This window comes from Heterocephalus glaber, unplaced genomic scaffold (assembly GCF_053883595.1).
Source record: "Heterocephalus glaber isolate CG9 unplaced genomic scaffold, H.glaber_assembly_v1.0 deba00001537, whole genome shotgun sequence".
In the NCBI taxonomy this organism is placed as follows: domain Eukaryota; kingdom Metazoa; phylum Chordata; class Mammalia; order Rodentia; family Bathyergidae; genus Heterocephalus; species Heterocephalus glaber.
This window is the reverse complement of record NW_028258332.1, coordinates 2,517,619-2,589,381: the sequence shown is the minus strand read 5'-3', so window position 1 is coordinate 2,589,381 and position 71,763 is coordinate 2,517,619. Positions and strand designations below refer to the sequence as shown.

Here is a 71,763-nt window from a genome sequence, read left to right as displayed (position 1 = left end):
ACCATGAGGACTTGACCCAAATTGACTTCTCGGCCTCAGACCCCACCAGGCACAGAGGGATAATTCTCTCCACCTGACTTCGTTTATTTTTCCTATTATGTCCACCCTTCATAATCCTAAAATGTTCAGTACCCAGACAGTGAACTACCACCTCTTTTCCCTCCATCCCTTCAGAAAAATTTAGCGATCAAAAATCTCCAGCACAATGCTTGGCATAGACTAGGATTTCCAGGCATGGCAGTTAAAAAGTCCACCAAATCCTGCCAAGATCATGCTGGTTCGGTTAAAAAAAAAAATCAAAATAATGTCTTGACTGACTCAAAAGATAATCAGTCTGAAGGAGCTTGTTACACACAATTTAAATATGAAGTGTCTATTAGCATTCACTAGGAGAGTTCCAGAATGTGCTAACTTTGAATTAATAAGGGCTGTGATGACGTAGACAAAAGTGGATAAATTTGGTTTGGGGGGGGGCTTGTGCAGAGATGAGCCCCCAAGGTGAACTCCCTTGGCCCTGGTGAAGCTCGTGCCCTCATGCCTTTGCTACAGTGCAGGTGAGGCTGTGTCCACTGGAGTGGTGCTGAGATCCTCAGTGGACTCTCAGCTGGGCGGTCTTCAGAGGTCTGTCATTAGTAAAGAAAACCCTTCAATTCCAGAGGAGCCCAGGGTGGAAGGGAGAATATTGGTGCTAGGCATTGTCTACTAGGTAGACAAACTGTCTTCAGCATGGTTGTGGCATGCACATCTTTTGCTAAGCATAGACTGGGGATCTTGTCATCCAGAGGGCAAAATAGTTCAACTGAGTGATTTATTGCTCCATAACTCAACAGCTCTGCACAGCACCATAAGGCTAACACACTGGGTGGTGTGGGCTCTGTGGATGTGGAGATGAATGAAGTGGGTCACACTTCTCTTCAGGGAACTGAAAACTTGAGTGGGAGAAAGATAATAAACACAAAGCAAAGAAATAGCTCACACAAGGGGGTCATTGTTGAGCAGGTACAGGGCTGTTGCTTTCTTTGGTCAACAGCATTTCGGCTGGTCTTTGTTTCTAGGAATCTTGTGATGCAACCCTTGGTTAACTCAGTATCAGAGTGACAAAAGCCTGTGTGAGTTTCCTTTCCCTTCCTGTCTCCAACGCAGCCTCATGTGTGCATTGAACGCTCAGCTCTGACCTCAGGCATTCAGCACCTCTGCAGACCAAGTTGCCCGCCCTGCTGGCTGTGATGGCCACAGAGGGGATGGCTGGCCAGTGTTTCAGAGACTGCTGGGCTTCAGTTCCTCACACATCACAGAGCAAACTTATACCCTTCCCCACAGTGTCGAGACAGGAGTATTTATGTTTGCAGGGAATTTGGTGTGGAATTCCATCAAACACCCCTCACTACTTGGGATGGGTCCAGTGCCATGTGGCTCTCTCCTAAGTTTGGGCCCTGAAAGAAGGCTCACATTCTCCATCTTCGGGTCTCAGAAGGGTCCTCTCAGGGCCTTCTAATGAAGTCCCCTGATGTCCTTGTCTCCTGTGGAGTGAAAACAGCAGGGACAGCAGTGGTCCTGGCTGGAGTCCTGCCCTACCCTATGGGGTGCTGGGCTCCTCCCAGTGCATGCTGCACCCCAGACTGGATCCACACACCAGTCGTCAGCACAACCTCGTAGACACACCCAGTTCAGGATTTCTAAACTGAATGTGATGAGCTCTATAAGCCCCTTGGCCAGCTCCCCTCCCTCCATGCAGTCATTCTTCTCATTTCTACTCACACTGATCACATGTCTTTGGCACAATGAAACATTTGGGTCTGGCTTTTTTCCCTTGGAATGTAAGATTCATCTCATGTGATCTCACCTAGCAGATGACGTTTTTGGTTTTGTATAGTATTCCACAGATGAAAATACATCTACGTGCTCTGCTGTGGATGGACACTTGAGCGGCTTCTCGTTTCCAGCTGTCATGAATGCCATTGCTACAGTGAATTTTTGACTCTTCTCTTGGATGGCCACATACACATAAGTACTGGTTTCTGTGAGCTGTACACTTATGAATCGCCCACTCCTTTGGGACCAGGCGAAGGGATGGGTGGGTCATATATACACACACCGGGCGTCAGCAGACACATCACATTATCTTTCCAAGTGCCTAGGCCAATTTTTTACTCCCACTAGCAGTTAATAAATAAAACTGCAGCCACTGGGCATGTTCACAAACACTTGTTCCTTGAATTTCAGTTCGCTTTCTGTGATGATCGCTAAGGCTCTGTCCTTCACGCATTGATATCTTTGGAAGGAGTCCTGTGAGCCGTGGTGACTGGAGCTTCATGTCCACCTCCAGGTCGGTTTTCTGACTTTTTACTGAACCTTGGTGTGTGTGCAAGGCATTCGTCCGTGCAGTGGTGTTTCCAACACTGCCTCTCTCTGGTTGCCCCTCATCTCTCTGTGATGGTCCACGGGCCGGTGTCTCCCTTCTGCTTCGGTGTCTTAGCCATCCAATGAAGAGATCAATAAGATTTTCTGCCTTTTAACTCTCCCAATACAAGGGCTATTAGTCTTATAAATGATATTAAGCACTCTGAGATACCTTTAAGAAAATCTGAAAATTAAGCAAAGATTCCTACCCTTCCTCAGATGCCCGCTTCTCCTTCTCAGTGTTTGAAAAAGGATAGCTGGGGGCAAGGAGGCGGTGGGGGTGCTCTTGCCCCCTAAATAGAGCCGAGCCTTTTCAACATGTAGAGCCCGGCACAGTCGCTCCCTCGCGGGCTCCCAGGTCAGCGTTCTTCCTGGCTCCTTCCCATACATCTTGCGCTTTGTATTTTAAGTTATTTATTTACTGACATAAATCACAGCACGGCCATTATTTGTCTCTTGAGTGAGTTTCATCATAAACTCTTAAAAATGGCTGCATGGCAAGGGCCATTTAATGTTTGTTTGGATTTTTGCAGACTCTCAGCAGGTTCAAGAATCTGGAGGGATTTTTTTAGAACTTCTCTGAGGTTAAAAAATAAAGCAACTTTTATAGCTCTGCAAAATAGGATTCCCTGCCTACTGAGAAACAGGCTTAACCCCCCTGCAGCAGCCATAAAACACTTGATTTAGCTGCTCTTTGCATTTTGAATACCTTGACTCTTTAGGGGCATCATTTGTGTGTGGAAAATGTATTTTTGCTTTGTATTGTGTTTTGTACATTGTGTTTTATACCATTTTATGAGGTGTTCTTGTTTAGACCCTTAATTTTGTGTATTCTAATACAAATTAGTCAGTACTTCTGTATGTACATTTTTTCATGATTAAAAAAACTTGTGAAGAAAAATCAAACTTTGGGGCTGGGGATTTAGCTCAGTGGTTTTGCCGCCTGTTGCACAAGCACAAGGACCCGAGTTTGATCCCCGGTACAAAAAAAAAACCAAAGCAAGAAAAATCAAACTTTGGGTGAAGGAGTTTTGTGTAATCGAGTACAATATGGATGGCAGATACTGTTCCTGTTTCCTAGTCATAGATCTAAAAAATAGACTGATGACGATGGTATGTCAAAAACATTCAAATGCATTCCTGCTCACTCCTTGAGGCCTCTGTAGCTTGAAAGGTGCCTCTGCCTTTGTCACTAATGGAAAGTCCTAAGCTGAGTCTTGCTGGGTCCAGAAGCTTCAGGAAGCCACCGGAAGTGTCACCGGAAGTGACTTTCAAGCCATTGGAGCAAACCACTGCATTTACTGCTGGTTTTCTCTCCAAATCAGAATCAGGAGGGCCGAATGACAACCTCCATCTTCTGCTTCATATAATTTCCTAGATGTTTTTCCTATAGCAAATCTACCTACTTTTATTGGAAAAATGAAGAGTAATCAACTGGGGTTATGTATGATAATCTTGCTCTTGTATTTGGGTGTACAGGCAGTAAGTGCTCAGCACACCCCGGATTCCCCGGGCCTGCTGGCGACCACCGTGAACTGCATATTTAAAGCGCAGTCAGAACATCGTCCTGCTCAGCAGACCCCATGAACAGCCCTGCTGCTGCCGGGGACTGCCCAGAGTGGCTCAGGGACACTCAGAGGCAGGCGAGGTGACACAGGTTCCCTGAGCAGAGAGCTCGCCCAGAAGTGAGGGACCGCCGCTTGAGGAGGAATTTTCGTCTTTCCAGTTGCAAGCTCAAGTCCCGCTGTCTTTACTGCCTGACGCTGTCGCACTGGAAGGAACAGAAACCATTTCAGCCCCAGGCCTTGCCGGCCAGGCGTGGGAGGAGCACGGGGGAGGGCTGGCGGGTCCCCGGCGTCCCTGTCCTGGGAGGCTGCAGACCCAGCCCGGGGTCGCCGCGGGTCCCCGCTCAGAGTGGACGGAGCGGGTGACCCACCCACGCGGCAGCGCAGGCCTGGAAGCCGGGTCCCTGTGAAGCCCCTGTGAGTCCCACACCCCCGTCATGGTGCGGGTCCTGCTCCGGGGCCTGAGGACAGAGCCCGACTTGCGCAGCGCCCACTGCCTGGGGCAGAGCCGGGGAGCGGGACAGGCGCTCACACTGGCGGTGTGCGCGCGTGACCGTGTGTGCCCAATCGTGTGCACGCCTCACGCGCCCTTCCGTGCCACAGCAGTGGAAGGGACCCAGGCTGAGCCCAGCCCGGCCTGCAGCGCCGAGGAGGCCACAGACTGGCCAGGACGGTGCCCGGCCCGGCGGGCGGGTCCCGCGCTCCCTGCAGCCCCGCGCTGCCCGGGTGCGGCCCAGGCGGAACCGGCTCCCAGGGAGGCCCGGACGCAGGTGCAGCGGCGCGGCGAGGCCTGCAGGGGGCGCGCGAGGTCCACTCCTCCCACCTCGCGCACGCGGCCTGGGGGGAACCCACGCGCGGATCCAGCTCTGCGAGCAAGAGGGGCCGGGTAGCCTGCGTGTACAGAGTACACGCTGCGAGAGGAAACAGAGCTCTGAGCGGGGCGCGGACGGGAGCTGCCTGAGGTCACCCTAGGGACTGCCGCCGGAATTCGGGTCCAGGATGAGGACCGCACCGGGCTCCTCTGCAAAGGGGACACGGAGGATCAGGCCAGGCCGCCCTGGGGCCCTGGGCACGGCGAGGACGCTGGGTCCTCGGCGCCCACCAAGCCCAGGGCTGTGTAAGGATGGCGCCAGGTCCCCCGGAGCATCGACCTTGTGAAGGCAGGCCCCTCCCTGCAGGCCGGGAATCTGGGGACCCCTGAGGCCCTGTCCCTGGTCTGGGCCCGATTACACCAGGACTTGACAGGCCTGGTGACTGGGTGTCAGCTGCAGCAGCTCCGGCCTCTCCCCACCGCACGCAGCACCCCAAGAGCCCCGCCGGGATAAGTGACTAAGTCCCGGCACTTAGGAAACCACAAAAGCCTTTATCCCTCTCCAGTCTGCAATAACCAGGCCCCAGGGATTACCGTCAAGCAGGCCTGAATGGAAAAGGGGAATTTGTTCCTGGTGACAGAAGCGGGAACTTCATCAAAGACCCTTAACATACGCCTCTATTAGCCTCTCAAATAACTGCAGTGCTAAGAAAAACTAACCACTTCAGAAGTGTCTCTCCAGTGGAATAGGGGGTGCCAGCGGCCGAGAATGCGGGTGTACCATGCTGTCCTCATGCTCAAGGCTGTGGGAGGGAACAGGGACACTCCTGAGCCTGCTTAGGGGCTGGGACTGTGCTGGGGGAATTGTATAAAGAACCGGGGATTTTTATTCCCACAGGTTTCTCCAGATATTATTCATGTAAAGACCCACACAGTATACAATTGCACCGCAAACTGGTTCATAAGTAGGTAAGGACATCTTTTTATTTCTTTTTTCTTTTTTTGGTACCGGGGATCGAACTCGGGTCCTTGCTTGCACACCAGGCAGCAAAACCACTGAGCTAAATCCCCAGCCCAAAAACATCTTTATCTTCTTCCTTCCAGGTCATTCTCATTGGTTTTTGAGCATATACTGAAACAAAGACAAAGAAGAATGGAAAATGTCATTTCTAACATATCGGATTAGTTTTCCTCCAGTTTACTGTAACAGTGTGAGTACGTTCTCAACCCAGACAGCCGGGGGCTGGGGGGGGGGTGAAATGAGGGAGACAACCACCCATGTGCCCTGTGTCTTAGTCTCTTTCCCATTGCTGAGATCAAATGTGACACTGGCAACTTTAATGGGGAGAAAGTTCTTTGGGTCATGGTTTCAGAGAGTTCAGTCCATGGTAGGCTGACTCCAAGGTGAGAGAGAGAGAGAGAGGGAGAGAAATAGAGGGGGGGAGAAGAGCCTAGGATGAGAAAACACCCTTCTGGGTCATGCCCCAAATAATCCATGTCCTGTAGGCAGGCCCTACCTTCTAACAGCACATTCACTATGAACTCATTGATGGATAGATGGATGGACGGATGGATGAGTCCACAGATGAGTGTGGTGCCCCCATGGTCCAATCACCTGCCTCTGAACACATGAGAATTGGGGACCCTTTAAATCTAAACCTTAACGCCCTGCATAAGACTTCATGGGCACACACCACTATTCAGAGTTCACAGCTACAGGTTTCATGGGCTCTGATAAGCAGAAATGGGATTCTCTGCCTAGTGGTCTAGCTCCATCCCAGAAAAATGGCCCTGAAACTGTACAATAACAGTGAAACCTCTGCACTGGGGAGTTGCCTGATCCTTTTCATAATCTGCATTATCTGACATTTGCTTCTCTCCCTGATCTCAATTTTTAAACAGTTTAAACATGAACAAATTTTTCCACTCATTTTCATTCCTATAAAATGTTTTGTATGTCTTGAAGATCTAAATACTCCATTGATATTTCAGAATGGGATGTGTGAATCCTGTAAAGTGATATAATTGAGCTTTTGGTTTTCCAAATTATCTTTCAGATGAGTCATTATTTTAAATCTCTGTTCAATATTTTAACAAGTCTATAAAGAAGAATTTTAATTAAGTCAACTAAAGAAAGTATTTGAGTAAAGCATTAATAGAAACAATTTCTACTAACTTTAATACTACTAACTTTAAAGTACTACTTTAATAATTTTTAATTTTAGAGGGAGTTCACATGCCAGCAGACACCATGACACTAACCCTAAGACATTACACACTTACAGTATGGGACCAATCATAGAACACACTAGACTAGTGATGGCGAACCTTTTAGAGAAGAATCCCCAAACTTGAACCCCAAACCCACCTATTTATCTCAAAGTGCCAACACTGCAGTTAAACCCGAGTACTGAGGTTTTAGTTTAGAAAAGACAGCTGTAATCTAATCCTCGGCAGCCGGGGCCACTTGGCTCCTGCCAACAGAGAGGGCTCTGGGTGCCTGCTGCTGTGGCACGGGTGCCATAGGTTCGCCACCCCACACTGGGCTTATGATTTGAGAACTCTGAATTCTTACATGGATTCTTTCAGTGCCGGTATTACAATATTCCTTCAGGAATATGTGATGTTCCTTGAAGAACATTGATAAGAAATTCACGAATATTTGGCAGGTAGTTTGCAAAAGTTGTTTACAAAAACTCTGGGCCAGGAAGAAGGAGCAGGAGGAGACAGGCAGAGCCGAAGTGTCAGGCGGGAGCAGTGACAGAGCTGGGCCATGAGAAGGAGAAGCCAAGGAGCGTGGAGTGCTGGGGGCACAGACAGCGCCCCGGCCGCACCTCCTGTGTCCTCTCAGCCCGGTGCACCAGGAGTCAGAGGATGCTGACAGACTGCCGCTGCTAATGAGGAAATAGGTAGGTGGATCATCACTGCGAGGGAAGCAGGTGAGAGCACCCAGAACCCACTGGTGGGCGGGAGTTCTTGGTGGCCAGGAGCAGAAGTGCGTCATTGTGCACAGGGGGGCGGCTGGCCCTCAGCAGGAGGTAGCGCAGTGCCTGGAAGTGTGTGCCCTGCCCCGGTGGCGGGGGGAGGGGCCCGGGTGGAGGGCAGCGCTGCGCAGGAGGCCCCCCCTGGCTTGAGTGAGCCCCGCATGCCCTTGCGAAGGCCCGGTTATGTGTAGTCCTCCGCATCTGCTTCTTGCGCTGGCGCCTGGCCTATGGTGCTGTGTCCTCTGTGAGCAGCCCGGGACGCACCCCCAGCCGCAGGCGGCCTTGCCAAGTCCTGCATCCCAGGAGCTCCCAAGGGACAAGTTTGTGCTCTTGCTGCTGTGGAGGCCACTGTCAGGCGGGGCGGGCCCTGGACCTCTGCACAATCTACAGGACCAGCTCCAGTGACTGCTGGTGCGTCCTGAGGCCGCAGCAACCCTCCATGTCCTTGAATTCAGACCTGGCCTCACGCAGCTGTGTGCTGTGTCTCGTCTGCTTCCTCCTCTCCGGAGGACATCCATTGTCGTGCCGTGTCCACCCTGATGGCCGCATCTCCACCTGATTCTATCTTCAGAGACCCACTTCCCAGTGAGGTCCCAGGCACAGGCGTCTGGGACTGGGGAGCCACCTCAGTGGGAGGACATGGCTCAAACCACGCACCTCCTGGCTCTGGAACTGAGCACAGCAGCTGCGCTGTACCCACTCATAAGCTGGGGCATGGAGTAGAGCATCCTTGGAGTCAGCGTCCTCCCGTCCCCACCTGTCCACTCGCGTGGCCCACGCGGTGCAGGGACTCAGTCCCAGCGGTGCCCCAGGTCAGGCAAAGCTCTAAACAGAAGAGGGGACAGAGGTGTGCTTCTGAGTGTGTAGACTCCAACATGGCTTTTGTGACTTACTGCAACTTCCAGTACAAAGAAAAATCAACTCATTGTAAGACATTTACAGTTTATGTTCTTCATTAAACTCTTCTTTCTTAATATGGCACAGTATTAATCTGATAAGGGAAAATCGTGTCTACCAAAATGAAGGAAAGAAAAGACCATTGTGATATTTAGTATCAGCTCCTAAGAGATGTGAACTTCTAGAAATGTATGCTGATAAAATAACTGGAGATAAAAACATGTGTGCATTTGCAAAGATAATCAGAGTATCATCACTTAGGATAGAACATTTTAATCCACATCCAGAGCCAATATTAGAGGGTTGGTTAAATAGCCTCAATACATCTTTTGAGGAGTTTCTATTCATCAGCTAAATTATACTCTCAGTGTGGTTTTGTGTAGGGGAAAGCTTTACAGTGTAATGGCAGGAAGAGTCAGAGTAAAACTTGTTTAAACATATTTTTAAAATATATGTCTGGAAATTAGCTATGCCTCCAAAAATAACCATCAATATATTTCTAGATATGTAATTACAGTTGACTTTTCTTCTCTTTTGCAGTACTGCAGGGTCTTCAAACTGACCAACATCCACCGCCTCTTTTTTATTTTTTTGTTTTGAGACATCTTGCTAAGTCACTAAGTTGCCTAAGCTGGGCTGCACACTGAAATCCTGCATCAGCTCCCCCAGTGCAGGGGCTGAAGGTGTGTGCCACCAGGCCTGGCTTGATTTTCTCACGTACACTCTTTGGTATTCTCATGGTACTGTGGGGAGAATACAGAAAGCATTATTTTGAGAACAGAATTAGTGAGCTGACACCTAGGGGAGAACCTGGCCAGGGTGCAGCTGTGGTGAGAAGGAGGAATGTGGTGGTGAATCTTGCCTAACTGATCAGTTGGAAAACACCTAGGAAGTTAGAACAGCACACTTCCTGTGTGAGGGTGCTCCCCGAAAGGATTGCATCACCAGGGTCTGCCTCACCAGTGGATGAATCCAGTGAAAAAATCATAATGAAGGCATTATTGGGAAGTGACAGACGCTGGATGGAGGAGGAGGAGGATCATCTGGCTGGAGGGACTGGATCATCTGGGCATGCCCTTGGGGACTGCACCTGGTCTTGGCCCCTTCCTCTGGCAAGGGAAGTCCTCTTGCTCTTTCTGCTTCCCAACTTCCAGGGGTTGAGCTGCTCTCCTCCCACCCCTTTCTGCCATGCTGCTGCTGCCTCACACCAGGCCTGAAATCAGGGGATCCCACTGACCATGGACTGAGCCTCTGAAACCCTGAGCCAAAATAGACCCCTCCTCCTTTATGTTGTTCATGTCAGGAATCTCACAGCAGTGAACAGGTGACCAAGGCAAAGAACACTGTTGAGGCCTTTAGATTGCAGGCAGGAGAGAGTGGCAGAGGTGCCGTTTCTGAAGCAGAAGCCAGGCCCTAAATGTTTAAAGAGCAATCTAGATGATTTTCCTACTGGAACATTTGAAAGGCAAACTTTGGCAAGGCAGAAATAAATGCTTGAACCATAACATTGAATTACTGAGAAGACTAAAGCACAAAGAAAATCTTTAGTGTCGTGACTGCAATAAAAAAGAATAATTAACAATCAGAGAGGCTTCCATCTTAGTCTCTGATGATGCAAAAAGGAGCTGCAAGAATTGCTTACCCAACTGTTAAATCAACCCAAATTGTTTTTAATTATAGAACTCATCTTACGACAACTTCCTAACTTTTTATTTCCAGTGTGCCATAAGGAGGAGATGAAGATGCTTTCTTTCCATCTGTTTCATGCTATCAAACAATACACCGAGTGGAAATTGCCTTAAAGGTTCCACTGGAATATTCTTCATTTTGAGCTGCAGTTTGAAATCATCTGTTAATTTCAAGGAACACTTGAGATAAAATTGATGCAGAATGGAATAGCCCGTGCAGGGGGTTGGGGAGGGAAATGATACAGAAGGTGTTTGTGGGAATAATCTCAGGGCTGCCTCTTAAGGGAACGGGTACATACAGCAGCCATTCTGTGAGGAGGAGACAGGGCATGGAGAGGGCTCTGAGCCTCTCATTTCCACACTCACTTGCTGAGCCTTGTGCCAGGGGCTGCCCTCTGCCCTGCTTGCTGAAAGTCCACATGGGCAGGCAGAGATCCTGCCAATTCAGAGGACATGGAGGTCACTGATTAATCCAGAAGAGGTGATTGTTAACACCTGTCATTGGTATTATGTTTAAAAATGCCTGAGCTATAGTAAGAAGAAGGCTTTTGTTTTCAGTCTTAAGAGAAGCATAAGATTTGAGTAGATACCAAGGGTAGGCAGTGGAGTGAAATGGCAGGATTTCCGGTTCTGAGGGACAGAGGAAAATCAGCAGCCGTACTGTGCCGCCCTGCCCACACCCACTCTCCACCCTGCTGCTGCCCTGCACTCAAATGCATGCTCCTGGACAGTAGTGACCTGGGCTGTCCCAACGAGCAGAGCAGACGGAGAGACTGAGGGTCCACAGGTGGGTCACACAGCGCACACCCGCTGGACCTGCACAGGAAGCAGGGGTGACACAGACGCAGTGACCCCAAGCCCCGCTCCTGCTGCTCTCTCATCTCCTCCTTGCCACCCACGGATTCTCCTCACCAGCCCATTACAAAGGGAGTCAGCAGTCGGTGTTAACGACTCATCTGCAGAAGGAAGACTCAACTCCCCCCAGATGTGTTCCTAGAAGTGCCCTTTTCATTTCTTCCTTAGATTATTTCAAATATGCCCTGAGCAGTCTCCCGAACTCAAGCCCAGTGTCATTCCCAACCCATTCGTAATTACACATATTTCTGTACTTTTAAATCGACTCTACATCTCTTTGAGTATGATCCAAATGCTTTAGTGTTCCAGGTGAGCTTTTATGACTGGTTCTGGGTTGCAACTGTGTCTTCATTTTCCCTCTGGCCTTTGTGTCCATCTGAACTGTGTGCCAGTTTCTGGAAGAACCACCCTTCCTTTCCTGTGAGCGTGGCATCCTCGGCCTACAATAATCCCTGTCTCAGATGGCTGCCCTGTGTTCATAGCATCAGATGGGAGATTTCAGGCCCAGCAGCATAGCTGTACTTGTGTGGAGACCTTCCTACTGTGAACACTTGGATGATGGGACGATGTAGGCTCTTCCTTTGTCAACACATAGGCAACCTGCAAGGTGGAAAGGGGCATGTCTTAGAACCAAAGAAGGAACTTTAAGGGCACCCATGTGAGCAGCATCCCTGCAGCTTGGAGAGAGGTCGGTGGGATGCATGGTGGATGGCACCCCGAGGAGCCAAGTGCCCAGATCTCAGTGCCCTGTAGGCCAAGAGGGAGCCAAGATTGGGGCCTGCACAAGATAAAGTCCTTGCCACCTCAGACTCAGGTTCAGCAGACCAAAAACCAGGTAATTAACCAAGTATCTGCCCTTGCTGAAATAGCTGTTGAGGATGAAAAGCAAGAAGAATTAAGTTGAATTCAGAAGAATGGACAGAGTTGGGGAACACACCAATGGTGAGCAAAACTTCATGTGAATGTTAGAGAAAACTGAATTAAGAACCTTCCCACGATCATGGCTACATGGATTGGATCAAAGAGAAGTTTGAGTAAAGTGAGTGAGAGCATATAGAGAAAATATGTTACAGAATGATGTCCCATCCAGTGGCCAGTGAAGGACCATCCTGAAGGGCAGGACGTCCCATTTGGGGTGCTCCAGGCTTGGGGTGGCCACAGAGGATTTTCTGGAAACCCCTCAGTGAGAAGAGCCGCACATATCTCTAGAGCCCGAGATAGCCCGAAAGGCTAACCAAGCTTCACCTTGAGGTAGGCAAGGAGCTGCTAAACCCTTGGGAGAGGAGCAGAAAGCAGCTTTAAACGCATGCAGCATCTGCTGTTGTAGCCGGTCAGGAGAGCACACAGAGCAACCCATCTCCTGGCGAGTTGTGTTACTAACACAGTTACTGCAATGATTTATAAAATGTCACTTATGTTTGCTTAAGGTGAAAGAAAGTAATAATGACATTCACAACAGGAGCTGATTTTGGAGGAATTTAATCCATCCTAGTGGATCCTCAGCCTATCTTGAAGGAGAGCAGAAATAATTACTTAAAGTAAGTAACAAAAATCATTTGAATGTTTCAAAGTACACGTAGCAGTTAGGTGGTGCTGGGGGATGGATTGGTACAATGAAAGCTGGTTAGCTTTCAGATACAGGTATTTGTGGTTAAAGCTGAAGTACTGGGTTAGAGCAAGGCACACATAACTCTCACCCAGGTCATCTCCCAAGGGGAGGAGGTAGATTGGACTGAAAAGTAAAGCAAACAAATACAACCTAGTCAACGATATTGGGTTGCACTTTAGTACTTTAGTTTTTAAAACAATCTGAAGAAAATTAGCTAAAGCATCGGCACTTGACTCCCATGCTTTGCTCTGCTGTCTGCTCTTTGCGGATGGAGCACGTTGTCTGGCATGGTATCGTGAGGCACCTGGGTGCTGGCTCAGCCCGGCTCCACCCCCTGCGGGCCACTTCCCCGTGCTCCCCCCTGAGATCCGTCTTCACACCACCCCGGCCAACTGTGGGATGCCCCCGGGTCTCACGGGCATTGGGTGACATGGTTGGGACTCACGCCCGGTAGTGCTGCTGTCTGAACCTGCGCTCTTCCCTGTCTGAGGAATCCTGGACCTCAGTGTCATTGCCATTGCCTCTCTGGCGTGCTTTGTCACGGGGAGCGTTGCTGGGCTCGGGCGCTACCCAGATGCCAGTAGCATGGCCCTGCCCCATACAAGACAAGAAAACCTGTGTACAGATGCTGTGTCCCGGGTGGGCAGAGTCGCTCTTCACTGCGAGCACTGCACTGCACAGTGTCACTCCAACACGCACTAGTCTAGACTCTCCAGGAGTGTCCTTACAGGGGACGATCAAACATATGGTGCATGCTGCTTCTGAGGGGGTACAGTCCTAACAGTGCGTCCTCATCCACCTCATTCACCAGATCCGGCACCATGCAGATTCCGGCTCCTCCCCAAAGTAGAAATGACTACAAAGGTAAACATTTTGAGTCCATTCAGGACATTGAGGCAGCTGTGACAGGGCTGCTGGAGACCCTCAGAAAGAGGCCTCCAGAGCTGCTGCAGAAAGTGGCGAGAACTAGGGGATGCGTGTGTTCAGAGAAGGGCATACTGTGAGGAAGATTAGTGGCCATGTGCCTTTTCCTGTAATACATTTTTATGTAACATCTACTACATTTTTCTCTCTCACTCAAAATAACATATAGTCTCATAAACTAGCAATAAGCACTTTTATTAGTTTGATATATTTTCTTCCAGTTGTTTTTCTGTGTATATATTTCCACCAATACAGTAAGTACATAAATAATTATATTTTCACTTGGTGTAAAACAAATAATTTTCATACTATTAAAATACTTTTCGGATCCTAAAATTTTAGCAATTCTTTCACATCCCACTTGTGACTATCAATTTATTGAAAAATTCTATCATCACTGAAATTTAGACTGTCTCCAATCTTTCATTATCATACATTACATTGATATAGTGATATATTTATTCTTATGTATCTTTCATTATTTTCTTAGGGAAAAAATAGCTTTGAAAAATTATTTCTGGGTTAATATATAATCCCATTCTTACAATTTCATCACATGTTTTCACAAATGGTATCCCTGCAATGTTGTTCCACATTAAAATCCCACTGGCAATGAATCAAGTACCAATTTTACTGAACCTATGACAATATACCCTCGATCTCGGTCTACATTTAAAGTAGTACATAATAGAGGAAATCCAGTTTAGGTCTTAATTGCAGTCCCTTAGTCATTTCAGACCTCACTGGCCCATAGTAAGAAATATTAGAGGCTACTACCATTCCTGTTTCTTCTACCAGGAAGTGTTCATAGCAAGGAATAAGCCCAGCATTTGATGGAAGGAAAGGAAAAGAGAAATTTTACAATGGTAAAGGACAATAAGTGTAGGTGGACAGGGAAATTCAATAACATATGCAAAATTTAAGGCAAACAAATGTGTCTGTGGAATTTAGTAATTGAAAATACTAACAATGGAAGGTAATGAGCTTAGTACAGTGAGGACCCACTGTACAGATGTGCGCAGCCTGAAGCCGTTTATCCTGGCAATTTGCATCATTTATTGATCTGTTTAGTTAATTACACTGTGTGTGCATATATGTGGAGGTCATAGGGTTTGTAGGGCTTGTGGAATTAAATCTTAACTTTAAAAAAAGAGCCACAGGAAGGCATCTTGGAGAAGATCTATCTTTGCTCTCCAGGAAGCTTCCTGAAAATGTAGCATAAATGTCCACTCACTGCCCCCATGAGTTTGACCCATCTCCCTCTCCCAGAGCCTCTGGAAATAGAAATGTCACAGCTGGAAGGCAGGCACGTGGCACGTGGCACATGGCCTCAGGGTTTTCAGGGCAAGGGATGGAGACATCCTGAGCCTTCCTGGGTGAGAATGTGCAGGAGGAAATGACCAAGCGTGCCTTGGTTCTGCACAGCAAGAGGAAAGACCAGAGAGAGACTCCCACAGGAGAAGGGGAGTGTGCGGGCGACCCACACGTGCAGTCGGCTGACCCTGTGACGTGGACAGGTCTGTGGCTGAGGCTGGAGTATCCTCTGAACCTGATCACCTCGACAAGGTAGTCGTGTCTTGGGACATCAGTGCCATGCAGCTCTCCTGAGTCTGGACCTTGCAAGTCCACAGGGACCAGGGCAGGTGACTGAGCCAATGAACAAATCAACCCCAGGATGGGCAAAGACCTAATGGGCCAGCAATCAAGGCAAATCCGTAAGCTCTCCTGCCAGTGGTCAGCAGCCCCATCCATCTCTGCCTTGTCCTTAACACAGAAGTGATGGACCTGAAAGCAGCGTTTTGCGAAGAGTCCAGGGGATGGGGTCTCAGTAAGGAGCCCCTGAATCGCTTAGTCATTTTGCCAATGGGATTTTAAAGACCCTTAGACTTAAATGAAGAATTTTATAGCTATTACCAAGAAAGATGCTTTCTTCGTGCACGCGCGCTCACATGTGTGTGTTGTGTGGTGTGTGTATTTGGGTGCATACATGTAAGAGAATCTCATTTAAGTAAACTGTTGCCATACAGTAAAGAAACAAGGAGAAAGGAAAATCAGACGGTGCAAACTAACTCCTTACTCTGAATCCGTGTGTGGCTGAGGTTATCTGCAGAGAAAACACCATGGCATTACTCCTGAGCTCCTGAAGGGCAGAGAGTTATAGACTTATTACACTGCTAAGTCTCTGTTTGATTAAGTGCCTGGGCACAGGGTTTATTTTCTGCTTCTCTGCATTCACAGTCCATCAACCATGATGGCGGAGCACTGGAACGCATTTTGTGGTTAGCTGGGCCACAGTGATCTATGGAGCCCTTTGCCCGGAAGTGGCTCCTAAGCTAGAGAAATCCTGAGGTGGAGATGAAAGGGTCCATTCCCCAGTCCCAGCTCTGCTCACCTTTGGGCCCAGGGCCTGTTCTCCACTAGGCAGCCCTCCAGACACTCGCCCAGCCTGGTGGGTCCTCCTCTCTTATAACTGGTGTGCTGTGGTGCATGTTCCACAGATGAGATGCTCAGTGCATTCACTTGGATGACATCATCCACTGAGAAGGACTAGGGTAGAGACCAAGCAATGCATGTTGCCATGTGTCTGGTCTTTATGCATTAATGTCTCCCACATACACTGCCAGAACCTTGTCCTTGGAAGTCCAAGCTTACCTCACTGACACAGCCACTCAATCAGAGCTTCCGGGTGACCTCAGAGTTATGAATTTCTGCTACGACCTCCAGGTCCTAAGTGAGTGTGGCTTTTCCTCCCACGAGGCAGACCACAGGGTCCCTTATTTCTGGTCTCATTTCTCTGAATTATCTTCCAGTTTTCCTTTCCAAAACTCCACTGTTGCAAGTGATGATGAGTGCCTGTCCTGAAAGGGGACAGAGGAGCTCTTAGGGTTTACAGCTAGGAAGTCCCCGGAAGTCCCATGTGCTCACATGTGGGGCTTCCGGGTGATCAGATCTTGGCTTCATCCATGAGTGAATCCACAGCTGGACATGGCACTGGGAGGAGGGCCGGTGGGAGGAGGTGGTCACTGGGCGTGAGCCTTGCCTTTCTGCTCTTGGCCCTTGCTGTCTCCTGGCGATCGTGGGCTGAGCAGCTTTCCTCTCCAGGGCCCTCTGACATTTCTGCCATGGCGCCCGCTGACGGTGGCATGGCCCTGCTGAAGCCCTGGGCCAACCACTGTAAACCTCTCCTTCTCAGACTGCAGGGGCAGGGATGTTGTCCTGGCGATGGCACAGAGCTGACTGACACAGGCGCTCTCTCCTGGCCCCTTTGGGTGACTCCAGCGTGGCAGAAAGCCCACCATGGTGGCCCATGGCCATGCTGACACTGCTGTCTCCTGGCAACTGGCGCTTCATCTGTGGTGTGGAGTTCAAGTCAGGCAACCCTGTGGCTGGCCCTCACCCCCATCTAAAGCTCTCCCTGCCTTTCTGGAATCGAGTGTTACATTTGTGGTTTGGGCCTTGCTTTGTTCTAAATGTGCAAGGCTGGTATTAGAGACTCGCACATCCATGTAGCTCCATCGACACAACTGGAAACGCATTCGAGGATGCCACATGCTGGAAGCATTGTTCATACACAGCACAGCTCAGGGTGTAACTTCGGCTTTCAAGCTTTCCAGGACCTCTGCGTTTCTCTAACGTGCATCATTTTATATTTTCTTTGGATTTTGTAGCCCATGTTTTGTAGGAAAAAAGAATTTAGCCTGGATGACTTTCCATCCCAAGCAGAGTGTGTGAAGGCAAGGACACATGCACCATGCGTCACTGAACACGAGGGCCAACAAATATTCCCTGTTAAACACACATCCTAGTGCTGGAAGGGAAGAGGAAGAAATAGTGATGAAATCATTGGTTTACTGGCATTTCCTCTAATATGTGAATCTACTATGAAATGTTTTATCCAGAATAATTTTTACTGAAGGATCCTTTAAATAAAAAATAAAACAGGGCCGGGGATTTAGCTCAGCAGTTTCGCTGCCTGCTGCGCAAGTGCAAGGATCCGAGTTCGATCCCTGGTACCAAAAAATAAAAAATAAATAAATAAAAATAAAACAAGGGGCTGGGGATTTAGCTCAGTGATTTCGCCTCCTGCTGCACAAGTGCAAAGACCTGAGTTTGATCCCTAGTACCAACAAAAAATAAATAAATAAAAATAAAACAAGCTGACTCAACAGGAGGAGATAGGAGTTTTTCTTACTTAAATCCTGTCTAAATCTCCCCCCCGCCCCGTATAAAATATGGGCTAAAAAATCCAAAGGAAATGTAAAATGATCCACTTTAGAGAAACTCAGAGGTACTAGAAAGCCTGAAAATCAAAGTTACACCATCAGCTGTGTTGTTTGTGAACATAGTATCCTAGGATGCGAACATTAATTTTTGCAACCAGTATAACATCCACAGTGAGGAAAAGATAAATGAGAAGCTTTTTGGAGACTTGGCTTTTATGGTAAAGGAGAAATGTTTTGAATGCATAACGCATCATTCAGCCCTCCTGAGAGAAGGCAGCAGACAAGTTTACGTGAACACCTAAATCTCGAGTCTCGTTCTCCTGGACTTCAGCTGCTCATGATGCACTCAGTGATGGAGCCTGAGCCTCGTGGATCTGTAGGCACCGGGAATGAGGAGCATAGACAAGAGAGATGGCAACAGGGAAAGAGAGAGGAGGAGGACAGGCGGGAGGACAGAGAGCGAAGGGAAGAAGGAAAGAGAATTTGGAACAAAATCAAGAGCTTATGCTAAAACACCACCTCCCCACCACTGTGGCATTTATGCCACGGAGGCAGCATTGGCTATTGGGGGCATAGGTGAGAATGGCACCTCTGCAGGAGCTGTCAGTGAAGCAAACCAACAGGGAAAAGCCTCACATCCAGAGCAGTGCCCAAATGTTTATTGAGCTCCTACTGGGTGCAGGCCCCATGCTAGGAGCGTCACAGGACAGGCAGGTGACTTCAGACGCTGCCCTTTCCTTGAAGAGACTTGGAACCTAGCAGAGAGGCTCAGCCTTTAACGCAGTGAGGTTGCCTCAATGACTGTGAGTCACAGTTTCACCTCTGAGACCCCAGAATGAAAAGGAATTTCACTATTTATTTCAAAATATCGATGATTTATTTTCTAGAAACAGTGCCATCTTTTACTTAGGAAAATAGAACATATTTTAGCTCCAGTGACAACATCAGCTTCAAGCCGATGTTGAAGTTGAAAATGCACAACATGGATAGAAGTTTCTGAAATTGAAAATGCACGACATGTGTTCTGGTTTGTGCCTAGATGTCCCCTCAAAGCCTCATGCGATCATAGGGCTTTTTCAGAGGTGGCTGAATCCACAGCATGTGATACTGGGATTAAGGGTTGGTGATTGCAAAACCAGCACACTGATTGGTTGGCACCGCCCTAATCCCAGTAGCCTAGATAGAGTATAAAAGGAGCAGAAAGAAGCTGCTAAGGTCTCTCGCTTGCTCTGCTACCTTCTTCCTGGTGCAAAACAGGTGCACCTGGTGCTGTACGTGCATCAGCCCATGACGGACCAAGCATGAGTCCAGGTCATGATTTTTGGATCCTAGAGAGAGTACTATATTTCACATGAGGTCCCCAAATATTTGTACAAACTAATTCTCAAAAAGTCCCCTCTGTTTTGCTTATGAGCTGTCCTTTCTCTGTTACATAATACCCATTAAAGCCTGGGTAGCTGGACCCTCAAGAAAGGCCCTGAGAATTTTATCATTTAGGGAATATTTAAACAAAGAACCAGTCCCAGAGTTAATGCAACAATCTTGCTTAGAGCTCTAATTAAAATAAACCAAGGGTGGGCGACTGGATCTGCTGAGTTCCACATGGAGGGACAGGGTGGAGCAGAGCCTTAACCTGGGAAAGGTTAATACAATAAAGGACAACGTCCTCCTGAGGTGTTAGGTGGACTTTTAATTTCTTTGTAACATATATTCTTTAAAATATTTTAAACCAAGTAAAATAGTAAAAATAAAAGTATTTGGAGTAAAGATAAGATGTGCAGAATCTGTTATATGAATGACTTCATCTACTAGTCGTGGAAGGGTCAGGTAACTAATTCAGCAGAAGGTAGCATACGTCTCAGGATGGCAGGATCGCAGTGGAAATTCAGACTGAACATAAATAATGATACTCGTTCCCAATATTTTGATGAATACTCTTCTTTAAATAACTTCTCCATTCAAATGAGCTTCTCTGCAGCCATCCCAGAGCCCAAGTAGCGAACTCAGTGCACGTGTCAGAAACGGCGTTTGGGGCCACTGGTGAGACACAGGACTCCAGGCCAGGCCGAGGGTCGAGGTTTCAGGTATCCGGGACAATGACATTTCTATGCACACAGCCTCGCCCTTTGGGAAAGAGAGAAGAAAGCTGAAGACAGCCTGTTGCGTTGCTGAAAATAACAGGCCAAGGAGAAGACCTGCTGGCTTGGACCGGAGGCCCTTCCAAGCCTGCAAGTTGTTGGAGAAGCCCGAGCTGCAGGTACGCAGCCCAGCCCCTTTCAATACCCACGGTGATGTTCAGACCAAAGAATACTCGGCAGAGCTGGGGATCTAGAGTGCGTGCAGCTCCGGCTCTCCAGGGAAGACAGTGACCTCGGGAACAGGGCTGAGAATGCGGGGGAATGGGTCAGTGAGAGGGCAGCAGGGCTGAGGCCGGAGCCCTGCACTGCACCATCCCGCTCTGCGCCATTAGGACTGGATGTACCGCAGGAGGTGAACGGCGCGGGGCAGGGAAGGAAGCTTCGCCAGCCTTCGGTCTTCGCCCAGTCACTCCCACTGCCGCCTGAGCTCTGCCTCCTCTCAGCTCAATTTGACGGGGACTCTCACAGGCCCGGAACCCTGCTGTAGACTGCATGCCAGGCATCCTGGTCGCACATTATATATGGCAAAGCCATAATAATAGAAATAAAGTGTACAGTAAGTGTAATGTGCTCGAATCCTCCTGACATCTTTCCCTCCCGTCTGTGGAAAAATTGTGTTGCAGGAAAATGGTCTGTGCTGCCCAAAAGGGCTGGGGACCCCTGCTGTTGGGGGCCTTTGCACACTCAGGGTGAGCGCCCAGTGTTTTGCACAAGCCCCAGTGTGTTCACATGAGCTACGCCTGGACTCCCTGCCCAGGTCACCAGGGCGTCACACGCTCAGGGCTGTGGGGTCGCAGGAGAGGGCGGAAGGAGAACTCCTGCCCCGCTCTGCCCATGGTTCTGTCAGCAGCAGGTGCGCTTTGTGTCTTTACCACAAGCTCCATGGCCAACGTGTCCCGTCTGGTCAAATGATGAGAGATGAGTCAGGAAGAACGCATTTGTGTTCCGGGGCTAGTGGGTCCCCGGCTACACTTGCTTTTCCTATGTTTTTCCCTCTCTGGGTTATTTGAGCTTTGGTGAGGTCCTGGGCCCTCGGGTGCTCGGTGGCCCTGGGATTAGAGGTGCACACTGCACACAGTGGAGGACCAAGCTCAAGGTGCAGGAGGGAGGCTGTCAGCAGTGCCCTGTGATCCCGATGTGAACCCGAGCCCCGTGAGGAACGACCGAGTGCTTATCCTTGGTTTCTTCTAATTCACCCAATGTGATTTCCCAGGAAGATAAAGGAAAGTCCACTTCTCATGACAACCATCTGCACATTTGTACTCTCTGTGGGATGCACAGGAGAGAAAATACCAGTGGCGAGATGCCTCCCACATGCACGCCTTCTCTATGTGCTGGACAGAGGTTCAGTGGGAGATGAACCACGCCACCTCCATGCTGGACCTAACTACAAACACACCACAGTCACATGTTTCTTCTACAGCCAAGCTGTCTGATGAATAGGAGGCATCAGATAATGATTTCAAATAAAAGGCTTCACTGTGGTGTTTTCCCAGAGGAGTAAACTTTAAATGCACCAAGCTCTGAACACGGACCACTAAACAAGCGCTCCTCAGGCTGCTTCGGGCTTCATCGCACAAGTTCACAACACGCAGAGAGAGCGAGGCTCCTTTGCCACTCTATAAATGTCAGGAGCACAGAAACCATGAGCGGGATCCCCTCTTCCTCTGCTCAGGCTGCCAGATCACAATGCTACCCAGTGGCTAGCTTTCCTGGTGAGCATTTATGTCCCTAGATCTGGGAGCTGGAGGTTCAAGGTCTGGGAGCCACCATGCCCCAGTTCTGGGGAAGTTCCTTTATTTACTTTTGCAGTGCTGGGAATGGAACCCAGGGTCCCATGCATGCTGAGCCAGTGCTCCACCAGTGACTATACCTGGCCATACAGCCTGGTAGAGAATAACCTGCCTGACTGTGGGGCAAGAGCCTGGATTTAAGTGGATGGCACTTAAGCACTACACGCACACAATGTCTAATCCGTCCTCAAGCCTGTGTCTGTACTTAGCGTCTCCCATGCATGGGTCACCACCTTCCTGCCAGCACATTCATTAGTGCCTCAGCAGGTAGAGCCAAGGTTCTGCCTATACTTGTGCTCCTTTTGACTGGGGAAAAGAGGCATTTTGTTACCTGTAAACTATTGTTTGCCTAGTCAACATCTGAGATTTATAGGGAAAGGAAAAGAAAAAATGTTATGGACCCATATCATGGACCAATCTATTCTAATTCTTCCAAAACACTGAAAAGTTTAATGTAAAGAAAAATTAAATACCATAAATTCTGGTTTAAGTGACTTTTGGGGCTCTAGTCAGTGCATGATCACAGTGACAGATGTCCTGATCTCCTGACACAGGAGATGTGTGGCTCATAGCACTGATTTGCCTTTACCTTCGATGAGGGTGTGGTGGCTCAGCTCAGTCCTGTCTACTTAACTGCTGGGAGCTGCCAAGGAGGTTCACAAAGCACACCTCTGTGTGTCTGGTTGGTCAGGGAGTCATGGCCTTGGGGTCGCTATTTGGCCCCTCACCCCTTCCTGTCTGGCACTGTTCCTATGGCTGCTTCTTGGTCACCATGAGGTAAGCAGCCTTCCTCTGCCATGCCCCTGTGCCATGATGTCCCTGCCTTGGAGTCAGCCAACCATAGACTGAACCTTCTGAAACTGTGAGCCAAATGAACCATTTATCTCTGAGATGTGGGTGTTGGAATTGGGTCTTAGCAACACATAAGCTGACTCTCACAGAAGGCATTCTCCACACTGGTCAGGGGTGATCACACTGTGGGGGTCCACAGCCCCTACCCAGCTCCACTCCTGCCCACAGGGAAGAGACCCAGGAGTCACCAACACAAGCTGCTCCCTGCGTGACTTTCTCAGCCACCCTGGGAGTGGAGTCTTCTCGTAGGATATCCACACAGGGATCCATGGGAGAGCACAGCCTCCTCCCACGGGCTGCTCGGAGGTGTGAGCACTGTGTCTCCACATATGGAGGAAGCAAGAGTTTCCTTCTCTTACACTCTGGGAGCATCCACTAGCGTTTCCGAGTATTTCTAATTTCCTCAGCCTTATTTACACTGTCCTTATATCCACAGCTATATTCAATTGCAAATGCAGACAGGCAAACTTCTGCAAGAAATTTCCCTCCCACAGCTCTCCGTAGACCACCAACTCTCAGAACATGAGCTATGTCCAGAGACAGAGGCAGGGAAGGCTGGCCATGTTCTGTTCCCACTGGGCAGGTGTGAGCCCCCTGGTGACCAGGCCTGTGCTTGTTCAGCAACTGACACGTAAGGGGATCAATCGCCCTCGTGCCTTTGGAAGAGGTGGAGGAAGCCCTTTCCAAATAGGATTTGCACTGATCTGAAAGAGGAAGTTTGCAAGGTATAATATGTGAGTGGCAGTCATAGGATTACGGGCAGCCTTGGAGGACTGAGAGTAACTTTTCCCAACCATTGGAAGGATACGGCTACTTCTGATTTTACAATTCCTTCCTGTTCTTCACTAGATATGTGATGATAAAAAAATCTTCATATAAAACGAGAGAAAGATGATGACAGATTTCTGCTGAGATTGTGGAAATACCAAAGCACCTACTGGGCACCCTCTGGCGGGGGATATTCACAGTAGGAATGGTCCAGGGAGCAGCTCCTGGCAGCAGGTGGACTCAGCTGTGTGAGTCCAACATCAGAGAGACGGCTGCACAGAGCCAGAGGGCGAAACCCACCTGAGGGGGTGGCCTGAGTGGGGGACCACAGCAAAGGCCCAGACCTTGGCCTGAGGCCAGAGCTTGAGGTCAGCAAGCATCCAGGGTCCTCAGGACTCCCCGGGAGGTCACACTGAGGGCGCGTGAGTGGGTGTGGGCCCGGAGCACAGGGACTCGACACACAGGAGCCCCAGATGCCTCCAGCGCCCCTTGAACAAGGAACCCTTCCTGTTGCTTATTCTATTTGCAGGCAATGTGTGTGGCTCTCAAACCTGGATGCGGTTTGACCTCAACCTGCTCTGGGGACAGGAGCCTCCTGAGAATGTCGGGACTGTCACTGAGTTAGTTCCATAGCACCTCAAGCTTCACAGCCACTTTCCCAACCTGGGACAAACACTGTTGTCCTTCTGTGGGGAGGCCCGACTGTGCCTGAGCCAGGAGGCCACACCTCCACCTACTGCCCCAGGCACCTTCCAATCCCCAGTGCCGATATTACCAAACACTACGGTGAACAGGGATCATATAGGAAAGCTCATCCAGAACAGGGAAGCCCTTAGCCGGTCAAGGCAGTGCATACCTGCAATCCAAGCCCTCAAAGGCTGAGGCAGGAGGCTTGCAAGTTTGAGCCCAGCCTGGACAATTCAGCATCTCAGCAGGATCCTGTCTCAAAATAAAAACTGGGATGGAAACGTCGCTTAGTTCAAAGGCTCAGAGTTCCTCTCCTGTACCACACACACAGGCACACCCACAGACACGCGCACACACACGAACACCCAACCTGTCTTCCCCAGTAAGGGGAGAACTCCGTGAGGCAGAGTGGGACCACACAGCTCCTGTCCACCTCTCCTCCCCAGGCCATGAGACGCCAGCTGCTTGGGCGACAAAAACACCCCTAAGATCCTGGGAGCCGAGGCCACCCCAGCTTCCGTGTGGCCTGCAGGGCTAAGCAGCATTTGCAGCCTGATTCTAACCTTCACTTATTTAGGGCCATTTCCAAACACCACTGTTTTGCCTTAGTGATCGCTGTATTAATTTTATAGAAAAACTTCAAAAAAGTTTATTACAACAATAAAGCACACTCGTCCATTTAACCATCACCCACACATCAATACTTACGCCTCAGATGAATTTCCAAGCCCTTTGGAGAAGTCAGTAAATCTGCCCTGCTCTGTGGAGTGGTCTGCCTATTTCCTAGGACTGACGATAAGCCCCGTCCCTGCAAAGCATCCCAAATTCTCAGGAAGGGGAGGAAGAGGCTCTGGGGCTGGAAAGAGCTCCAGCTCCGTCAGGATTGGTGGGGAAGAAAGTCAGGCTAAGAGTGCTGCCTGAACTCCACCACATCTGCGCCTCCATGCAGGCATCCAGGCCTGATCCCTGAGCCCATCCTCAGGGCCGGGAGGCCAGGAGCAGGGATGTGGGAAGGTGGCACTGTGCGTGGTCCTGGGTCTGCTCTCCCTGGCCCGACCCCACCTGCCCACTGGAGGAAAGCCTGTCTGCAGTTTCAGCTGGATGCTGTGTCTGCTCCGGCTTGGCCAGCCTCCATGGATCCCTGGGTCACCTCAGCCCGCCTCGCTACCTCCCATCTGCTGTCACCCACAATCTCCAGTGTCCTGGCCTCTGACCTTTGTCACAGCACCAAGTCCAGATCCACAGGAGCATCTGAAGCCCAAGCTCAAGAGCCTGCCTCCATCCTCCAGTCTCCTCTGGTTTTATCCTCATTTCTCTCCCAGTGGTTCCGCCTCCTCTCCAGACAGCCAGGCACTTCCGGCTGACTTTCTCCCTCCTCCCGATTGGCCTGGATTGTGGCTGCAATCTTGTTGAAATGCCTGTTCTTCCACAGTAGCTCCCTGTGGTTGCAAAAGAGCATACACACGCACACAGGTGCACACACACACACACACACACACACACACACACACACACACACGCATGCATCCTGACATGGGCCTGTTGGGTCCTTTAGCGGCTCCTTTATGCTACAGGGTGATGGAGCCGCTCGGACTGGAAGGAGCTCTACAACTTCCCCTTCCTGGTTTTCTCACCCCCAGCACCCCCCACCCCCGAATTGCTTCCCAGTGGCTGCTGAGACCTTACACAAAGGGGATTCAGGTGATGGGCAAGTGGGGAGAGGAGCAGCCTGGGGTTTTGGGTTTGGAACTGCTTTTGAGCCGAACTCCATCCTCAAAGACCGGCTGCCTCCAGGCCACCTAGGCAGGCAGGAGTCCTTTCCCTGCAATCTTGGTGACTGAGCTGCACAGAGCCTCCAGGCAAGGACCAGAAGGACAAGGACTGAGACAGGAAGCCAAGGTCTTCAGAGAGAAGTCCTCCTACTGAGTCTCCCCTGAGGAAGTTCAGGGCACCTTGGGAGGAAGCTGGAGCCTCTCCACCCTCCCTGAGGTGCAGAGTAGCAAAGCCATCACACATGTCCCAGCCACCGGGGCTCAGCCCTCAACGCAGCACCATGCTGTGTCCACAGGGCGAGGCACAAATGTAGGGGTGCATCGATAGGAGTTAGGAAGTGGAGATAGCGATCCTTTGAGTTTAAAAGCCTATAAATGACAGCAGACTGAAAGTTGATCAAAACTACCAAGCTCATTTTGCCAAAGGAGCGCTCTGAAATCTAAAGGCCTTGTCAATTACAGACAATTTCAATAAATAGACAGACAGATACAAAGGGTGCCATTTTGCAGCTTAATTGCACTACCTTGAAAGGTGAAGGCAAAGTTCCTTGTGCAGAGGGCCCTCATTTTCCACTGGTCTCTGGGGAAGCATGTTCTTTGCACTGCTTCAGACCTGGCCTGCCCAGGGTGTGGGAAGGAAGCTGCAAGCAGCACCACCTGCCTCCCTGTCTTCAGGTCTCCTGCAGCACAGTGGACAGGCCCACAGTCTGACTCTACCCATGTGACTCCCACTCCCCAAAGTTGTAAGTGGGCAGAGCAGGCCTCTAGGCTGTTCCCTCTTGGAAATATCAAAACCGTAACTGGCCCCTTGAAAGGCAAAAGTCCATTTTGATCTGGAAAGGGGATAATGAAGCAGGATGAGGAGGCCAGAGGCCTGGAATAAGAAGCTGGAAGTAAATGGACCAGTCACTCTCCCAGGTGCTGGGACAAAACACCCAACACTCACAGCTTAAAGGAGGAGACAGTTATTTTGGTTCAGTCCAGGTTAGGCTGGATCCAAGGAGGAAGCAGCACAGTGGAAGGGTATGGAGGAGAAAGCTGCTCATCCTGTGGCAGCCAGGAAGCAGGGAGAAGCGTGGAGCTGGGGCAGGAGCCCACCCTTCAGGGTCACCCCAGTGAGTGACCTCTGACCAGGCCGTGTCCCCCTGTAGCACCATCAGCCAGCATCCACCGGTGGGTCCACTGGTGAGCACAGCGGAAAGTCACCCCACAGCCAGTCGCCTTCTGCACGCTGCTGATGTTTGGGGACACCTTAGGCTTACTCGGGAAAAGCCGGGGACAGCAGCAGAGGTTATGCCTACATTCCCTGCACCGGTGTCAGCTTTGTCAGGGAGTAGACTTGTGCATCCTCTTTGCTGGTCTGTTTTCTATCTCCCTGGAAAGTCCTTCAGCAACTGGGCTGAGCCTGGCCACACCACTGGAGCACTCAGACAATAAACAGGGAGGTCATTGTGAAATGCTCTTCCTACCCACTGCTTCTTCACTTGCAACCTGCTTCACTGTGAACCAAGTGAACAGCCATGATGGTGTAAGAACCCAGCTTCTCAGGACCTTTCTCCATTTCTCTTCAAAATGGTTTTGCCACCGACTGTTCAATGCAGTTGGGTGGGTTAAATACCTGACTGTGAGCTGAGGCAAACCAAACAGCACAGTGCACTGCACTGCTCAGTAACACTCAAAATACTTAGCTTCCTGGGTGTCTGTGTAGGGAGTGTCCGTCCCTCAGGGGCCCGAGTCTCTGAAACTGATAGACTGTGAAGTTCAGCAGCGACCCTCTCTGGAGACAGCCGAGTCCCGCTTGAGTCCAAACACCCTGGGCTCCTCACTGGCGCCATTTACCTGGGTGTGGACATAGCTGTCTCTTCGCCTGGATCTCCTCATTGGGAGGAAATTGTTCCTTCGTGGATACAAAGCTATGAGCTTTAAAGAGGTCACTTGACTGGCACATTTAAGCAGTGCCTGGCATAGTGACTTCCCCTTCTCAGGCACCACTGTTAATTTTTAGTATTATTGTCATATCTGCCAGTTATTTTCTAGCTCAGCCCTTGTTGTCCTCAGGGGACATGGACATTGCTGCCTTCATTTAATTCACACTGTTCTGGAAGCACTTCTTTCCTCTCAAGGATAGAGAGATGATAAGACACAGCCCTGCCTGGCACATTCTCAGAAATACAATGTGGAATCGAGATCCACGCTGCTCCTGCCTAGGACAGGGCTGCAAGGAATCCGAGGTGAGGAGGAGCTCTGCATCTGTAATCGGGGGACAGGGAGAAGGGGTGTGTGCTCGGCCTTTGCAGAATGTGGTGACCAAGGCAGGACAAAGCCCATTCTGTTGATGGCTCTGCACCTGGACTGGCTGCTGGGGCTGTAGGTGTGTGGAACCTCGATGTGAGCATGCCCAGTCCCCCAGAAACCAAGTCATTTAGTTCAAATCAGCTCAACAGACTAGTGCATTACTTCCCGGGGGTTGCAAAAGCCAGAAGAGCCCCAGCTAGGGGGGAGTTGCCATGACGATGGCAGCACAGCCCGCAGGGCAGGAGGCAGAGCTGAGTCCAGGATCAAGGGGGCGCATCGGGTGCAGCAGTCACCACGGCAGGAAGAGGACAGCACCTCCAAGGACGAACGTGCAGGCCCAGAGCAGGAGTCACCCTGTGCTCCCTGGGTAGAGGGTGAGAAGGAGCAGTCGTGGAAAGGGGAGGCAGCAAGGAGGGGACCCTGATGACAGCTGCACATTGTGTTCCTCTGCTGAGTCCTGCGGGCCAAGATTAGAACAGGCAGGCGGACAAAGTGTCAGCAAGCCTGTGTCGCAGGGGTGCCTTCCCCTGGAGACCAGGTGCTGTGCTTTGCCCGGAGATGTGCTCGGGGCTGGGCCCACCGTCTCCTCCTTTTTCCACTCCCAAAGTCCTCTAGATTGCCCTGTGTTCCACTTGATTGCAAAGCGGCTTCAGCTTCGCCAGGCCTGTGCTCCATGAAGGGGTGGAGGGAGACAGGTCACCTCTACGGTGCAGCAAGGCAGGCAGCCAGTGCAGCCACATGGGGGACCCTTCTTCAGGATGAACTTTGATATTGCTGGTTATTCCTATTTTTTGTTAAAAATCAAAAAGACAGTTGAGAAGACCGAGAACTAGAATGCGTATAAAGGTATACATTTATGCATTTATATGTGTTTAATGAGTCATATTCTTGGTGAAGTGGATTGCTGAGAGATCACTCAGTTCACACACACACAACAGTAGCAGCCCCCTCTGACTCCACCCGTGTCAGCTCATGGCTGCTATGAGCCCTTCTGCATGGGCTAGGCAGCCCCTCCGCACTCCCCATCTCTCTGTCCCCTGCGCCTGGGACCTTGGATCTCAGCCATCCAGTCTCATTTACTCTGCACTTGGCGCCACGTCCCGTGGAAGCCCAGAAGTCTCCGCAGCTTCAGCTGTTACTCACAGACGAGAGATTCTCCAGCCCACTCTGAGTAGTGACCGAGAGGTCATGTTGGTAGCTCATCCAGGAAAAATGGCAGCTGGATGTGGCTGCCAATCATCACTTCAGCTTGAACGCCCTCTTCAGAAATTCTTTTTTTCTTGTTTTCTTTTACGAGATCTCTTCCTTCTCTCAATTTTCCAGTTTAGACATCTCCATTTCCCCATTTCTGGGATTTAAATATAGCAGATGCGTATTGCTTTTTATCTTCAAGTCCTCACTTTCAATTCAATTTCTGTTTCTGTTTCCCTTAGGATGCATGTCATTTCTGTTCTTACTGTGATGACTCTGGCTTAGCGCTCTGGTCACTGCTGTCCTGATACAAAGCCACCAGCACACTGTGTGACAAGGTCTCCCCTCCCAGTGCCACTGTCCCATTCCAGCTTTGCCTGATTAGCTTCTCTTGGAGGCTGTCTTCCTCCTTTCTTCTCCCAGTGCAATCTGTCTGGCTTTTGTATTATTCCCCTTCTTCCCACCTGGCCTGTAGGATGGAGGTAGCTCATGCTCCTGATAACAGCGTTTACCTCCTCAGTGGAGACCCACAGAGCCCGTTCATCTTAACTGTCAACTGGACTTGGTTACCAGGCTCCTGTGGAGATACTGGACTGCAAGGATACAACCTCATCACTGGCTTAACCCATTGATTAGTTCGTAGTGCAAAGGACTATTAGGAGGTAGGACCTAGCTAGAAGAAGTAGTCCCAGGGGCATGAACTTGGGGAGTGGATCTGGTCACCAGGCTGTTCTTCTTGACTCTGTTTCTGCTCTCTTTTCTGGATGTCATAAGTTGGGCAGCTTTTCTCCACTGTGATCTTCTACCGTGATGTTTTTGCCTTTAAGCAAATTTACCATGGACAGAACTCTCTGAAATCATGAGCTAAAAATAAATTTCTCCTCCTTTAAGTTTGGGACATCAGGTATTTTGTCCCAGTGTCAGGAAAACTGACTAATCTATCTACTTTCCATGGAAATCTGTATGTGTGTGCTGAATACATGAACATGGTGCACATGTGTCAACCTAATGTAAACATGAAATGGTGCATCCCTTATTCTCAGCTCTCCACACTCCAAGGCTCAACTCATTCTCCCAGCTACACCACCTGTGAGGTACCTGTGCACCCTGGACTGCCCAGAGAATCTGCTCCGATGTTCTCCACTCCAATCTGGAGTGCCTTTGTTAGTCACGGCTGACAAGCCTCATCATATTCATCGGGCATGGTCTACTCTAAAAAGCGTCCTGTCTGCGAAGCTTTCTTCCCCTTGTGGTTCACAGTTTGATCTTGGCTCTGACCTAAGCCAGTGTGCCCTGCTAAGTCCTAGATTCTCTTGTAGATCCCTCCAAAGACTGACAGTCGCGAGGGTTAGCTGCTCCCACACACCTCACTATCGGCTTACAAGAAAAGCGAGCCCAAAGTGGTTAGCACGGTTCCTTCCATGAGTTTGATGAAGCTCTGGCTCCTTACTTTTTGAATTCTCTGACTAGGTTTTGCATGAAAGGATAACTTGTACCAGACGGAAGTAATTCCCATCATCTTTTAGAATTGGCAGCAGGTAATGAAAAGTTCTTTGCCCTTAAAGTTGAACATAAATCTCTATATGGATCAAGCTTCAGGCACCCTGTTTTAAGGTACAAACAATAGGATTCTTACAGCCTGTTCATGCAATGTTGGAACGTGTCTCCAAAATGTTTTCAGTTCTCCCCTCTTAAATACAATTCATTTTGTTGTTATATACAGATGACATGTACATGGCAGTGGAGCCCCACAAAGAGTTCTGAGCTTTGACCTGGCAACGACACTAAATGGATGGACAGAGAGGAAAGAGAAGATGCCCCAAGAACAGGGGAACATGCTACAGAGCGAAAGCCATGTAGTTGCCATGGTTGACAACCTTCTGAGAAGGCTCCACAGGAGGAGCTGGAGGGGAAGAGGAGTTTCGGTGATGGTAGGAGTAAGTAACATAGAGAGTGGCAATTTTTCAAGAGAAGCATCTCTAATGAGAGACCACTATCAATGCTAATTTTTCTAATTAATGGAACCCCAACATGACACATATGCACACACACACACTTCTGACATTTAGCACTTAAAGTATCAAACTTATGATGCTGAGGGAAATGAACAGCATCTTCTTTGGCAGAAGCCACCAGTGGAGTTTGCTCATCCTGAGTATACGGCTGTGGTGGAAGCCGCTGCTGGGTATAGACTTAAGACAACAGAAGTAGCCTTCTCTAGCATAAAGCTCAGAGCAGCTGACACACACTCTCCCCACCCAGGTACTGTGGAGCCGTGGCTAAGATGCTAAGTGGGCTCTTCCGCGCATGTGAGCATTAATTGAAGCATTAATTAAAACCCTGCATTGAGCTGCTGCCGAATGCAAACTTGAAGCATGATGCTGACTTATTTGCTGCCTTTCTCTGTGTGTAGCTGTTACAGGAAAGTTGAAACATACCCAGCAGCACTGTTGGCAGGCTGCCGAGATTCCAGTCTTGACTGACTCCCGAGAGCTTTGAACTGGATGGGCGGCTAATATTACTTGTTTATGTGACCTCCAAAGAAATGTCATAGCAAAGATGATGACGACAGATTACTACTTACTGTGCACTCAAAAAATCTCTGGTTAAAATCTGTCGGCTTTATGTTTATTTTCATTTTTCTCTGCATTTGTTTTTCAAACTGGAGGTTCTGTTCACATTAATGCAATAAATTATTCCAGTCTTGAATATATATTTACCAGGAGATCAAATCAAAGTATGCAGTACTTAAGGAGCACCCATAGGTGCAGGGCAGCATGGTCCAGTGATGCATGAAGTCGCAGAATGGGCCCCAGTCCCAAGACTCAGTCTTTCGGGTACCCAGAGAAATGGCTCAAATAATATTTTCACCTATCGATCTGCCTAACACCATCCTTTCCTTGACTAGACAGTAGAATCAACCACCTTAAGTAAGAACTTATTCTGAATTGGCCAGGTAAAATGTTTACCAGACATGTGTGTTTGAGAGCTATTCCCGGGCATTTCTTGGTGGTCTCCGGAAACAGCTATCTTTTCATAGACTACCAAGGAGCCAGAACCTGGTTTGGAAAGAGGACTGGCAAAAAATGACCATGTGCATAGCACTTCACAAAACAAAATCAAGGAGCAAAACAAGAGACACGGGACCCCACTGATGCAGAGTGGCCGTAGGTCCGTGGCCTCAACTCCCCACAGCTGGCGGGCCCAGCTTCCTCCAAGAGTGCACGCTGGTATTTCCACCGAAACCACCAACCATGGCCCGTCCAGCTCAGGAAGCTGCCACGGTCCCCTTAGGGGACAGGCAGGAGCCTGCCCACGGGGCCTTGCTGAGATGCCTCCCAGCTGAAGAGCGCGGCCAGCCTGAAACTTGAGGATGGCACATTGGAAATCACAGTGACGGAAAGTCTCCTAAGTCACCCTGGTCCCTTGGGCTGACGGTGCAAGTCAGGCTGAGATTGCTGGAGAGACACAGGCAGGCATTCTCATGTACACTTAAATACTTAAATCCATGTTCAAAGAATGGAAAATCTATGTTTTCGAAGTAAACACAGGCACCAAACAAAACTTCACTTGTGCTTGAACATGGCAGCTATATATCAACCTGCTGAATTTATTTTTATTCTAAGATTTTGAATCCTGTGCAGTCTATGAAGAAAATCCATCCCTTTCTCATTCAGAAATAGAGAAGATCACTTTCCATTGTATTCTTGATGTTCCTCACAGCGGGTGTCTGTTTGGCACAAGGAAGCCAGACAGATCTTGAAGGAAGTGTTATTTTGCCCCAGGGTAGTTTGCCTCAGTTTCAGGCCTCCGTCCTCTTCCAGTTTTCTAAAACACCTTCCAGCTGCCCTGGTCTGCGATCCTGGCTTCACAGAGTCTGTCTCCTCTGGTCCGCACCTCACTTCTGCACATTCGTCTGCCACATTCCTGTTCTGGGGGGCCAGGACCCCTGGAAGAGCAGTGTGTCTTACCTCCTTCCTTTGGCCCTAACCTAAGTGCGTTTGTGTCTGTGTAGCAGAGGCACTTGGGTGTGATCGGCCTCTGGTACACAAGTGTCTGCAGACCAGAGGTTTGATCCGAGTTATGGGATTGTAAAAGAAGAGTTACCGGATTCAGGTACAGGAACCTCCTTATTACATGGAAAGGAACCCGCCTAAAGCCTTTGCAATAATGGGTTCAACTCAAGCCTAGAACGCCTGACGTTTTTAGGCTTCTTTTTTTCTTTTTCACTTTAAAAAAATTGGCTATTCAGGTTAGTGGGTTTCATTTGGCTGATTCATATGCACATGTAACTGAGACATCTTCACCCGGCTGTCACTGTCTTTGGCCTGTCTCCCACCAGGGTCACATTTTGGGGTGTTGCAATGTCTATAAGACATTTTGTTCATATCTATCCCCAGCACCTGCCCTTGCCCCTCCTTCCCCCTCCCTGGACCCCACCTTGAACTCAGTCCCACCTCCAGTCCTGGCCTGGTCCCCTGATGCACTCAGCTACCAAGGATCAATGCGGGACCAAGCTCTGGGGTGCACAACTGGACGGCACAGCAGCAGAGTCCCACTCGACCCGAGACACGGAGTTTTCACCAACCTGTCAAGGTTTCTCCATAAAACAAAATTTTCTAGTCATCAGGATGCATAGGAAAACAGAATTAAGAACAACGTGAAGAACTGAAATGAATAAAAATAATAATGAGCACCTCCACCTTTTCCTGCTTCTCTACGGAAGAGAAGTTAACTCTGTCTTCACAGTCGATTTTGCCAAGTGGTTTCATAAAAGCAGGACCTCAGCTCTGTGAACACATGAAGAAACCACCTGTCTTGCTCCCTGTACTGAGTAATTCTCCTCCTCTGACATGTGAGGGGCCCCGCCCCGGCTAGGTTCAAAGTTACGTTTCTACCAAGAAGAAATATTTTCTTAATGAGCCGTAAGTGTAAGAGAGGAAATATTTACAGAACACACTCAGGTCTGTCTCCCCTCAGACACACAAAGGCCACTCTCTGTTACTGTTTTCCGGTAGAAGGGTGTTAAGCAGACTAACGTAGATGAGATGATCACAAGATGCAAGAAGAGAGAAGCAGAATGTTTTTACTGAGCAAAGACCATTTTTAGTGAGTTAAAGTTTTCTAAAACAGAAGCAAGTCTGTATTTAGCTATTACAATTGCTACTTCTCACTCATTTTCATACTTTGTAAAAGGAGCCCTTTTTATGATTCCGATGCCAACACCATTGCTCTTTGGGGCCGGAAGAGCCCTATAGAGGGCAGGGTAGGGCACTTGGCAGAGCCGTCTTCCATCTGTCTTGGCTGGTACCCCCTCCCTTGTGACAACCAAAACTGACTTCAGGGCTGCCTCTGGGGATAGCATCACCCCTGTCTGCCAGGGAATTCACTGGATTACACTACTAAGCATTCAGCACAGGCCAGGCACTGTTCTGACCACTGTCAATCACCAAACAACCTATAGGAGAGGCATTATCAGCTGCTATGGTCCAGGAGCTTCCCCACCCCAAAGCTTCTGCTGAAATGTAAAGCCCAGAGTCTCACACTGGTGATATCCTGGCTCCTGGAGGCAGGGCCCTGGGGAGGATTAGGTGCAGGCATAAGAGGCCCCGTGGTTGCCTGTGAATCTAGAAGAAGAGGAAACATGGTCTGGGGAGACGGGCTTCCTGTGTGGCCACATGACAGGGGACTGAAGTCTCCCTGAGGAAGAAAGAGCTCACAGACACTACCCCTGGGCTCTGAGGTCCCCGGCCTCCAGAGCTGCACGAAATACACTCACTTCCTTTGGAAGTCATCCAGTCTGCGACAGTGATGCTCTGCTAAGGCAACAGGGATAGGAGTCAGGCCTGGCTGTCTTCACTTTGAAGAGAAGGAAACCAGGGCAGAGAGGCTGGAAGAGGACTGACAGTGCCCCCCATACAGGTCCTCACTCCTGATCCATGTCTGACTTTTCCACACTGATGTTTAAAATCAGAAAACTCAGAATACAAGCAAAAACTCTGTGCAGTAAATACACTACTGACTTTGGTGCCAAATAGGGAAATGCAGCACACAGGAAGATTTTCCTAAATAAGTGTTGCAATGGGGAGCCAGGAGCTGGTAGAATTTATATTCTCTGGTGCAGGGGGACTGGTTCTAGGAGATCAGTACAAGGTGTCATCAAAACTACAGTGAACGCATTCAATTTAAAATGCTTGTTAGAGTAAAAGACACATTGCCATTAATTCCCCTTGCTTCAAACACACACATTCCATTGTTGCCACTCTCCAAAGCAGCTCGAGTCCTCCTTCGGAGCGTTCATTGAGGTTGCCTCCATGCCCTGCGTGCATCCCAAATGCTGACCTTTCCTGATCGCTTTGGCTTTGGGCAAGAGCAGATCCCGTGAAGGAAAGTGGACGGACACATGCATGTTCTCATCTGGCCGAAATTGCCATCAGTGGCTGGCTGATGGGGGATGGCCAAAAGGACAGTAAATGCTTAGTTAAAAAAAAAAAGATTACTACAGCAAAAGACACATTGCCATTAATTCCCCTCAAAATATTGAAAATACACCTTCTCGCTTCAAACCCACCATGCTGTCTTTCCTGGTGATGTGTCCCTTACTGCAGTAAGTCCTTTTTTAACCCAAACATGCATCTGATTTTTGGATTACCTCCTGCATGCTCCTGGGCTTCCTCTGATAATGTTTCCTCACACAGCTCATTATTCAAGTCATGAGAGTGTAGACATTCAGCAAACTAAAGCAAAAAGAGGAAAATAAAATGCTTAGATTTGAAAAAGACTGGAACACATAACCTCAGTGATGCATCACTCAGAGAAAAGCAGAGCCCCAAACATGCTGCAGCTGCCACCCTCGCTCCCAAGAGGGACACAGTGGGCAGTGGGCAGGGAAAAGAGTCTCAACCTCACTCCTTAGTTTTATTGAGCATATTAACAACGGTACATGATTTTAATTATCTCATACATCTTATATCAAACAAAAATATAGTAATACTAGAAACCACGACTTTAAGGTGAAGGAGATACAAATATACAATCAAAAGTATTAATAAAAATATATTCAATTTAAAACAATTTAAAATGTTAACATACATTCATACATTTTGGAATATTTTTATCACTTCTGTACACTAAAAATCTGGGAGCTAATAGACCGAGAAGCAGTAAACATCCTTCTTACCAGTATGTTAATTTCTAACTGTTTCTTCTACTAAGTGGAGGCAGATCTCCCTGCAGAAAGTGATGATGCCAAGTTAGGACCGTGTACAAAATAACCCTGGGCATCTTCTTAAGAAAGACTAATGCCAGGGTATCAGAAGGACACTGAGAGGGAACGGAATTTGGAAATGGAGGGAGAGGAGAAGAATGGGAGGGAAGAGAGGATACACAAGAATGAAGATGCATGATGTCCATGTACCAATGCCTCTCAAGGAATGCGGTCATCATGTACGACAAATACATGTCTAATAACAAAATAGACTGATGGGGGCACTTCCATCCTTGGCATCCAAATATACTGTCAAAAGGCAAATTATTATTTAAAGATGTCTTTGAGGTCATAGCATAGCAGGAAGGGGAAGACAGGAAGGGAGAGGGAGAAACTCACTAGTTCCTGTTGGAGTTTCCTGGTGCACTAGAAAACCTATGAAAATTGATAATTACAGCAAAGCACTGGGCAAACATCATGCCATGTTTATTGTTTCTTTCTTCTAAGGGGGAGAACAGTTTGTGCTTGGTTGATGAAGGAAAATTTTCCACTGATGAATTCTGGGTAATGAGAAGAAATGATAGCAGCAGAAAATCACCATTCTGAAACCCCTCAAAAGCAACTGATGTAGGGGAGCCCCTGAAAGGTATCTGAGCTAAGCAGGGTGGATTTCTGATGGGGAATGTCCACTTGCAAAGGGAGGGCAATTTGAGGCTGGTGTCCCTCAAACTGTCTGGCAGTAAGATCCCTAAAGGGGGACAAGAGTTACACTATGACACAGGCAGCTGGAATCTATCTATCTACCTATCTATCTATCTACAAGCAAGGTATGAAGCCCAGGCTGACCTCAAACTTGAGATCCTCCTGCTTCAGCCTCCTGAGTGCTATGATTACAGGGATATGCCAATCGTGGGGCTTGAAAATATTCTGGACAACAATATCTGATCAGAAGCTAATGGTGCCTCAGCCATGGTCTCCAGCTTACATGCAGAACCCAGGGGACACAGGAACAAGTGAAATGACACAATGTGGAAACGAAGAAGACAGGAGACAGCACGGATGTTCCACAGCTGCTCTGTGATTCTAGAAAACCAGGGTCACGAGAGGGCAAAAGACCACTATCTTGCACCAAACAGACAGTGGCACGGGACAGTAAACAGTGATGATCCATTTGCTCCAGTGCTGTGCTCTAAGCTGGGGTCACAAATGCAGGAAGCATTAGTGAGATGTGCTATAATTAGAGCCAAGATAACATTCACTCAGGTGGTACAGTGCACAGCAGGTGTCAGAGTAATTGGCTACGGATTCTGTATCACTCTGCACATTGGAGTACTTAAAGAAAGCCTATGATGTTATCTATTTAGCCTATTCGCTGTTTGTGGAGGAGCGAAGAGTCTGATTCCCAGGTTCTATAAGTAATTGGCCAGTCTCCTCCTTCTCATGCATCAAGGAAGTTTCCCCTGTTCCTCAACAGAGGTGTCCACCAGGGGTGCTCTGCACTCTCCAGCTGCAGACCCTCCAGGGGCCCAGCTCCTGAGACTCTCAAGCTGGTTCCCATTCCCAGCTTCACTTTCCATTTTTTGGCTCAGAGTTCAGATTGGTGGATGCTATAGGGATCTGACATGTGAAGGATGAAGAATCATGGGAAGAAACACAGGGCAAGTGACTGAATCCTGCAAGGAGGAAAAGTCACCAGAGTGGAGCCAAGGCCGCTACTCCAGAGCCCAGAGAGGGGTGTGTGTCCCTCAAGTCACCAGCGATTCCTAATCCCTCATCCAGAGAGTAGATGAATGAAAAGAAGCAACTCTGAGTCAGGGCAGAGAGTCAGGGCAGCCCTGAGTGTCTGCCACCATGGTGGTCTTGTTGCGTGGCTGAGGGAGAGGCTCAGCCTCACCCAGGTTTCCATCTGGCAGCCAGAGTGGGGCCTGGTGAGGGGACCCCTTCCTTCCTGAGGGTGAGGAGTTGGTCCACAGCAACTGCAGCTGGGACAGAAGAGTAGGGGCAGAGACAGGAGGGTGGTCTCTGTCCTGGGATCCCACGGCCAAGCTCACCCAGCCATCCAGGTGCACGAGGGGTTTGTCACAGTGGAGGAGGAGGGAGGAAAGGGGGGAAGGAGGAAAGAATGAGAAAGGAGGGAGGAAGAAGAGAGAGAGGGAGAGAGGGGAGAGAGAGGGAGAAAGGGAGAGGGAGAAAGGGAGAGGGAGAGAGGGAGGTTGAGAGAGAGGGAGGGAGAGAGAGAGAGGGAGGGGGAGAGAGGGAGGGAGGGAGAGAAAGAGAGAGAGAGAAGGGGAAGGAAATAAACCCCTGTGCCCCTCACAGCATAAACAGCTTTTTATATGCTTCATTCTCTAATTCAACACTTGCCATGTGGGAAAAAAGAAAAATTATTTTTAAAAAATTAGGTCACACTCTAATAAACCACTATCATGGCTCATAAAATGTTGTTTTTTAGGTAAAAAGGATATTAGGGATAAAAACTCACTGTCTCCCCAACTATAATGAATATATAACTTTTATTTAAAACATGTACATATTAAATTTTCCTTTCAACATTAGAAATGACCATAAAATAAAATATTTCGAAAGGTCTCTGCTTACTCTATAGAAAGAAACTAACAGTTTAAACAAATTAATCATTAAAGAATTCTGGCATACAGTGTAAAGAATCAGTGAATCTCAGAATCGGTTCTTCGAAACAATAAACAAAATAGACAAACCCTTCACCCATCTTACCAAAAGAAAGGAAAGACTCAAATCCATGCAATTAGAAATGAAAAGGTGAAATTACAACAAACAACACTGAAATCAACAAGATTTTTATTAACAATAATGAAAAACTACACTCCCATAAATTGGAGAATTCAGAAGAAATGAATAGTTTCCTAGATACATATGAATTATCAAAATTAAATCAAGAAGGTATAAAAACCATGAATAACCCAAAAATAGGCATTGAAATTGAAGGCGTAGTAATAAAGCTACCATCTAAGAAAAGCCCAGAACCCAGTGGATCCACTGCTGAATTCTATAAGAAAATAGGAAAGATCTAATTCTAATACTTCTACAACTCATTAATGAAGTTGAAAGGGAAGAAGTACTCTCGACATCATTCCTGGAAGCTAGCCATACCCTGATTCCCAAACCTCACTAGGGTCAAACCAGAAAAGAGAACTGAAGGGCAATCCCTTCAAAGAACATAGACACAAAAGTCTTCAACAAAGTACTGGCAAAAAGAATGCAACAAATCATCAAAAATCATACACCATGACCAAGTAGGCTTCATCGCAGAGATGCAAGGATGGTTCAACACATGCAAGTCAATAGCTGTAATATCACAAAAACAGAAGCAAGGACAAAATCACATGGTCATCTTGATAGATGCAGAGAAAGCCTTTGACAAAATCTGACATCCATTCATAATTTTTAAAAACAGGAGTATAGAAAAAAGGTATGTATACCTTTCTTTCTATGTATGTCTTTCTACACATATCTTTCTATGTATAGAAGGTATGTATACCTAGGTATGTATATCTTTCTATGTATAGAAAGACCTTTCCTCAATCTGATAAGAGCCATTTATGACAAATCTACTTCCAACATCATATTAAATGGAAAAAAATGAAAAGCCTTCTCTCTGAAATCAGGAACAGTACAAGGATGTCCTATATCACCACTCCTGCTCAATATAGTCCTCAAAACATTAGCCAGAGTAATAAGCCAAGAGAAAGAAACACAGGGGATATGCAGAGGAAAGAAAGAAGACAAATTATATTTATTTGCTGATGCCATGATCCTCTAAATGAAAGACTCAAAAATCCATCAAAAGACTTCTAGAATTAATAACCAGATTTAGTGGGTAGCACAGTACAAAATGAACATCCAAAAATCAATAGCATTCTTGTACACCAATAATGAATTCAATGAGAAAGAAATTAGGAGAAAATGCCATTCACAATAGCATCAGGAAGAATTAAGTACTTAGGAATTAACATCACCAATGAAGTGAATGACATCTATAACAAAAACTACAGTGCTCTGCAAAAGGAGGCTGAAGGGGACATCAGAAAATGGAAAGACCTCCTGTTCCAGAATGAAGCCAATATGGTCAAGATGCCATACTTCCAACCTGAGACACAGACTTAATCCAACCCCAATCAGACCCTCACATACTTAGAGAAACAAATGCTAAAACTCACACGGAACCAAAAGAAATACATAATAGCCAAGCAAGAGCCATTACAATCCCAGACTGCAGGATATATTACCAAGCTTCAGTGATAGAAACGTCTGAACAGAACCTTTGTTGCGTAGGAAATAGTGCCAATAATCAACAATTGGGATCTTATCAAATTTAAAAGCTTCTGCACAGCAAAAAATAAATAAATAAACAAACAAACAAACAAACAAACAATAGAGTGAAAAGATGACCTGTAGAATGGGAAAACATTTTTGCTAGCTATTCCATTTGAAAATGACTAATACCTAGAATATATAAAACTAAAAAAAAGCTCTTCCAAAACAAAAGACCCAATCAAAACTGGAAAACTCAAATGAATAGACACTTCTCAGAAGAAGTATAGATGGCCAGTAAATACATGAAAAAGTGTTCAGCACTGCTGGCGGTTAAAGAAGTGCAAATTAAAACAACACTGAGACTTCATCTTGCTCCAGAAAGAATGGCTACCCTCAAGAAATCAAATAATATCAACTGCTGGAGGGGCTGTGGGGAAAACAAGCCCTTCTCCACTGTTGGTGGGAGTCTAAACTAGTGCAACCACTAAGGAGATCAGTACATAGAATCCTCAAAAACTAAAGCCAGAAATTCCATTCTATCCAGCGACTCCCCTTCTAGGGACCTTCCCGAATCATTTCATGCATCATATTACAGTGATCCACCTATACTCATCTTCATAGCAGCACAATTCCTGATACCTAAATCATGGAAGTGGCCTGTATGCCCATCAAAAGATGAAAAGATAAAGAATATATGGTATTTACGCACAATGAAGTACTGCTGCACTATAAAGAGTGATAAACTTGAGTCATTTGTAGGAAAATGGATGCTCCTCGAGACCATAATATTAAGTGAACTAAAACAGACACAAACTTAAATATCATGTAGTTTTTCTCATATGAGAAACCCAAAATATAGATAAAGAATAAGATAAAAGATAACAGAAAGTTGGGAGATTGATTTTTTGCAAAAGGAAAGGGAGCCAAGAGATGAAGAGAAGGCAGAGGAAGGAGAAGGAAAGAGATGAATTAAAGAATTAAGCTGTGTTGTGCATGTACCAGCTCCCTCAAGAAACATAATTATTACATACTGCAAATGCATACTAACAAAAATTAAATTTTAAGCCACCCAAAATTTAACTCAACTATTTATACTGCTAAAAATTAGTTTCCTCTATGAAAATGAAGAACCATATCATTTCATGTCAGACTGGATTTTCTTGCTTGTCTTAATCAGTCTCTGTCACATATTAGGGGAGTCTAGAGGAACAGAGTCACTACATCTAGTCACGCAGGAGACTTACTAGCTGGCTCCCAGGACCAGAGGCGGAGAGTCCACGAGGGCCACCTGCAGTGCAGAGTCCAGGGTCCCAGAGCTGCCCAGTCCAAGAGGATGGAAGTCATAGATCAAGAGGGATCAGAGAAGCAGCCCCAGTCCAAGATGGAAAGCCCGGACGCCTCCTGGAAGACAGAGCATGCATCCACATTGGAGGCTGAAGAAGCTGGAGACCTGCAACTGATGTCCAAACACAGCGGCAGCAAAAGATACACCTTCTCCAGGAGACGGAAGCTGTTCAAGGCTGTGCACGTTCTTCTTTCCCTTTACTCTACCCTGTCTATGAGCCTGTAGGTTGGTGCCACCTACACCAGGGTGGGCTTCCTCCTTCTCCTCATGGTCTGCACATCAATCCACAGACACACCAAGAACCATGCTTTACTAATCTGCGAGGAGTTCTTAGTCCACACAAGCTGACACATGAGGAATAACAATCACGTTGACAGTTTCCACTTATTTGGAGGGGCGATGAGACACGTTCTTGCTGTGTGGCCCAATCTCACATTGAACCATCATGTAGCCCAGACTGACACTGAACTTGCAATCCTGCTGCCCCAGCCTCCCAAGTGCTGGGATTGCAGGCTTGCATCACGCCCACCAGTTCTCCCTTGAACCTGTACAATGTGCGGAGGAAACTCTGACGTGAACTGACTCTGAAGGGAAATCTTCCACACTGTTGGTCGGAAAGTAAACTAGTACAGCCACTGTGGAAATCAGTGGGGACATTCCTCATAAAACTACAGGCAGAAATCCCATTTGACCCAGCTGCTCCTCTTCTAGGTACCTTTCCAAAAGAGTTAAAGATGTCATATTATAGTGACACCTCATACCCATGTTTATAGAAGCACAATTGATAACAGCTAGATCCTGAAAACAGTGTACATGTTCATCACCAGATGAATGGATAAAGAAAAGGTGGCATTTATACACAATGGAGTACTGCTCTGCCATACAGAAAGATAAACTTGAGGTATTTGTAGGGAAATAGATGCACCTTGAGGATGTAATTTTAAGTGAAATAAATCAGGCATTCCAGACTAAATATCTCATGGTTTCTCTTATTTGAGAAGCTCAAAATATTAATATACAAATGAAGAGTAAATGAGAAGATAGATAAATAGGAAGTAGGGAGAAATTCAAATAACTCCCCAAATTATCTATTGTGTTGTTTCAAAAATATTATATTTATGCTAATTTGTTTCATTTATGCTACTAGTTTTGAAAACAAAGTGTTTGCTAGTATGTTTGTTTCTTTTTTTCATTAAGTTTATTGGTACATTTTAGGCATACAATACAGTTACTTTCATTGTTGGGAACTTGTACCTTTAAAGGATACATCTTGGTTCTTATTTTTTCCCCTTCCCCTGCCCTCCCTTCACCCCCTCCCCCCTTCCCTGTTTACAGAGACTTTGTTTCCATTTTTTCCTTTTCTCATATTTTTTCCCTTCTTTCCTTTCCCTTACCCCTCCCACTTCCCCTGCTCCTTTAGACCTTTTTTTTCCCCTATTTCACATTATCATTGTTTCTTCTTTTAAGAGAGAATCCTTTTTGTCCATGTCTTGTACTCTGAGTAACTACTTTGAAGATAATAATAGACGGTGTATTAACTATTATCATACTCATTATTTTGTTGTGAAATTGTTTTATTTTTTCATGAAATAAAAAGTAAGAAATTCTCCAACCTCATTATGTTGCCTGTATGAAAATTTGGGGGCCAATTTGTAAAACCTGCTTTGAGTGTTTAGGGCGGCACTCCAAATACCTGGCTTATAAAAATAGAGTCCGAGCTGCAGCCACCAGCAAGGAGTGGCCGGGACCTCTCGAGTACCCACATTTCCACCACTGTGCGTGGCAGAACTTGGATCCACCATGGATGATCTCACAGGAAGACATTCAGCTGACGGTTAACCAGCTCACTGAGGAATCTCTGGAGAGTGCAAGGAAATCCTGGGCTCAGCCACTGAGTCTCAGGATGCAGGAATCCAGACCATCATCATGCCAGACGAACAAGGGGACAACTAAACCGCATAGACGAAGGCGTGGACCGGATAAACGAAGACATGAGAGAGTCAGGGAGACTTGAACAGCACTCACCAAGTGCTGCGGGTTTGAGTCTGTCCACGTAACGGGACAAAGAACTCTGAGTCTGGCAAGGCCTACAAGGCAAGGTGGGGACATGGCGGAGGCAGCTCACCTGGCAGTGTGGTGTCAAAGCCAGCCTGAGTCGCAGACGGCCAGCCTCAGCAGTCAGCGGTGTGGCCAGCGGCTGACACATCAAGCGTGTAACTAGAGACGCCAGAGAAGATGAGATGGAAGAGAACCTGACTCAGGCAGGCAACATCCTGGGAAACCTGAAGAACAAGGCCTTGGACACGGGCAGTGAAACTGAAGCTCAAAATCAACAAACAAACCAGATCATGGAAAAGGTTGACAGCAGCAAAGGTCATGTTGGCATTGCCAGCTCCCGAGCAAAGAAACACATTGACAGCTACAGCTACTGTTGTGCTGCGTCACCGCTTCGTCACTTCTCTAGCTGCTCCTCCGCCATTGCCTTTTCGGAGTTGGAAATTTTGATCTCACACTGCTAATCGGGAGATAAGGTAGAAGAGGGGCCAGTGGAGTAACAGCCTTCCTACTTTATTTTCTATTTCTCTTGGTGGTAGATACCGCTTGGTCTTCGCTATTCTCTTTTGCTATTCATGCTCTTAGATTGATTTTTGTCCATCACCTCCAGCAGGAAAGGGGGACCATTACCCTCTTCGCCTCAGCAGGTTCTTTTGCTTTCAAGATGTGGAAGCACTTAGGGATAATGCTTGCTTTTGGAACTTTTATACACAATACCTTTATCCTACGTCACCATTTTGTAACCCTTGCCTCAAAGAGTAGAATAAAATGAGGTTTTTAAAAAGTAATCCTAGCTGGGCATGGTGGTGCATGCGTATAATCCCAGCAATTGGGAAGCTGGGGCAGGAGAATCACCACAAGTTGAAGGCCAGCCTGGGCTACACAGTGAGTTCAGGACATTTTGAACTAGACATTCATGCATAGATTCTGTGGTCCCGATTCATAGTGTATACACAGGAACACATACACAGATGAGTGGTTTTTTATTTTCATATGACCAGCAGTATCATGGTCCCATTACAGACCTATTGACTACATAAGCTTGCAACTGGTCTTTGAAGAAAAAAATGTAGATATATATGTGTAACTGGAGAATCTCTAAAGCAAGGCATACATTTTTTTGAAAAATTTGACAAAATATGTGAATTCAGATTTACTTCAATGCTAAGAATTATGTTTAGATAAGAAACAGAAAACTTATTTTGATCTCAGGTAGAAAAGTAGGTTTCTTTGAGTTTTATCTAGCTTTATATGTCTAAAATTGCAATGGATTTTTTCTGTCTCACTGAAAATGACTTGGAAACTATGGTTTTGGTTTAATTATGGGTGGTTTCACTGTTGCTCTCTTAGCCTTGCATAGTGAAAGGTGTCCGGAATCGAGTTTTATGTAGATCCCAACAGTACTACAGGAGTATAATCAGTATCTGTCCTCTTTATTTAAAACTAGCATCTGCACACTTCACAGCTGTCCATGTGCATTGTTCCTACCAGCAGCCACTGTTTCTCATCATTAAATTTTGTAACTAATGAGTGGTATTATCCTTTCGAATAGGTAACTTCCTTCTGTGCCTGTTGTTTGGTTTTGGTTTGGTTTGGTTTTTCTACCTGTTGTTTTGGAGGCAATAATTTCATTAGCTTTTGCTTAATGAACTGAATAAAGCAGAATTCCATAAATAATAAAATAGAGGAAGCCCTGCACACCCGAACCCACTGTGGGGACCTTGGCACCTACCTCACGGCTGGGGTCCGATGGTTCCCAAAGCCATGTGCTGGAGCCCTCACTCACCCTCAAACGTGTGTGTGAATGGTGTTTGGGGTGTCAGGGTTGGATTCACCAGTGAGAGGAAATCGTCTGTGGGCGACTCACATGGCTCTGAGGGAGGAGCCTGCTGCCTCCCCGAGGGTGCCTCTCCTCAGACCCCAGAGCCACGCTCTTCTCCTGTGCCTCCAGAATCGGGAGTCCAGAACTTCTCTTCCTATCAAGTAATCATTCTTGGGTGTTTTGTTATAGCCACAGGAAACAGACTAAGACATTTGCTAAGTATCCCTTCTGATCCTTCAGTCATTGGGTGCATTAGGACATAAAATTCGGAACGATTTATGAGGACTGTGAATTTTCCTGAAGCATATTGAGGCAGGCTCGAGGCAGCCACATGGCTAGCTGGAAAGTGAGGGGTCTCTGGCGATGGAACAGGGGGCCAAAGAGCAGGACAAGTTCCACATGGAACCTCCTCCTTTTGATACGGCCCTGGCTCATTTCTGCATATTGACTTGGCCTTTGTAAACATGATAGAGCGTGATTGTGTTCTATCCAATTAGCCTAACCTTTGCCATGGTCATAAAACTTTATGCAAACTGCCGCTCACAGGCTTGGCAGTCCGGGGAAACAATGATCAGCTTATAACTCTTCAAGATGTTTTTGGCAAATAGCTAATAAGAACTCCTTTTTTCTCACAAGACCTTCAGCTGATGGAAAAGTAGAAGAAAAAAACGAGGACTGCAGTCTCATATAGGCAGCGATGATGACAGCCCCATTAATAACACGGATCATTAAAATTTATAAAAAGCTATTCTTAATATAGGATATAAATACATTTCTCAGGCAGAGCTATGAAATTTATAACCTTTTTATTGTCACCAGAGGACTTTCCCACTGCTCTGCCCCCGCCACCGTCTGCCCTCTGTCATAAATCACGGTGTGGTTAATAACCTAGATTACAACTACCAGTTGCATTTACGGAATTAAATATTGACTATGTGAAAATGTTATTACATTTTTACTGATCGGAAGACCGCAGAACAGCCCTGCAGGACATGTAGCCGGACAGAAATATCTGTGTAATCTTTGTTGGAAATACAGTTATGGGGTGCTCAGTAACAACTGATACAGTTAGAAGAGTGAGGAAGGAAAGGAGAAAACGCTGGTTCCTTAATTTTACACTCGGCCAAACACGTCAGGAGGAGGCCGTTACACTGAAGCATTACATCTTATTTTCAATTTAGGAGTCTCCAAGCCAAACTCATGAAGTAATTACCAAAAGGCAGACAGTAGAGCAATATGTGGGAAGCTATGGTGTCCATATAGAATAAGGCTTATGAACAACGTTGGTGAGATTCCTGCAGGAATCACATGCTGTACAACCACAGTGCAGACACATTCCAGCTTCTTGTTATTGGTACAGAACCCTGGATAATCCAGTCTCTAAGTTTTTCAGGGGCATCTACTATTCACCGGAGAGTTGATCAGATAAAAAGTCTAGCCCTAAAAGGTAAGATTGTCCTGGCACCTGTCTGAGCCATCTGCACGTCCTGGAGGTTTGGAACTCGGTTTAATCCTCCCGCGGGGTCTGTCTGCAGCCCCAGCTCGGGCTGTGCAGTCTAATGATGCCTCCATCTGAAGACTCACCATGCAGCCAAGGCCCTGGAAGAGGACAGAGCACAAGCTCTTTCACCCTCTTACACCCAGCACCCAAAGGCAATGAGTGGGCTCTTGCTCACACAGACATGTGGAGTGGAAACCGGATTGAGTCCCACAAGAATCTCAGTTTCCTCTTGCTGGAAATCCAGGGACCATAATTCATCGTCAACTGTGCCATATCGGGGCTTTAACCGCATATTCTTACTGTAGCTTTCTGGTGGTATTATTTTCCTCCTCTTTGAGTAGCTGCCATTCTATTTTTTGAAAATAATATATTTGTGTTTTCATTCTAAAGAAAACTTAAATGGTTATCATTGTGAGCAGCAGGTTTTTAATAAGCACATAAACCTAGATGGCTTATTAAAATTAACTTACAAAGTTTTTAACTTTACAACCTGGAAAAGAAGCACTAACATATTATTAAATTAAAGAAAGCAAGTGTATTCTACCAAGAATTAGACAGTGATCACCTCTTAAAATGTAACATTCCAAGTCGTTTACAACTCAATTCAAAGGAAATTAATGACCCTTATTGAAACCCAAGTTTCTTCCAGACCACAGAGGGAAGAGTCTGTGCTGCCCACCGAGAGATGACAAATAGGCAGACTTATTTCAAGAGACAGTATTTGGATTGTATAAGCATATTAGTTATTTTCTAAAGACATATGGAACCTCAAGGGAAATAGAGTTTGCACTCCATGGTCTAATTTAGCAGTAAAAATATTTTGTATTTTAAAACTGAGAGCGTGTGTTTTGGGAAAAACTAAATCAGTACTTATTTTAATGGCATAGTAATAAAATGTTTAGGGAAAGGGGATGAAGGTTAAGAGAAAATTCTTGTAATATCAAATTTGATTTGAAATATCCTTACAAACTCATTTACTTTTCCATTTTGGGTTTTCCCCTTTTTAAACAGTGCTCATCTCCCAGCTCTGCTTTGGGAGAGGCCGGGCAGCAGTGAGCACTCAGAGCCACTTCCAGCCAGCCAGACTCCTGGGGAGAGAGGGTTCGGGTGCAGGGAGAGTCCGGCACATCGCCAGAGACTGGTGCATCTGTGTGAGATATGGAATCCACAGGAAATGTCTCCCTGGTTACAGATGGGACAACGTGACCACCATAGCAAAGGACAGGGTCCTTGTGTCTCAGTTTTCTCAAAGTCTCAGAAAAGTTAGGTCTCTGCTGCTTTCTAAAGATGTAGGTGGATCCAAAGCAGCCCGCTCCTGATGTGGTGTGGCCATGCACCCTGGGTATCAGCTGAAAATACAAGGGCCCTTCTGCATACTGGGCGGAGGGGCTAGGGAAGCAGGGACTTGAGAATCCAGAGACCTAGGAGCCATTCACTTGCCAGTCAGAATCCACCCCCTTTGTCTGGGGAGGGAGAGGGCGGACACACTGCTTCTGGGATTGCCCTGAGTCCTGGCCCTGCTCTGGGTGGACTCCAAGCAATGTCTCCCAGGTCTGCAGCCCTGCTTGCTGGAGGCTGGCTCCAGCTTCAGCCTTTGAGTGGCCCAGGCTGCCTGGCACAGCCCTGCACTCTGTACACAGGCTCTGGGTGGGCCTCTTACCTCTCCTGGTCCAGCCCAGCCATGCCTTGTGATGGTGAGAAGCCCAGGGTCACGGTGGGACTCGATGCCAGCATCTGAGGGGAGGCTCCCAGGAAGGGCAGGAGAATTAGGCTGGGGCACGGGACTGTGCTTGGAGGACCACAGTCCACTGGCAAAGCCCAGTGCACACTGCACAAGGCGAGGGAGAACTGTGCCTGTGTGTGGCTTGCTTCAGTCCCTGCTCTGTTGCCTCCAACTCTGACAGGAACACAGCAGGTCTGTGTTTCCAACAGAACGGAGACCTTTGGAAGGCGGGGCCCTATTCAGAGGACACCCCACAACTCCTCCAACAAGCAACAGCACCCGAAACTGGCCAAGGCTCAGGTCTTCGGAGGGACCTGGGCCATCTGTAACTCAGAAAGGCCTTGGGGCCACAAGGGCAGGAGGGAGCTCTCTGTTTAGTCAGTTATATTTGCTCTTATTCCTTTGGGCAATTATATGTCTTTATCTTATGTTTTTCATGGATAATTGCCTTCCCTAAATTTGGGCAAAGTTAAATAAAGGTAAAACTCAAGACCAAGCCCTGAGTGGAGTGATAATGAAGAAATTAGCTCTCAGGTTAGCTCTCGGCCCCCTAGTCTCTTCCACTCTGTCTGCCTGTGTACTGACTCGCTCCCTCCATCGCGTACGTGTGTCACTCAGGAGTTCATAAAGTATATCTACTTTCCTTTCATTCCTGTGAGCAAGAGTACAGAGTGAGATGAATCTACAGCTCAATCTGATAACTTTGTATTTAGAAAAAAGAGAAGTCGACTGTCTGAACTCCCTGAACCACCACACTGGCTGGATCTCTCTTGGGGATTTGTCTGTGATCCCAAGGGATCCACTGAGGCTGAGAACAAGACGGATCCAGCTGTTGTCCAGCCAGAAACAGGTCACATCCCACTCTTGCTGCCGAGGAGCTGGGAAGACCGTTCTCAAATTCTTTGGGCTCGGTTTTCATCTACAAGACAAGGAGGCCAACATCTGTAGACACAGAGTCACTGTAAAAGTGCCTGGGACCCAGATGGACTCGAAACTCCAGGGCTCCATGTAACCAAAAGGCGAAAAACCCCTACAAAGAAAACATCAGAACAGGAAACCAGAACTTGAAGAAGACACTGGAAGATGGAAAGACTCCCATGTTCATGGATTGGCAGAATTAGTGTTATGAAAATGACCATATGACCAAATATGATCTCCAGACTCAATGCAATCTCCATTAAAATAGCAATGATGTTCTGCATAGAACTAGACAAAACAATTCTAAAATTCATATGGAAACAGAAAAGACCTGGAATAGCCAAAGCAACCCTAAGCAGCAAGAGCAAGGCTGGGGGCACCACAATACCTGATTTCAAATTATACTATAGAGCAATAGTAATGAAAACTCCATGGCTCTGGGAAAAGATAGACATGTTGACCAATGAAACAGAATGGAGGACACAGAAACAGATCCACCAATAACCACAGCCACCTGCTTCTGGACAAAGGAGCCAAAAATCTATGTTGAAGAAAAATTAGCTTCTTTAACCAATGATGGTGGGAAAGATGGATGTCCACTTGCAAAAGACTGAAACTAGACTTCCCTGAAAATGACATTCTAGGAACATGGGGCTGGAAGGAGGTGGTGTGGACCTCAGTGTGTGTGTAGGTCCCCTTGGCCAGATCTGGACGTTCGGCAGAACTCCAGGAACACTGGTGGGGCTGAACTAAAGAAGCCGCAGAGCGTCATGCCTTTGGGCCGTATTATTTCATTCTGGGTTCAATAAGAAAATTCAGGGATAATCTTAGTGAAATATGTGTGCATGTATGTGTGTTCATGTTTACATATGTGCATGCATATGTCACAGATAGCCAAGAATTGGTTATCTTTTCTTCCAAATCAAGTGACCTTGTGTATGTGAGTGTACATACACCTGTGGGTGCACTACTAGGGATTACTGCTACTAGGGTGTGTTACCAGTGAGCACTCAGCTACATCCGCAGCCCTTCACTGCATTCAGTTTTGAGACAAGACTGGCTGAGTAGCCCAGGATGACTTCTAATTCGCCATCCTGCTGTGCCCAAATAGATGGGTTACAGGCAGAAGTGGCAATATTCTTCCATCTGTTTTAGCACAGAAGTAATTCCTTTTTTCAAGGGATTACAAATGATACTTAGACTTTTGAAATGAAGCTTTCAGTTCAGGTAGAAACCATTTCAGGCTTTTTTGTATCTGTGCTGTAAAGCTTCAAAATGAGACAATAATCTACAGTTACAACTATGTCAAATTTCACGTGAGAGGAATTTGTATGAGGCTTTAATATAATATATGTAAACACTTGGGCAAAGTTTTTACTGCACCTATTTGTGAGTGTAACATGCCAGCACACATGAGGGGGCTGAGGAACCCACTCTTGTCCACCATGAGTCACCTCTTAACGAGACAGTCACGAGAGGAGAACCCAAGGGCTGAAAGTCTGCTGGGAGCGCCGGTGTCCATCAGAGAAACAAGAAGTCCACCTCTGAGAGGAAGACCCCGGTTGGGCTCTTGCCCTGCCTTCTGGAGAGAGCTCCTGGGCAGAGGAGTGTTTGTTAAGGGAGTGGCCCCGATGGAGATCATGGATGTCCCCTAGAATGGGGATTCAGGTCACAGCTGCCGGGACAAGAAATCCAGCCCGAGGCTGGCAACACGGGCCAGCAGCCCTCGGAGTGGCACTGAGAGCAGCACCATGGATGCTGATTCCTGCCTGGCACCCCCAGGGCCAGCGGGGAGCCTGTGCTGAGCTGAGGGGTGGGGCGGGGCGGCTTGGTGCAGGGAGCCCCCAGGCCCCTCGGGCTCCTTCCTGGGTGCTTGTGCTCTGCGTCCTCTCCCATCACAGCTGTGAGTCACCAGTCCAAAAATCCATCAAGTTCCTCTCCCGGCCCTGGGCCTGCGACAGCAGTCAAAGCGAGGATGGCCTTCCATTCCCAGAAACCCACAGCATGAAACTCCTCAGAGCTGCAGCTTTCAGTTCTGCTGTCTGTTATTTATGACTTAATCGTCATCAAATGGCACATGCACGTGGATTAAAAAGTCAAATAGCTCCGAGGGGCTTATTACAAAACTGGTGCTTCCCTCCCTCTCCTCTGACATAACTGGAGCTAGAGAAGCTTCTCAACGACGTCACACCTCTCTGTGGAATGCAGCTCCAGAAGCGCAGATGGCTTAAAATTCTACCATTTCACATCTCTATTTCAGATTTGATCTATTGTTCTCCTCTAGGAAAAGCTGAAATTTATTTTGTTTACACGCTCACACCTCACCGCCGCCCCGAGTCCTTTCTAACCCACGCTTCTGATCAGTGCCTTGCACTCCACGTCCTGGCCAGAGATGGGCTCGGTGCTTCTCTACATGCTCTTTCCTGGGGCCACAGAAGGGCCGTGATGAGGGATGATAGGGCCTTTCTCACACATCGCTTTCTGCTTCAGTTTGAGTGGTCAGCCGGCGTTCTCCTACATGCTTTGTTTTCCAGGTACCAAATGCAAACATTTCTGAAACGATCAGGCCCACCTTTTCATTATTTCTCCTTGGTGACTTCTTCCCAGGTCCCTACTTTCCCTGCCACTCAGGCTGTCCTTCCCACTGGCCACATGCCGGTGCTGAGCTGGGAGACTGGTGCAGGGAGGCTGGGCGGGCCTGGGTCCCCTCCGCAGACACCCTTGTGTGCCCAGCAGTGCCTTCGGAAGGGTTACGCCGTGAGGCTTGGTGCACAACTCCCTCCTGTTTGAAAACGCCTGTTTCCCTTCCCATGGTCCCGAGGAGAGCCAGCAGGGAGTTCCCGGTGGGAGAGCTTCGTGGATCCACCGGCATCCCCAGGACTCTTCCTAGCCTTGGGGGAGCCAAACATCTTCTTGGTCCCAGGGATCTGAGATTTTAGGACAATGTTTTTGACTTGAGGGAGCTTTATTTTTCTGGTATTTTGTTTGTTTTTTAATCATATTTTGTGCCCAGAGTTCAATGGCTGCTTCAGATCTTCTATTCTTCCTTAACACGAATGAGCACCCATTCAAGTACTAAACACAAATAAGTGCCGATCTTGCAGCTTCTTCGGTGTCTTTGGTTCTATTCTTCATTGCTCTGTTCTGCCCTTCATTCGTCAGACACTGAAACTCGTGGGTTGACCTAAGTTTCTTACTCCTTTTTTCCACTTTCCATTTTTTTCTTGCATATCTGTACTCCCATAGTATAATTAAAATTTGTTTTTCCCACCATACATTTTTTGAAATTTTTATACACACACATATATATATAATATGTAGTGCATAAACTAACATTTTAAATAATTTCATAGAATTTACGTATAAACTTATTTAGGTGTACTCTATATAAATTTCCTAGAACTTTTCATTGTGTTTTATGTGCTTATTTGGGGAGCAGCTGGTTCCTGGTTTGTGGCCTCTGGGTCTCCTACAATCCCTTCCCCTGTCCCTCACTTTGTGGACTCCATACTCCTCCATCTCCGTGATCTGATCCCCGGGATCTCTGGGGTCTACTGCATCGTGACTGTCTGTTTGTGGTGAAGTCTTCTGCATTTGAGGCTGAGGTCCTGCAGGGACACAGGATGGACAAGCCCAGCTGGGTTCCTGCAGGACCACATATCTTCTGTATCTGTGTCTTTCTCCTCTTTCAATCTATCTCCTCACAGAGGAACCCTGATGTCTGCTAGGGAAGGAAATGGCCTTGGGCTGCTAATGGGGAAGAAGCCCTGGGCCACCATGGTTAGGGGATCAAGCGGACTGCATAGCTCAGGGTTCCCTAGAGGAATGGAATCTACACACGCATGTATGTGGATTTCTTAGGTGGCTCACCCGACAGGAAGTGAGAGAGTCCACAATGGTGGTCTGCACACTGCAGAGCTGGAGGATCCAGGAACTGCTCACTTCAAGAAGCTAAAGCTGTGGAGCAAGAGGGACCAGGGATGCAGCTCTCATCCCAGGTCCAAGGCCTGGAAGCTCCCTCGAGTCTCCCCAAGTCTGCACTGGAGGCTCACAAGCTGGAGTCTGATGTCCATGGGCCACAGCAGCCGAAGACACATCTGCTCGCCAGGATCCTCACGACATCCTCCTTCTTTCCCTTTTTGTTCTAATTAGGCTACAAGCTGAGTGGTTGGCGCCACCCACGATCAGGTACCTCCCTGCCGAGTTTGCTAGCCCGCATGCCAATCGTTACTGGAAAAGCCCCATAGACACATCCACTAGTGCATTTTAATAATCTGCAAGGTGTTTCCTAGTCCAGCGGAGTTGAAATAGCGAGAGTAAAGGTCACTTGGACTTCCCCTCCATCACCTGCTTGGGCTGCGTCTCCCTCCCAACCTGTCGCCCTATCACCAGGGTCCTTGATTCAGTGACAGTGGGGCCCCTCCTCCATGGGGAGTGGGCAGAGAAGAGAGGCCTCTTCCTTTAATCATCCCTCTGTCCTTGCGCAGTCCTCAGTGTTGTGCTGATCTTGTCTCCAGGTCTTGAATTGGTGCCTATTGATGTTAAGGTGGGAAGGTAAGGAGAAAAAGAAAACTACTAGGTTCGATCCACCAAGTTAGTCAACCACCAAGCTTGATATCCTCAGAGAATATTAATATTTTGCATTAATTCAAGTTGCTGTAGATGAGAAGAAAAGATAGGGGAAAATGCCTTCTGTGCTCATTAAATTAGAATCCTCCAACCATGGCCCAGTCCATATAAATACTGGAAGTCACATGCTCTTTGTTTGTTAATCAATGAGAGGTTTATCAAGTTGCGCCTTCCAGGGTACCGGTTGCTCACTGCTCCTGCCACACCTTGTTCATAAAGGTCTTTTGGAAGCATGCAGATTGGCCCGGGCCTCTGAGCACTTGTCTGGACCAAGGTGGTACACCCTAATGCCCAAGCATCCATCAGTGGCCTTCCCATGCAACCCCAAGTTTGCCTCCATCTGAGAAGCTGAGGGGCAGCTCTGGTCCCACCCTTGACCTCCACCGCAGCCTCGTGGTTGGTGAGGACAGAGACTGACGGATGAGGCTGCAGCCACGGATGTCAACTGTGAACCCTGAGGGTGGGGCTGCTGTGAACTGTGCTTGCTGCCAGTGGTCTGCTCTATGCATGCACAGATGGACCTCACACCCAGGCATCAACTGACAGGCCGGGAGGCCGCAGCTGCTGTCAGACTACGCCAAACGCTTGGTCTCAGTAGTGTACTACAGGAGATTTAAACCGCTCCTAAAACACATGCCCAGGCAGCATCTTTCTCCATGCCACAAGTTCTGTTTTGATACCACTTAAATAAAACAGAAAAAAGGCAAGAAAGGCTCCCACATGTCTATCACACATATCTGATGATGCTTAGTGGAGGGAAATGCACAGACAGGTGTACCGATCAGATGGATGCACCCGAGAAAAGGATTCCACACCTTTAGCTTTTCATTTAAAGATGCTTGATCTCCACCTATGGCCTCTTAAGCGAATGGATAGTATTCACTTCGGAGTATGTTTTCCTGATTACCTAGATTTTATTTATAATGATTTTATCTTTAAGGTAACTTCCATACTTCTTACTTGCTAAATCAACATGGACTAGCCAGCCTCTCTCCTTGTACACAAAGTGATGCCTTTCCTATGTGATCATGAGACAGATTTAGTGCCTCACTTTTCTCTTTGTCCCCGTCCTTTTCTTTTCCTCTGAGGGGAGAGGATGGTGAGAACCCTGGCGAATGCTCCATGCGTTTTCTAAAACGAACTCTCTTTCCTCTCCAACCTCACGAAGTCTTTAAAAATTAGAAGTCAAAGAAGTCCTTTTGCTGTATTAAAGACAAACGCATATTGCACTCAGCAAGTACATTCCTGCCTGACCGTGTTCGCTGACTGCAGCCTGGCCTTCCCAGAAGGCCTCCTTAACATTGTTGCTAAGCGGGGGGCACACACCTCGAAACACAGACTGGCCGTGGCCCAGGAACTGCCCTTTCCTGCGCCATGCAAGGAGGGGCAGAGCCTGGGGACTCAAGCAAGGAGCCCTCACCCAGTAAACTAGGGCTCAGGGGTGTCTGCAGGGTGCCTCAGTCCCTGCCTTTCCCCGAGTCAGGGGAACTGCAGGCATCTGGGACCCTCTCGATGACTTGCCTGTGGATGTGCAAACCTTAGGATGGGCTGCATCAGCAAACCTAAAAGAGGAAACCTAACCCAGCATGAAGTGATGCTTTTAGGTCTGGAAATTTCTGTGCAGTTCTGAATCTCTCCTGACCACTTGTCCAAGCCACGCAGTGGTTTAATTCAAGTGCAGACGCAGCTGAGCAGAGTGGAAGCAACCCCGAGCCCCCAGATACCTTAGCTGGTGGGGTGCAGGTGCGGGGAACACCGAGCACCCAGGACGCAAGAGTGGGAGCAGGAGAGTTGGTGCCCAGGCCGGGGTCTCATCCTGGAGTGAGCGCAGGACAGCGTGCGGCCCTGCCTTTCCCCTGGCCGTCCTGTGTGTCCTTCGCAAACTAGGTCGTCCCAGCACTGTTTTAGTTTAACGAGAGGTTAAAATGAATGTGCCACTCTGTTCCCCTCTGTCTCTCTGAAGGGAGCCCTGGAACCATCTGCCTCCCCAGTGACTGCACGCTGTTTATTCAAATGAGGCCTCCGGCACAAAGAGGGCCTCAGTGGGCTGTGCCGTGGGACCCCTACTCGCACGCAGCCTCTAATGTGTGTGTCACCGGCAGGGGAGAGCCCAGGCAGGCACAAAGGCCGCAGTGTGGTGTAATGTATGCGTCTTTCCTGCGGCACATCCTAATGGCTCTGTGCGGAGGGGAACTCACTTGGCCCTCAGAGGAATCAGAAAGAGACATTTATTTCATTCAGAGGATGCAGTGACTTGCCCTGCGAGTACTGCCCCAAAGCCCGCTTTGAAAGGGCCTTTTATTGTGCGGGAAGAAAGCACCACTTGCTGGGTGCAGGACGCTTGGGGGGGTGCCCCGCACCCTGGCAACTTGGCTGCATGTGGCACAGGTTCCCAGTGTCCAGGGCCCGCCCTTTCCGTCCATCCTTAATTGATGGGGTTAATATAAACCCCAGCAGCACCGGCGTTTGTGCGGCCCCATAATAAGGCTGTTGTGGGCTTGTCTCCGCTCCTGTGTCCCCATTCGGGAATGTGTCACTCTGCATAGCTCAAACTTGTGAGCAAGAGAAAAGGGCCACAATCACCTCATTAATGATTTGTAAACAGAATCCCTGGAGCTGCACCACCTGCGTGGCCCGGGTGGGCTGCTGGCTGGAGCTCTGCCGAGAACCACAGAGGGGTCTGCAGGGGCGTCACACCCAGCCCCTCCACACTGGCTCCCGGAGTCACAGGGAGAGGAAACTGGGCCTTTCTGTAGTTGGGACAGTGTTTCCAAAGGGAGAGAAGAGGGGTTTCCTGAACATGAAAGCGAGTAGACCTCACAGCCCCCGCGCCACCAGAGGCGAGGCTGTCAAAGGCTCGGGCAAAGTGAAACGGAGGCTGACGATGCGCCTGGTCTGTGAGGGGTTTGCTGTGGCCCCAGCCCGGGAAAGAGCTCTTTGTCCTCCAGTCCGGTGTCCCCCACCCACGCTAGCTACGCTGTCCCTCTCCAGCGGGAAAGCGGGACCTGCGCTGCCCTGCTGCTCCGGTGCGTGGCTAGGGTTGGTGCCTCCCTCTTTCTTATTTCAACGGTGTTTTCCAGATGCTGTTCCTCTAAGCACAGTGACTTCCGGAAGCGGTCAGAGGGGAGCTTTGTGATCTTGTTCCTTGGAGACACACAGTCTTAGGGTCTGTGGGACACACTGATTGCTGGGCACCTGCTATCTGCAGGGGAAATGAGACCACTCAGTCCTTCCTGGCTTCCTGCCTGGCTCCAACAGCCACCTGGCTCTCAGCATGGAGCAGTGCTCCTACACAGCCACCGCGCTGGGGCACCCAGCTGGGAGCACAGCGGGAAAGGATGAGGTGGGCTGCATGGGCCTCCATTCCCGGACAGGGACAGGGCCCCGATGCTGATTCCCTCCGTGGCCTCCCAAGTCCCCACTGTAATCACAGTGGCTCCCAAGAACCTGCTCCCAAGTGCATGGCCCAGACGAGCTCCTGGAGACCACAGGCCTGAAAAAGGACCAAGAACCAGGACCTCTGCCTGACCACAGCTGGGTACTGCTACGTGGCCTCCAATGGCTACGACAGGCCATGACCCTGGGACACCTCGTGAGCATGTGCAGCCTGCCCTGCCTTTCCCAGGATGCCCTGACTGGCAGGCACAGAGCTGCTGGCGTTCCTGAGCCCTGCGCCTCTGCCCTCTGTCTGAACCTCCGTGCCCAGTGGACTCTCCGCAGTGGCTTCTCACCCAGTGTGACAGCCCCTGGGGGATGGTGGCCATCTCTTTGGAGTGGCACTTGCTGGCTCTTGGTATTCAGTCCTTTAGTCCAGTGCCTCCTGCTGCCCTGGCCACCCAATGGAGCTCTGGTCCAACGTTTCCCCCTCACATGGGTCCTGCAGGTCCTTGTGCAGGGAACTTGGCAGGCGAGGGCACTGAGGGACCTCTGGTGACACTGGTCATGCTGGAATTGCATACTTGGAGATTACACAGAAATACTATGCACACCAGTCTTTAAGTTTAGTAGGTGTATCTCATTCATGTTTTAGATGATTAAAATGACATGTAATGGGAAAATATGGTGGATGTTTACATTTTTTTAAAGTGTGTTCCAATGGAAAACACACTGCCATGAGTCCCCTTGGTTTGAACACATTTATCCCATCATTCTTGCCACTTCTGGAAGTAGCTGTGGACCCTCCCATGAGAATCTCCAGCTGCTCTGCCCTGGCTGCCTCAATGATCTGAAGGGATTCAAAATGTTTCCCTTTCACAATCATTTTGAATGTGGAGAAGAACTGGAACCCGCATGTGCCCAATCTGTTGAATAAGGTGGGTGAGAACACAGTGTTATATTTTTCCCAGCCCCCCTTCCCGCTGGGTGGCCCTTGGCAGCAGCATTCACTGTATTTTAGTTCACACCTTGTAAAGACCTTCACGAAAGTGGACTCCAGAGCTGCTGCAGAAAGTGGCAACAACAATGGGATAAGGTTGTTCAAAGCAACGGGAAGGATTTTGAAGGGGGTTAATGGCAATGTGTCTTTTACCGTAATAAAGGATTTTCATTTAAACATTTACTGTACACGCTGCTCACACCTGGTGCAGTCCAAGTTAGCACTCTGTCCTGTGGAGTGTGCAGAGCGCATTCAGCATGGGACCTGCTCACAGTGGGGGTACCCTGCATCCTCCCGCCCCTCCTGAGATCCTCTTGCCCACACCGAAAGTGTCCGTGAGCCCTGAGTTTCATGGAGCTGTGCAGCTGGTGCTGTGGCCAGGCCCCTAGGAGGGCACCATTGGCCCCACCCCTTTACTATGGACAGGTGTAGCTGGCCGTTCCTCCTCCTGTGACCAGGTACCCAGCGGGCTTCTTGGGGCACAGAGTGCCAGGTGCTGCCCAGACAAACACGTCAGCTGCAGGTTCAGCCTCTCGAGAGAGTGGTGTCCTGGGTCAGGACTCTGCTCAGAGGTGGGAGGCACCTCAGCTGCATGTTCCTCTCCTTCCCCCTGCAGTGCTGGAGGAAACAGTTCTGCTTCACATGGCCGGTAGGTGACAGTCCCTGCAAGGACCCTGAGCTCACCACGCCAAGCCACAGGTGTTTGCGGTACCAGTTCCTAGCACAGAGGGGAGAACAGGCCCAGACCCGAGGACCGGAAGTGATATGTCACTCTGCTTCAGGACTCAGTTCTGCCCTGGATGGAATTAGAGTCCCACCAAAGCACAGCTGCTCCCCACCAGGGAAGACTTTGTGTTCTGCCTCAGCCCCGAAGATGTGGGGCCTTTTCCTTAGCAGCCGTGCCCTTGGCTCTGTGGTCCTCTCCGCTATCCTGCAGAAGTTAGCTTCAGATCTGAAAGCAGTGACCGCAAGCCCAGAAGCTCATGCACACGGCAGAGCGAGACAGAGGGGCTGAGCCTGTGCTGCACGTCCCGCACACACAGCACCTCCTGTGCGCTCCTCAGCACAGCTGGACAGTGCCAGAAAGCCCGCCGCGCCTTCCCTGCCCATGCCGAGGGTACCTGCCCACGGGTGGCGTTCGTGGAACTTGTCAGGACAGCTTGGCGCCACTGTACAAGTTGCGGAAATGAAACGTGTCACGCTGCTATGGAGGGGTCTCCTCTCAAGTCAGTTGCCCGAGTGAGCCTCTGTGTTGGTGTTTATCACACAGAGAAAGCTAGTCCGGGGCCACAGGCATCAAGCCTTATAACTCCTTCAAAATCAAGTGTGTGCATGTGTGTGTGTTGGAGGCTGGCAGGTCCCAGAGGAAGCACATTACTTTCTGATTCTTGCTTTTTCTCAAGGATTCTGCCTCTAGAACATTGAGGGCAGAGGGAGACTTTGGAGAAAAGAAACAGAAACGTGGACAAGGGGCAGACACAGCAGCTGGTGGAAGCCCCCTGCGTGCACTCTCTGAGGTCCGAGCTGCCTTTGGCTAGGGCTCCACCTCCTCTTGGAAGCCCAGTGGGTGCAGATGAGTGTGTCACCTGGGCCTGGGGCTGCTTGTCATCGTGCCAAGAGAGATGAAGAAATGCATTGCTGCTCAGGTTTTCTACTTGTCTGGGTCCTCAAACCCTGCAGTTTATGGGGAGGGGCCCTGCTGCCATGTTTCCACCTTGCAGCCGGGACCCACCAGCCATGAGAGAGAGCGGGCCGGACAGCCGTGTCCTCAATGTTCCTGGGGTCAGGGATGCTCCAGGGCAGCTCGAAGAGGAGCAGAACATACCCACTGCTTGGGGTGGTGTTTGACATCAAAGCTGTTTTCTGCCCTAAAGTTCTGATGCTTCACAAGTCTTTCAGCCGAGTATAGCCCTGTGCTGGCCTAGGCCTGATCTCAGAGCAATGTCTAGGAGGAAGAGCCGCATTCCCACAGCTGCCTGACCTCGCTGCCCCTCTGACTGTGCTGCCGGATGACTAGGGCTGGTGCATCTACCTGGCTCCTCCCGGGTAGCTGCTGTCTCACTTTCTTGGGGAGCTGGCCAGCCTGGCGTCCGTGTGAGGGGCTGGGACACAGCTGGGTCTTGGGCATCCCAGGCGCAGTGGCTGAGCCAAGAACACCACACCAGGGCTCAGAGCAGCCTCCTTTGCCTTCCAGTTGAGGGCAGGGCAAACATGGGCTTCTGGCTGCACAGAGCAAAGCAGCTTCTGGTTTAAATTGATGATGCAAACAGAACCGGGTGAAAATAGGGAAGAAATGAAGACAGAACCCAGCCAGGCACCTGCTGCGCTCCCAGGATGCCCTGAGTTAGCGCCTCTCCTGGACAGAACAGAGTCCTCCTCCCTCCCTCCCTTTCTTCTCTTCTCCTCTCTTTCTTCTTCTTTTCTTTCTTTGATGTACAAGGCTAACAGGCCTAGTAGAGTTCTCTTGATGTGTCTAAGCATGAGTTGTTTTTGCTGGAATTTTTTGAGACAATGAACTAATTTATCTCAAGATTTCCTTTGCAATTCCATAATTTTATAAAACAAACGCATGGAGTGGAACATGGGGAAAGAAAAGCTAAGGTTTAAAAAATAAATTGTTCTAAGTCACCTGCTCAAACATACTAAGGCCTGCAAAGTGAGAGCGTGGTCTCATACCCACTCCGAAGTACACGGTTGTGTTTGCATTTCTTAAACGCCTCCTCCCAGAGGCAATAATTCCCATCCACAATGCCTCACTGGCATCACCTTTGGTAATTACTGCCGTCTGCCTCACCTGAAGGCCCTTGCCCATTAATGACTGAGCGGTTCCTCCGAGGAACTGTGTCCTGCTCACCTGGGCTCTTGGCCCCAGCCTGGATCTCTGCAGACCATCCTCGCCTGTGCCAGCAGATGCTGAGAATGCAGGGACCTCGTGGGCCCCAGGACGCCACCCTCCTGCACATCTCTGGTCACTCCCGGGGGCGAAACCCCCTGAGTTTAGGTGTGACTGAGTGAGAAGGCGAGAGGACTCTGCAGCCACGCAATAGCAGGCCTTCCCCCGAATTATCCCATCTCCCAGGAAGCTCATGGACTGTTTTAACTGACTGTGCCACTTCCTTTACACATCTGCGTTTGCTGTCCTGGTGATCCAGGCTTCTATGACATAGCTCTGTGACGTTGAAGGTCCTCCCTACCTGCACAAAGGATTCGGAAGCTCACCTCAGAGGTGCAACTTAGAGTTCCCATAAGCATTTATTTACATTTCATCACAAGAATTTTCTCTGAAGTTCACCCTGTGAGGGTTTGCAAACTGTCCCGGTGCACTTCACGGCGGGTCACCTTCTACATCGGCCCTTCTGCTATGCACATTGTGTCTTAGGACTTAGATGCCAAAGTGTTGAGCTGGCAGCAGCCTTTCTCTTCAGGAGAATAAAGGGCTTCATGTCTCCAGTACTTAATAAAATGGGTAGCAATTATTAATATAGTAATTTTATTAGTTTAACTGGAACCAGAAACATAAGTGTTTCAAGAGTTAGACTTAAAACTTGAAAGCCAAATTAAAGCAAGTCCAAGAAAAAGTCTGTGAAGTTAATTTAGTTGAATTCTGTGTTTTCAAAGTAGAACGAGTGATTATTGTTACTCATGGTTGTTAATTTTTTAAAAAGCAGGCGTCAACTTGAATTTCTGGAGTTATTAGTCTATTATTCAATCCCAAGCCCAAGCCAGTGAACCTGTCTCACGGGGAGAATGGAGCATTGTATGATCTTGCACCTCGCTCCGGCCGACAGCTGATGCTGGAGCTGCTGAGGTGTCTAGGACCTGGTGCACAAGGAGAAGCCGTAATTGCGGGATTTCACTTACAATTGCTTGGGACCCGGCTGACGCTCAGGCAAGTAGCAGATCGTATAAGTTTTAGTTGGAAGCTGAGGGCTCTAAGCCTTTGAGAAACAGAAAGCATTTGCTGGGCTGCACCGGGCTCAGAAGGTGTGGCTGTCCGGCCTCCTCCTCCCCTTTCAGAGCCCGGGGACGATCATCCTGGTGACAGTCACTGTGCGGAGCAAGGACACGGGCCCACCACCCAGTCTGCGTGCAACTGGGGTCACACGGAGCCCGGGCCCCACACCTGGGCAAAGAGCCACAGGAAGTCCTGCAGACGAAAGTGCAGAAAGGAATGGGGTATTCAATATCCCCCTTTCTCTCAGGTCCTTCCAAGAAAGAATCAAAATCCTCTGTGGGGGATTACTCCCTAATCAGTGTCTGAGGGCCCTGGAAATTGCAGGGACTTTTCCATTCGGCACGGCCACTGTGAGGCTCCTGGTGGCTGTGCAGAGTCCCCGTCCTCCACCCCAGGAGCTCCCAGGACCCTCAAAGCTGGCCCTGCCGACAACACCAGGAGGAGGGCTGGCGGCAGCTTCTCCCTGGTCATCCCCAGGCCTGGGCAGGGCCAGTGTCAGTGCACACGCTCCTCCCAGTGTTTCCAGGGGTGACACTGTCACATGAGACTGGCATGCCCGCCTCGGCCGGGGTCATCCCTGTGGGCCTGGACAGGAACAGGGTCTGTTCTCAGAGCACCTGGTAAGTGGAACAACAGAGGATCGAAATACCATCGAGGGTAACCCAAGTGAGCTTTCTAATATGTAATTGCACTTTAGATTCATCAAGAATTCAGAATTATAAACGTTTTTGATTTGTCAGTCTATAAGAAGTGTGCATTTTCCTTCTGGAACTCCAAGGAAAAGAGCACAACGTGTGTGTTAAAGGCTTTGGGTGAGAAGTGTGGAGACAGTGAGGGCTCAGGCTCGAAGCTGGACCCACGGAAGGCAAGGTGAGCTGATGGGAGGAGGAGATGGAGCTCCCCAACCCCACAGCAGCTCCATGCCAGGGAGTCACTGGAGGAGGAGGTCGCTCTGGAGCAAAGCCTGGGTCTGAGGGACGGCTTGGTGCACGGCGCCACACCCAAGCCTGCGACCCTGCTCTCCAGGAGGCTGCTGTGGAGGCCCTGGACCCGGAATCCCAGACAGCTCCTCCCCCAGGCCCACCAGGGCTGTGCACCCTTGAGACTCCCCCCAGCCGCACTGCCCACCTGGCTCTGCGGGCTGAAGTGAGAAGGCCAGGTTTTTCCAGAAGAGGCTGGGTTTTTGAAGTCTGGGAAATACCTGTTAGAAGAGCACCTGTATAGCTTAGCAAACAGGGAGGTGGGTCTTTTGCACAGACAAAGGGTTCCAAGCGACAGAGGGAGGGGACGAAGGCCAGGGGTAGGGGGTGTAAAAGAATTAAGACGTCTCATGTACACATACCAACTCCCACCAGCAGTGTGATTGCTACGTACTGCAGTGCTGAACCAATGAAGATCTAAAATATCCCCACTCCTCAACGCTGGGCCTGGGCGCCATGGCTGGAGAACTGGCTCTGAGCACACAATGGCACACGAACATCCCTAGGTGCCTTAGTGGCTCTCTGAATTTCCCGAAAGGGCTTCCTTCTGGTTCCATCCATTTCCTGGGAGACTGCGTTTCAGAGCAGCTCTGCTGTTCTTCACCTAGTTTATTTTACAAGTCACCTGAACTTCTTAAGGGCAGGTATGTTGCAGTGAATCCTGGGTTAAATGGGGGTGACCTGGGGCTGATATTGCGAAGCAAACGTCAGCCCATCTGGGCATATCCAAGGCCAGCTGCAGGTTAGAGCAGATGTACACCAGGATCGGCATCCCTGATTGGTCTAGGGCTTCCCACACAGGTGCCAAGAATTAAGGCCAGGCAGGTAGACCAGAACACCAAAATGCCCTGGTGAGCAGGTTTCCTCTCCTGGCTGATCAACCTCCCTCCCCCAGAGCATCCTGTCCCTGCAAATCCTCACAGTGACCAAGCCAGGAAGATCACAGGGAAGCCTCTTCCTGCAAAACACAACAAATGCAGAGCAGAGTACCTGGGAGTGCAGGGAAGGGATGAACTTATTAAACCCGCAGAGCTTGGGGGTGGGCACTGAGGGAGGGGTCTATTACCAACCTGAAGCCTTCTCCCACAATAGTGCACGGTGAACTTCCCAGCACTGGGCAGGAGCACCCTTCAAAACCCTTCTTGACAGGCTAATAAAATAGATCCTCGTTCAAAATGCCTGTCTGCTTTCATGAAAAATGATCTGCCCTTAAAACTGCTGGGTTGTATGAGAAAGATGAAGAAAAGAGGCGAATAATTTCCAGGGGAAGACCCGGATGTCAGAAACGTTGGTGCTCAGTAGAAGGACAGCTAGCATGCATGTGAGGTGGGAGCTGGGGGAGAGAGGTGTGAGCTTCAGGTGCAGGCCTGGGTCCAGAGGAAGGGCAGAGGCAGAGCGAAGGGCATCCGAGGTGCTGCCTCCTGCCATCGTGTCAGCCCAGGCTTGGAGGGAGCCAACTTGGCTGTTTAAGTCGAACAAAGTCAACCTAAACATTTCTATCCTATGAATTACCTAAGTCTTTTTTCTTTACTAGTGAAAAAGGACAGGACAGACCCAAAATGTTTTAAACATCTCTACATGTGCAAACGAAGTGACACAAATTCACAGTGTTTTTAGTAGCATGTGACACTGTGGCATCCAGTGAAGCACCGATAATCACATATGTTGCCTTGGAAAGGCAGTCGTGGGACACAAGGGTCACAGTTTGTCAGAATTCCAAGCCTCCTTGTTGGTGCTGCAATAACAAGTAGCAATGTAGGAAGCAACAGAGCCACAAATATGACGGGCAATCAAATGCAAGTACTAGTATTCTGATATTTGGAGATGGAAGACACAGCCCTGACAGTATAAAGGTTACTGTATCAAGCAGTCGAAGAGCTTAATTTGCCTTAATTCAACAAGGGCAAGAATTTCTTTCTGAAGTTGCAGATGGGGAAATACTTGCAGGTAAGAAGTTTTCATCAAAGCATGACCCAAAAGACATTGTAGTCCACACTGCGCGATGCAGAGACAGGGCCACATGCTTCTCACCCAAGACGAGGCTCGGGCTGAGCCCCGAGCTAGGAGCCTGGTGTCACTGGCTAAGTCCGGACAACCCTAGCGTGCACTGCCTTTGTCTGCGTCCCGTTGATGCTGTGTTTCAAACGGACACGGTCGCGCCGATGCCAGCTGCTGGTGCTCAGCGCACTGCCTGACTCACTTGGTGCACAGGAAGCAAGCCGGGCCACAGATCCTGCCGGGACCACCGACCACCATGGTTCGCAGTTCTCACAGGAGCGTCTGCAGCTCTGTGGAATGAAAGGGTTTTATCGACTGCCCCAAGCATTCGCTGTCATTGTAGTTGTGCACCTTAACTTGCCAGGGACTACAACGCGTTCTGGGTCCTCTCCCACCACACCTGGCACTTCCAGGACCGACCCTTGCCTCCCTGTCCTCCCCGTTTGGTCTTCAGAAGCTCAGACCGCAAGTCCCTCCTCCCCGGTGTCAGGCCGCTTCTGTCTTTTGCGTCCTCTCATTCTGGCTTCTGCCTGGCGCTCTAAGGCCTCCTTTCCGCTGCCCTGTGCCTGGCTGCAGGCAGCTCTCTCTCCGGGGGAGAAGCTCTCCCGCCAAGGCTGCCACTGCCACAGTGCTACAGAGGGTCTGGGTTCCGATGGGAGAAACAGAGATGTGAACAAAGGACACAGGAAGTTGAGCTTTCAGAACTGTGATTTGGGGGAAAAGCTGCAGCTTCAGGATGCAACAGTTACTTGACCTGCTTTTTTGTTTGTCTGGTTTTTGGTTCTTTTGTTTTGTTTCTTTCCATCTAGGAAACACTCAGAAAAAACAAAGCCCAGAGAGTCAAAAGACACAATAACTGGGCCCTGGGCCTGTGCCCTCACCTGTCAGCTGTGCTTCCCATCCTCGGGGAAGCAGCAACGATAGTGCGCAGTGGATCTCAGCTTCAGGGGCAGGCGAAGGGTTCCCAGGCTGCCAGTGAGCTGACAGGGACGCACACCCAAATCACTCATCTTGGAGACCTGGGGACCCAAAGTGTGCCAGCTGCAGGTCAGCGTGTCCTGTGCACCACTCTGAGTGTGCACTTCATTTCTGCCCAAGGAATCCTTTCTGTGCCTCTTACTGACCAGTTATGGAAATCCTGCACCTTTTCCTGCCACGGGAGTCAGCCAGCCTGCACCCTAGCACCTCAGTGAGGTGGGTTTAGGTCCCGGCTCCTCCTGGGGACCTCCTGGGCCCTCTCCGTGGGCAGCGGGTGAGGCCTTTCCTCCCTGGCTGCCTCGGAGCACAGGTGACTGATTTGAGTTCAAAGCTCTGCCTGTTCTACCTTCGCCCTCAGTAACTTGGACACGAGGAGCAGTGTCCACACCAGGGACGGGAGGAATTTGGCGCCCAGACAGCTAGAGGTTTGCATTTTCATTGATATTTGTCTGACAGTTTGCAAAGCTCACTGTTAAAAGAAGGATAATCAGAGGACAACGCACCTCATAGCTGCTGCCGCTCCACCTCCGGCAGCTGGCCTTGGAATCCCTTGGCTGCAGTAATTCTAGCTTTGCAGCCAACGTGCTTAACAGGGGAGGGACGGGCACTGCCTGAGGCATCCACCCAGGGCCTGCACCCTGCACAGCCTGGCATGCAGGGAGCCCTGGCTTGGGCTGAGCTCGATGCCACACCTATCTCGTCTCCATCTGCTGGGGTGGGAGCCCCGGGCCGGGGCCTGCTCCCCAGAGGACTTTGGGGGCTCTGCTGCAGAATGGGGCTCTGAGAATTCATCAATTAGCTATTAAATGTAATTAGTTACGTTCGGCTGTGGGACTCGGCTCTCCCAGGACAGCCGATGTCACTGCACCTGAGGTAGGAGCACAGGCAGAGGAAATGGAGGTGGGTCCTTCCAGCCAGAAGGAGAGGATGCACGAGGACAGCACAGCGGTGGGTGTGGGTGTGCGTGCCAGCCTCCTGGGCAGCAGGTCTCCCCCCAGACAGGGCAGGGCAGGCCAGGCTGGGCAGGCCCAGGACTGGGGAGGAGGGGTGACCCATGCAGGAGAGGGGGAGAGGCTGGAGAAAACCCAGTGTCCAGCTGGGCCACCTTTGCAGCAATGGCCTTGCGTTAGGTAGGGAAAGCCGCCATGGGGGGTGGTGGGCTCACTGGAAACCAGCCTGGCTGGGCCTGGAGTGCACACCCAGAATCCAGCATCTGGGAGGCTGGGGCAGGAGAGTGGTAAGTTCAAGCCCAGCCTGGGGAACTTAGCAGCTAGACCCTGCCAGAAAATAAAGAAAGATGCCTGGGGTTATAGCTCAGTGTAGAGGCCGGTTCGATCCCCAGTACTGCCAAAGTACTAACCCTAAGGGGAAGGGGAAGAGAGGTAGAAAGAGGAGAAGGAGGAGAAAAAGAGTGAAGGAATACAAGTAAGAAAGAAAAAGAAAGAGAAACAAAAAGAAAAGAGAAATGGGGCCCATCCTTGGGCTGGGGGACACTTTCTGGGAGCAGCAGGACCCATTTTCCGAGTCTATGAGCCTCGGTCTCCCGAAGGCGCCCACACTGCAGGGCCTGGGTGCTTCATGAGGCTCCTGGGGCCCTAACTCGGGTGGAAAGGGCCTGTGTGGGCTGGACACCTATGCTGGGGCCATGTCACACGGCACACGAGTGGGCTCACGCTCAGCCGGGAGGGACAGGCGGTATCTGCAGACAGAGAGCAGGGCTGAACTGAATGGTCATTGTGGAGTGCAGCCTCGCTCCTACGTATGGGCAGCTCTGCTGCTTCTACAGGAGGCAGAGGCAGGAAGGTTTCTGGCTGAGCCATGCCTGGGGCTGCTTCTGCCTGGTATTCCAGGGGCCTTCGGCCTCACCCATCATTCCCTCGGTTTAAGTAAAAGAGAAACTGTCATCTCTGACCAAAAGTACAGGCTGATTCCTGGAAAAGTGAAGAAAAGCATAAAATACATAAGGAAGGGTGGACAGAAGAGAGGGAGGCAGAGGGAAGCGCAGGGTAGCGTGTGTCACAGACACAACTCGGTCCGGGTTAGAGTGGACCTCGGAGCGCCCTGCACACTGGGGCCCTGGCACACACAGGTGTGACACATGTGCCTGTGGTACCTGCCGGGGAAGGAGGGGGGCTGAGTGTGGCGCAGGAGTGGGCCAGGGTCTGCTCAGCAGCCCCCGTCGCTCACCGTGTGTCCCATGTCACCTCCTGGAGGGGTGGTTGTGAACTGACCCTGGTGATCTCATGGACGCCTCAGCTTTCTAGCACAGCAAGGCAAATGGACATGGTTCCTGTATCCTTCTCAGAATGCAACAGATTCCTCCTCCGTTCCCTGTTCCCTTCTCTTCTCTTTCCAAGGACAGAGCAGGGGAAGACTGGGAGGGAAGACCCCGAAGCCATCTCCTCACTTAGCACAGACAAAAGGCGTGTCTAGGACAGCCACATCAAAGGGCATCGGGCCACATGTCAGGCCATGGATCCCATGCTCCAGTCCCTGGATCCAGAGTGCATTGTGTGCCCTCCAGGGCCCTGGCTTGTCCTGTTACCCTCTGACTGTTGAAGCCTGCTCTTCCCAAGATGCCTCGGAGAAAGAGGGCTTCTGCTCCTCCTGTTCAAAGACTGGTCCTGCAGAGCTCTCCTGCTTTAGCTCCCCTTCTACTCCAGAGAGAGGAAGAAGAAAGAAGGACAGAGAGAGGGCTGGCAGAGTTAAGTGGATTAATCACCTCTGCAATACAAAGGACTGGGAGAAGCAGCCCTGAACTGGGTCTTTATCCCGGCTGAGGCAGAGGCAGCTTTGGATGTGCAGTGCCTCTAATGACTTAATCACCTCATTAGCGGGCTTGCCCAGCCCTGGGTAAATGCCTGCTGGGCTCCCTCTAACCCCACTTACCTTAGGTGATTAGGTGAGGGTCTAGCAGAAGAACAGCCCCTCGGGCTTTAAGATTCCAGAGATAAAACACAGGGAGGAAGAAAAGCCAAAATAAACCCTTTCAGCAGGACACAGTGGAGTGACTTTCATTTTAAATCTCCTCTTTGAAACCTAATGCTGAGGAGGAGCCGGGTGACCACTGGCCCCACAATCAGGGGCTTTTCAAGTCTCCTTCCTGGCCTTCATTTGGATTCTTTGATACCTCGGCTGCTGCTATTTTTAAAGATTTGATAATTGCCTTCCTTAGCCTCCCTCCCTCCCTCTGTAAACCTCTCCTTGCAGTGACACAGGAAGTGAGGTTCTGCAGGTAAGGAGGGAGAAGTAGCAAATGGATCCTTTTCAGCTATGGCCTTGAAGATTCTGAAGGCAGAAAGACCCAGAGTCCCGCACCATCCATCCCATGGGAGTCCACAGCAGCTGAGAGCTGCGTGGAACCGGGGCAGAGGAGAGGGTCCCGGGTGCAGTCTACCATAGAGCTCTGGGCCCCAATGCCGCCGACAGCTGAGCGGTCCTGGCGTAAGGACTGGGCGGCTGGGAGGCCTTCATCAATAGCTCACCTCAGAGAAAGGTGTTGGAGGTTCCACAGCAGCAGCAGGTAGCAGCGAGGCCCTCCCAGGTGCGCCCGAGGAAGAGCTGTTTCCGGATTGGCCACCTCTGAGATCCTTGTGGCTGCAGCTCTGAGCGCGTCTGCACCGTGGCACAGTGCTTGTCCTCTGTCCTCAAGCGTGGGCAGCTGGGCAGCGCTGATGCCCTGGCCTCCGCCTGCCACCATGGAGAGCCAGGCACCCAGAGACAGGCCGAGCGCACGTGTACAGGGCGCAGAGGCAGTGGGAGCTCCACACACGCTCTTCCGCCCCAGTGTCTGCAGGCTGTGGGGTCTGTTCCCCCAGTGCATGGCAGAGGGGATTTGCTGGGCACCCAGCTCCCACGGAGAGGAGCCTTCTAGAAGGGAGTGGTCAGTGCCTGCCAGCCAGAGCTACCTGACCAACAGCCCATGTGGAGTGGGGGCCTCTCCAGGAGCCCTGCTGCACCCACGACACCCACAGGTTCACCAAGAGTCCAGATGCAGGGAGGCCTCTGAACTGGACCTGCTGACAGTGAGTGGCACTGACCCAGCCCAGGGGACGTAGAGCTGGACAGTGGGTGACAACGTGACTCGCCCCCCACCGGCCAGGGGGCGGCTCCCCCTTACCCCACAGGCTGAGCCAGGAGCTGCAGGAATCGGGACTAGGCTCGGAGGGAGCCCTGCACCGTGAGCGTCCTCTCCTTCCAGGAGCCATCGAGACAGCGAACAAGCCAGGATTAAAACCATCCTTAAGGGTGGAATGACCTTTCAGCTTCCCACAAGGCCAGCCATCGCCAGTAATGCAAACACAGCCGAAGAGGGATGCAGTGACCAAACGGGCACCCTGGGAATGCGTGCATGTGCCTGCTTTCCCTTCTTTCTTTTCTTCCTTCCTTCCATCCTTTCTTTCTTCCTTTTTTCTTTTTCCCTTTCTCTTCCTTCTTTCTTCCTTTCTATCTCTTCTTTTTTTCTTTCCCTCTTTTCTTCCCATGTTTCTGTCTGAACTTTTTATCAGTATACGTTTGTGATACATGGTGAA

The 71,763-nt window shown here is 49.2% G+C and overlaps 1 long non-coding RNA gene and 1 pseudogene across 1 annotated transcript; one reads left to right on the top strand and one right to left on the bottom strand.

The window, feature by feature from the left end:
• Window positions 1-18,511: 18,511 nt before the first annotated feature.
• On the bottom strand, window positions 18,512-56,833 carry LOC147824595 (uncharacterized). The gene is made up of 4 exons (XR_015442167.1): window positions 56,670-56,833; window positions 42,197-42,353; window positions 36,105-36,189; window positions 18,512-20,080 (listed from the first exon to the last, which is right to left on the bottom strand). It is a non-coding gene; the product is annotated as an uncharacterized LOC147824595 (long non-coding RNA).
• LOC101697077 (synaptosomal-associated protein 23 pseudogene) lies at window positions 44,030-44,816 on the top strand (annotated as a pseudogene).
• Window positions 56,834-71,763: the final 14,930 nt, after the last annotated feature.